The following is a 54704-nucleotide window of genomic DNA, read 5'->3' on the forward strand; positions in this document are numbered from 1 at the left end:
AATGTTGAGGTTAAAGAGTTTGACTGCTGTATGGACAAAGACAAAAACCTCTGGTAGAGCTAATTCTTGGTGCAGCAGGTTTAAGGTCCCAACAGTCTCTTATAGGGATTAAGATTACTTGTTCAGGATGTTTGACAGTTTGGTTGTCATCCTCCGTTCCCCCACCTGCTCCGCTGAGAGCCTCCAAAGGACCTGCCTGTCTCTTCTAGTCCCTGCCTGTAATTTTCACAATATCCTGTGTGTGTTTTGTGAGTGTTTGTCCTGCATGCTGCAAAGGACTTCACTCCCTGCAGATGGTGGAGAACTGGCTGTCTTTAAACAGGACAGCCATATTTAACTGAGGGGTTAGAAATGACAAAGTAAAACTTCATGGAATCTGTCAAAATCTTGGAGTTATTTTATCTTACAAATGATGATTGATCAAAGTATTATTACATAGTATTTAGTCACAATGTTATCTTTCAATACATCATTTGAATTAAATGATCAGCTAATAGAAATAGTGGAACAGATTGTCCAGTGGATATAATGTTTTTTGTTTGTTTGTTTGTTTTATCTTTTAAATGTCCTAAACAGTTGAAGAATTCTTAACATTTACGCGTATGAATGAGTGTGAATCATTTTAACAATTCATTTATTATATTGCAAATGTGTATGTTTTGTTAAGTACCTTTTTTATGTTGATTTGAAAAGTGCTATAGAAAAAAAGATTGTCATTGTAGTTATTAATCTTAAAACTCCGGGAAAAAATAAAACTGTTGGCCTACTTCTACCTCTGTATAACAACGGATCGTTTTCTGGTGTATGCATATTTAATAATGTGTCTGGTAAGCTACCCCAGCTGGTGCAGGGACAGCAGCGCATCGAGTTCTGATTCGCTGATTGGCTGGGACCGCACCAAACACGGAAGTGACGCAAGCCCAACCTCGCAGGGACAGTTTCGGTATTTACAGAACAGCCTGTAAACCGCATGCAGTCGCCCGGGAGTCCACTGCGACCTCCACACGGTTCGCCCCGCACTGAAAAAGAGCTATGGCGCCCTTGTCGTTGTCTCTTCTGAGACAAACGGAGTGTCTACAGAGGGCGAATGTTTTCAGTAACCTCTTACAGGGTTTACGCCACCGCCCGTGCAGGTCTCGCTTGTGGACACGGAATTTCAGTGCGGTAACCCGTGAAGTCGGTCAACTCCTGTCCCGCCAGCCGGGAGCCAAAAACTACGCAGCATCAGTTTGTAGCAGCTCCTATGCAGGTCAGGACATGACCGAGAGGCTGTGGTCTCTGTACAATGAGACAAAGAGGCAGACTGAAGGTATGGGCATTGTTTTCTTTAAAAAGAATAAAAAAAACTGCATTTATTCATCAAGATACAGCTCTGCGCTGAACACCAATTTATAACCTTGTTTTGAATGGTTGTGACTAATGCACCAGCTATTTCTACAGCTGCACATTCCCAACCTTCCACACAATAAATCCAGACTACATGTACTAGCGGGCAAACAACATGTCATACCTGTGTGGTGCTGCTGCACTAGGGAGACAATTACAAAAATTATACATCCGAAGAAAGACGTGTATAAAATAAGATCAAAATTGATTAATAATAGCAAAATATTCAGAATTACGGGTTTACAGAAAGATTAAAAACTTAGTGTGCATATGCAATGTACTAGAACTTATGTACTGTCTAATATACGTATGCATACTGGATGTAATGTCTATGGTAAGACATTTTAACTTTGATTTGTTTTTTTAATCTGAAAATCAAAGCCAGCATCTTGAATGAGCTTGGTCGTCTACATATATTAACAGTATTTTGAGAAAACAAAATTTTAAAAATAAAGCAAGTATAAATACAAGTCAAAGCAATAACACAGTTGTAATCTTTAGAGGAGGCCCACTATGTGCAGCTTGTCCTGTCTATGTGTCAGAGAGGAGATCGATCTATTCTGTACGAGGTATTCTGTCTACTCCTGAATACATAAATTAAAATTCATGGCATTGTCCTAAACCAGCAGCCTAATTCACAAAGTTTCTAGCATCAGTATTGCACGAGGACTTGTGATTTCTTAGTATAAGTAGTAGTTCATTGTTACTAGTAGTAATTGGATTAATAGTGGCAGAAACGTATATTAGAAAATTGATCTCTTTCTGGCTCCTCTTATGTATTATTTTACTCACTTGTTCAAAGAACTGAGAGGACCTACATTCAGAAGTTTAACACGTATTCGTACTGGTGTAAACTGCACTATTTATACACCAAAAGCAACTTATCCACAAACTTCAACAAACTTGTTTTCTTCTCTCCTAAGATGCTTTTCTCTCACGGAAACATAATAACTCCTGAATTAAAGGAAACTGTGGAATAACCTCAGCTGTTTTTCTCCTCTCTTCTCGCGTTTGCTCCCAGTCATTTCCACCGACTCTGTGGACCCAGACACCATTTTTGCCAACAACGAGATGAGCCTGCGAGACATAGAGATCTACGGCTTTGACTATGACTACACCCTGGCATTCTACTCCAGCCACCTCCACACGCTCATCTTCAACATAGCACGGGACATCCTCATCGCTAACCACCGGGTACGTGTTAGCCTTCGTTGAGGCTGTTTTAAACGTGCATCAGGTGTAACGCTTTTTGACGTCACTGAGAATCTCAAACCGATTTTTGATTGTCTTCTTTGTTAGTATCCAGAGGATCTGCGAGCGTATGAGTATATTCCAAATTTTGCCGTGCGGGGGCTTCACTATGACGTCCAGAAGGTGAGAGGAGCTTTTCTTGTCTAGCATTTTTTTTTTTATTACATATTTTACATAAGCTGCAGCGTGTGGATGATTTTTAATGATTTCCTTTAGGCACTGCTGATGAAGATAGATGCTTTCCACTACATCCAGTTGGGAACTGTATACAGGTACGTGTGCACTGTTACTCACCACATCACAATCAAACACTGTTGAGACGTATAAAACAATCTGAACATAGGTCGTTTCTTTGTGCTGTGTTATATATTTAAAGTTAAAGTGTATTTATAAGTTATTCTTATACTTGTTTAACATCACATGTATTAGTCTGCACTTGCTACGAATGAAGCTTTCTGTAACGTTTCATATTTCTGATTCAGGGGTCTTCATCCAGTGCCTGACGAGGAAGTAATTGCCATGTATGAAGGCTCTCACGTACCTCTGGAGATCATGAGTGACTTCTACGGCAAGGTGACGATCACATATCACTCTCAACACTGGTGCTAGCTCTAAAAACACACATACAGGATATAATGATGACATCCCCTGTCCTGCAGAGTTCGCATGGCCACGCCATGAAACAGTTCATGGACATTTTCTCCCTGCCCGAGATGACCCTCCTGTCGTGTGTCAATGACTTCTTCATGCAGCACAACATCGACTACGAGCCGGTTCATCTCTACAAAGACGTTAAGGTGAAGCTTTATCATTCTGCCTTGTTTGATCGGTGTTTTGGGAAATCTCTCCCTCCTTTATCCCCGAGTGCGTCTCCCAGGGGCTGGTGTGTGTAAATACTTCAAATCTTTCCACATGTGGATGACTGTATTTACATGTTTCTGGTGTGCTGTGACACTCCAGCCGCTCGGTGCCATCTTTAGCTGTGAAAAGCAGTGTCTAATTTTAGTCGAGCTAGCTCGCCTCCAGCCATGTGCGTCTGTTCTCCGGTGGCGTCCCTGCTTCACAGGGAGAGGGGCGAGAAATCAGCACTGTGTTCTCCCTGTGAGGCCAGCTGTCACGCCGGTCCTCTGTGACGCTGTAGTGTTTTTGACAAATTGCTGTCTTTAAAAGGCCCAACTCTCTCTGTTCCACCAATGCCTCGTATCTTTTCAAGGACGTTCCCTTCACTTTTTTTTTTTTTAATTATTTAGCATTGATCCTGACGTTTTGAAACTTTACTTCCCTTTGACTTTACTGTACATGAAATATTCTTTGTGTGCTGTGTTTGCCTTTTCATTCAATCACTCCTTCAAAAGCTCTCTCAGTGTGTCACCACAGAGACTAAACTGTGGGTCCTGCTTTCTTCATATTTAATTTGTATTCAGGGAGGCACTTCCTTTGTGCTTCCAAGTCAACTGTTTATATACAGAGCAAAGTTGCTCTTGGAGATGAATGTTAACATTGTCTCAGTGGAGTCACGACTTCCTGTCTGAGGGCTGTTTATTTTTCCTCTTCACAGGAAGCTATTAGAGATGTTCACGTCAAGGGCATTATGTACCGAGCTGTGGAGGCAGATATTGGTAATCTTCTTTGATTGATATTGCTTTGTTTGGGCTAACGAAGGAAATTACACTATCTCGTCTGTGCTGTTGCCAGGACATAAAAACATAATTCAGGCATAATGAGGTTTTGCCATACAAATAAAAAGCAGCACCACCCACCCATACACCTTCTGTCTATTTATTTCTTTTTCCAGGGAAATATATCTGCTACGGTGAGCAGAGCCACGCGGTGCTGAAGAAGTTGTCGGAGCACGGGAAAAAAATGTTCCTCATTACCAATAGCCCTTTTGATTTTGTGTAAGTCTGAGCACCGCACGCATTTGCTGGCACGAATAATTAAAAAGATCAAGTACTGATGTACCAACGTTTAACTGTCACCACTGTTTATTGGCCTAACTTTTATGGATAGGCGAACAGACATTGGACAGGCTGGTTGTTTTCCTGAAATGACCCGTGCATAAGCATATTCAACCCCCAAAGCACTGAAATTATGTCCTGGATTTAATAGTTAGTTGGTGGAGTCATCACAGTGATAAGAAGGGGGAAGATACACATGTAAAATGTGCAAGTGCTGAAGTTTTTATTTTTGTAATGTTGCAAGTTCCTTAAATGTTATAGTCAGAGCCTGCAGGTTTCTGCAGACATTTTTGCAGACATTGAGTCCTACCCAGAAAGCAACAGCCAGTTCGATCACCGAGCTTCCGTATACACATAGCGAAGTCCTAAGAGGACATAAAGGCTGTCGCTGCTGTTGTGTAGCTCTGCCCTATAAGTGTTATTATACCCCCATAAAGCTTCAAGAGGTTGCTGACAAAATAGAATAATATTCAAAGTCTCCCGCAGGGACCGAGGAATGAACTTCATTGTTGGAAAAGACTGGAGGGACCTGTTTGATGTCGTTATTGTTCAAGCTGACAAACCCAGTTTCTTCAATGACAGGAGAAAGTGAGTATGTTTGCGTTTGCAGCGTTTGGTATATTTGTGTAATGTCTTGTTTTTACCACTAGAGGTCACATGAGCACATGAGATGCCAGCAGTAGCTCTTGTATAATAATGTGCATCATGTGTCCTGTAAACCCCTTCGGGTCTTTCCAGTAATAAACACAGTTTCTCTGTCTATATTCTGTCCTAGACCTTTCAGGCGAGTAACAGACAAAGGTGCACTGCTGTGGGACAGAATTCACAAACTGGAAAAAGGACAGATCTACAAACAGGTGCAGCGAGAAGCCGTTATAGTGTTTGTAATGAATGACCTCTGGATACACTCCATGAAACACATGGTTGATTTAGTTCCTAATTCACATTTTCCATCTCTAGGGAAACCTGTATGAGTTTCTCCGGCTGACCGGCTGGAGCGGATCTAAAGTGCTCTACTTCGGAGATCACATCTACAGCGACTTGGCAGTAAGCGGCATTCAAACGCATTTACACCACAGAAGTCCTTATAAGTACTCAAAGCACTGTCATATGAAAAAAGTATCTTATGAATGTGAGTAAAGAGCGGAACCCTGGTCTGACCATGCTCCATTTAAGACGCGAGTTGAAATAAATGTGTTCCCTCTGAACTCAAAGGGCAAATATGACTCCGTTAATCTTAATGACAGTCTAAGTCTCTCTGCTCTGTTAGAAGTTGCACATAGTAAGACGCTGAGCTAATGTCTGGTATGGTGTAATGCTAAATGACTGCTTTGAGAGGTGATTCTTTTGCTTTAAAGCCCAATTACTGAAGCACTGCTTTGGGTCCATCTTACAGACATTTTAATTGGTGTCTCTTGATATATCACACCTACCACATCTGCAGCAGTACTGCAGAGTGCCATGCACCTCACTTATACCTGTAACCCAGCAACTGGCCAGGTGCTGTCACTCTTCTGCAGTAAACAAACTAACAAGCATCAGGTTTTTTTTTTTTTTTACTGCTTCACAAAGACTTTATATCTGCATATATATGCACTTGATCAGGTGTAAAGGGTGATGAGAAAGAATTTACATCTTTGGCTTGATGCCTTGTCGATGGCAGACTGCCAGAAGTCAATTATGTTGTCCCGCTTATTCACAGAGATGGAATTGTGCGTTAGTGTTTCACACCAACTACAGCTCGCTGTCAGACTGTCTGGCTATAGAACGAGATCATTACTGCAAGTGGTCACAGAGCAGAAGCACCTCGGAGTTACTAATGAAATGATTCAATTACACAAGGTCCAAAACCTGTTCTCACTCCCATGGATGCTTTTTCAATTGTCTCGTTCCAGTTGATTTCGACAGAACAGACACTCTTCTATATTAACTGTTGCTTTTGGTGCTGGTCATCTGACAGGTTTGTCTTCACTGAGGCTTTAGGTGCACACCTTTAACTAACAGCCATCCAAACTCTTTTGTCTCATTTTTACGACATTCATTCTGTGCTAGGTTGTGGATGCTGTTAAATGTCACTGAGTGGGTAGCAGTCCTGTGATTATATAGGTATACTGTGGCCGTTAAATAAAAACTGTTGATGCGTGCATATGATGCATACGCCTACAATCTAGTAGAGGAACTTTCTAGAGTAAAAGCTACATCTGTGCTAATCAGTGTTTGTTCTTGATGTACATTTTTCTGAATTAGACTGTGATTCATCCTCTGAATGCTGGTTCCTTTTTCCAAAGCATTGCCAAAACCTATTAATTCACAGATCTGTAGTTTACATTTGTATCTCTTGTTTCTTTGGCATACTCCAGATTGCTACATAGCTCTGTCTCCATTGCTGCTTATGTTGGGCTGTTAAACCAGTCATTGTTAATATAAGATGCATCAATACCAGTGCAACCAGATATAAAACTGGTTAGCTTAGCGAGTTAGATTAGTTTTATGCATTTGTTTGGAGAGGGCTTGATTCTAACAGACGTTCATATAAAACAAAAAAGGCCTGCACCAATGTTTGTCTTCCTTTGTACTTAATTATTTATTTCCCGCGTATAGATCCGTGAATCAAAGCTCCAGCCAAATGGTTACATTCCTAAATCGCTGACAAATTGCACTGCACGCGCTCATTTGGGTTCGACATAAATCTTCTGATGTTTTGTCAAACAGGATCTAACACTGAAACATGGCTGGAGGACGGGCGCCATCATCCCTGAGCTGAGGAAGGAGATCAAGATCATGAACACGCAGCAGTACGCTCACATGATGATGTGGTTACAGGCGCTGACCGGACTCATCGAACAGATGCAGGTCAGGGGACTGTGTCAAGTGTTTGTGTTGCTGAGCTGCATTGTTTCCCTGGCATTTCATGCGCTTAACTTTTAAATTGTGCTCACAAACAGGTTCACAGGGATCCAGAATCTCAAGCCGTAGTCGATGAGTGGATCAGAGAAAGAGAAGCCATGAGGTAATAAAGAAGTTTCCTTTAGCAATTTGAGAATTTGGGATTTGTTCATCTTGTAGAAGTGATCTAACTTCAACTTCACCATTTGTGTTTACTCTCAGGCCGCAGACAAAGGACATCTTCAACGGTCAGTTCGGGAGTCTGTTCCGGACGTACCACAACCCCACCTACTTCTCACGCCGACTCTCGCGGTTCGCTGACATCTACATGGCCTCCATCAGCTGCCTGCTCAACTACGACCTCAAGCACACATTCTTCCCTCGCCGCACTCCCCTGCAGCACGAGTCCCCCTTCTGGCCCGAGCACAGTCCTGCCATCTTGAACGTCCCCTCTAAGACGCCTCAAGACCAGAGCAGAGTCTGATTAGAAAATGAAGACTGATCAGCTTTTAACTTTTTTCATTCATGTAGTTTTTCATGTTTTTAGAAGATGCATGCCACACGTTTAAATTATGTATAATTGGTAACAAACATGTAACATTTTGATGTTCAGTCTAGTGCTTTTTAAGCCAAAGCACGTGGAAGAGAGAACATATAGGTGCACTATCTAATCAACAGGGGGCAGCCATGTATCAAGTTTCTCATGTGTTTCTGTGGTATGAATTGATTACAGAGATTATCTTTGCCTTTTTGTCCAAGGCATCTATTGGTGCAGTGGGAATTTACATTTACATTTACAGACTCTGTTGCCTTAATCTCTTGTTCACGTTATATTGGGGGTTTTTTTTGTGTTAGACTGACATAATTTATGGTAATCAAGCTTTTTCAAATTTTGCCTGCAAATGTCATTATGTGCTGCACAGTGTGACACGCAATGCACTTTGATGTTCTTTGTATTTAGTAGTTTTAGCTGTACAATACAGGCTGTATGTCTCATTTCAGCAGATGAGAAATGCTAATATTTCTCAGGAAAAAATAGAACGTAGTTGCTATCTTTAGTACGACCGTCGCTACTTGATCTGTGAAAGAGGCGGCATTCGATTTCTTGTTTTGTTTTGGGTTTTTTTTTTGTTTTGTTTTGTTGTGTTTTTGCAGATACTGGGTGGAATGTTTTCACACTTCCTGAAGCGATATCTTGTTGAGGATATATCTGAAACGTTGAGTAAGCCGAAGTTTTTTTTTTAATGCATTTGAAAAAGGGAAAATAACAGTGGCCACAACCAAGACCTCATAGTTTGTGTTTCTGTCGTTTTAAAAAAGAAAAAATGCATATTTTTTATGTTTTATTTCACTATATTTATTAAACAAGAAACGGCCTGATCCTAGCGCAGTGCTCATGTCATTGATGTATGGCAGCGTGCTGTAGTATGACAACTGTTGTAATTGGACTAAATCATAATGGGGAAAAATGTGTTGCTATACAACCAGCAAAAGGTTTCATAATTTGAAAATAATAATTTTGAGGATTAACTGATCTCTTGTTAATAACCACTCAACTTTCCAATTATAATTATAGCAGTGGGTTTATTGTGGTTAATCCTCCCAAATCCTGTTACCAACCAATTTCCCATATTGCGTTTGGGGCTTTCTCTGTCAGACAGGTGCGTGATCTGAGATCTTGCGAAATAAGAACGGGGATCAGAAATGATCAGATCTGTGTTGCAGGCTGCTGAGCTGAGCAGAGTGTCTGCGGGTTCAGTCTGTGGCTTCACAGTTGCTTCCTCGAGGCTGGATCATTTGGGAACCATGGACAGCAACGGCAGCACGCTGTGGAGCTCCGGCTCCCCTCCTCAATCCGTCCACACCGAGCTGGCAACTGTAGCTCCCACCATCTTCCCTCGGGTGGGCTACAGCATACTTTCTTTCCTCATGTTCATCAACACAGTGTTGTCAGTTTTTAACAACGGCCTCGTCATAACCGTGATGCTGAGGAACCCGTCCCTCCTCCACCCCATGAACATTTTCATCCTCAGCCTCGCCGTGTCTGACCTCATGATAGCTCTGTGCGGCTCCCTGGTCGTCACCATCACAAACTACCACGGCTCCTTCTTTATCGGCCACACCGCCTGCGTGTTTCAAGGATTTTCGGTCAATTATTTTGGTAAGTTTAGTTGTGAGTATGTGTCTTGTCTTTGTCTGGAGCCCTGTCATAGTCAGACACTGTAAACAAAAATGACCATGAGCAGAGAGCCGACGTCCAACGTCTTTACTGAAAGCCCTTCAATAAACCAGTGAGTGTTTATTAATGCACATTCTTTCCAGCGGTGAATAGAGTTTACTCGCTAGTTGTACTAGAGATGGTCCCCATGACGGTTAAGCCATTTCTGTGCAGCTGGAAACTAAGAAAATATCCTTTAGTTAATATATCTTTTTCCATCTCTTTCCTAGGTCTGGTGTCTCTCTGCACCCTCACTCTTCTTGCCTATGAGCGCTACAATGTGGTGTGCAAGCCAAAAGCTGGTTTGAAGCTGAGCATGCGGAGAAGCATCATCGGGCTGCTCTTCGTCTGGATCTTCTGCTTGTTCTGGGCCGTTACGCCGTTATTTGGCTGGAGCTCTTATGGGCCTGAGGGCGTCCAGACCTCTTGTTCCCTGGCTTGGGAAGAGAGATCATGGAGCAACTACAGCTACCTAATCCTCTACACGCTCCTCTGCTTCATTCTCCCCGTCGCAATCATCATCTACTGCTACTCCAAACTGCTGACGTCCATGGACAAGGTGGGCCCGTAATGGCTCGAAATGGCCTCATAATGCATATTTATTACCTTTTTACTGCGTCTGAGAATGTAAAATTCATACCTCTGTCCATATCTCGCTGTAGTCTCCCACATACGTGCTCAAACATTACGTTTTAATGTGGGTTATATTTGTTTTCCACCAGCTGAACAGGAGCGTGGAACTGCAAGGCGGGTCCTCCAGCCAGAAGGAGAATGGGCATGCCATCAGCATGGTCTTGGCCATGATTATCGCATTTTTTGTTTGCTGGCTGCCCTACACGGTATTGTCGGTGGTGGTAGTTGTGGATCCGGAGCTGTACATCCCACCATTGGTCGCCACCATGCCCATGTATTTCGCAAAGACCAGCCCTATCTACAACCCCATCATCTACTTTCTTTCCAACAAGCAGGTGAGCGTCTACTTTTGAGATAGTTTTGAAGATTAGAAAGTATTGCTCATCCGATTCCCGATTTTTATGTCCACCAGTTCCGTGACTGCGCGCTGGAGGCGTTGTCGTGCGGACACTACATTCCCCACGGGCCCACCAGTGTCAGCGTCCCCATGTGCTCCTTGAACAGGAGCGGCCGGCTGTCTTCCTTCGGCAGGAAAGTCAACACGCACAGCAAGGTGTTGCCTCTGTGACTATGTTCATTGGTGCTTTATGAAGGACACAGACCTGAACAACAAGATTGTGTCCCCTGCAGAGGCCTTCACTGGCCCCCAGTGAGCGCACAATCAGCTTCAAGACTGAGAGCTGGTATCCAGAAGGTGAACAAAATAAACTGTAGCAGATGCAATAATGAAATCCCACAAAACATAGTCGAAGAACTGCTTATTTTGTTCACTTTTTGTTTTCAGTGTCTGTTTGAGCTGTTTGAGGCTAGTTCGTATTAATTGGATTACATTATATTGCAAGAGCGTGCTCGTCTGCATCCATGCGTTGAGAATTCAATGAGACGGTTTTTTATGTGATTTGTTTTAGATCAGCACCTCCTTCAAAGTGGTGTTTGCAAGAGTGCACGAATGTAGGAAACTAGCCAAAAAAAAAAAAAAGGGAAGGAGCTATTGAAAAGCGAGGAAATACTGACTGAGAAGAGTGTTTTGTAAGATTTGTAGTTTCCATTTGCAGTTTCCCATTTGTATGCATTTTTTAACAAAGCAATTCAAATGACAGAGAGAGACTGTGAGGACAAGAAGCCTTCCGCCCCAGCCTTTTTGTTCAAAAATAAAATGCAGTGGATCTGTTTTGGTTTATGTGGGAAGCTATTTTCTCGTTTAACAAAGTTAGATATTTAAACATTTCGAGGTGTTGGGTAATGAAATATTGATTTATGCAACGTGCAATCCTTTTTATATTTCAAGGCCTTTTTTTTTTTCTTTTTTTTTTTTGCTGGGAACTCGAGCTCCGATTTTATGGGTGAAATACTGCACAGCACCACCTTCCTATGTGATGTTATTATTATGCAAAAATTGAATTAAAGTCCACAGTAGAAAGCTCCATCAGCCAATCAGTCCTGACAGCTAGGCCGAATAATTTTATCCGTTGTGGATTATGCAGTAAGTCCTGCCTGCTCCCTGCTCTCACACATTCCCACATAAGGGCTGCACAAAACATTACCGCACCACACAGAGCCGTAATTTCTCTCATAAGCACCAATGCGGATACACAGTGCACTAAGTACAATTATTTTTTGGTTGCAGGGAAACAGCGATGTCAACATAATATGCCTAAATACGTTCCCTGCTACCCTCAAAATCACATTAGGAAAACATTAGAAATTTGGGAGCACTTGTTAAGCAGGCCAGCAGCACGGCTCACCTTGTGCATGTTTTAACAATGTGGAGCCAGTCAGGCAGTAAAAGACCTTCATTTTTCTTGGTTAGTCGGCTCTGTGGTCTGGCAATTTTTCATTTGTATTACTTTGTATTTTTCATCCCTATAGACAGGGAGCTTTAGACAGGTCAGAAGAAGGATAACACAATAACAACGTTTCTGTTCCCGATTCAAAGGCAGGGCATCACGTCTCACATGGCACGTGTCTGGGTCCATAATGAGTCAGGAAGATGAATATGCTACGCTGAAAAAAAGACAAAGAGTTAAAAGAAAAGGCTGGGGGATTTTTTTTTTTTTTTTTTTTCCACTGTTGAATTGCTGCGTACAGTCGGAGTAAAGGATTTAAGACGATGAGTCTGACATCCTTATTATATGTCACTCTCTAGGTGTGATCAGCTGGTCCTTTCCCTCTGTGAAATGCAGATCGGTCTCTTAATGGTGAGACTGAAATCCAGCCATCCAGTCCCCGGCATGAGTAAGATCTACGTGCGCTCACCGGCCGCTTCATTAGGTACACTAGTGAAAAACGTATGCATCTTGATATCACAGCCCTGCATTTAATTCTCTAAAATACTGTTGAAGTTTATAATCAGTTTATGTTGGGCAGGACCAGAAAGGCAGTAATTCAACTCTATGATCATTTTGGAGAATGGGCTTTGTGGTGGTGTTAAACTGGACTGGAATAAATGTTCCTGTTATTTAGCCAAAATGGGACTGTCACAATAATAGAAACATGTGTCTTTACAACACAATATTGTAAAACAAAATTAAAAGACAGTTAAAACAATAGCTCCTGATGATTTTACACAGATACTGAATTCCATAACCTTCATGACTGTTATATTAGGATACATTCATTTTAACCAGTGTACCTAATGAAGTGGCCAGAGAGAGGTCATATCCCTTTAGAAGTATTTTACTGCACTGTACAGCGTTAGCTAAATCTTCTTTTACACATTTCATCTTCCCTTTACAGTGTGTATAAATAATTAATTTCCATTATTGAAGCAGGTGTGTTTGGTGCCTCGTTTGTAATATCCTTTTAAGATGTGTTTGGTTTCTTTCGGTTTGGGTTTTTTAGTGAAAAGTAGGTTGACTTTGTTTCTTCGCTCATTCTCTTCCCTCCCACTTGTCTGGCTCGATGTAAATATTGTAAATGGGAATCTGCTTCTAAATAAATTGCTTTTAACTTTTGTCCCGTGTTTTCAAGCTGCTCATTGTCTCGTCCCGTCCCGATGTCGCTGCGCCCGTTCACTGGCTGTGTGCTCGTCCTCGGTCTCTCTTCCAGAACTTGCTGTTCTTCATCCGTGTAATGGTGTGACACTTTTGATCAGTTTAATATGTAGGATGGTCAGGAGCGAAATGCATTGTGTTGATCTAATCCCAGATTTGGCATAGTCCGTGGGCTTACACATTTGAAGCAAAGAGCATTTCACACTTTATCTCCAAACGGGATTACACAGTGTCATGCTATAATCCTGTAGCATTGCTCCCTTTATTTCCTGAGCCAATTCAACAACTCCCAAGTCATCCATCTGGCATGCTTAATGCAAAGCTTTTAACCTTTGTGAGGTGCTGCATTAAATGAAATGGACAGCTGTTCATTGACACATAATCATACGGTATGCTGGGCATCACACTGCCGTACCATCATCTTTATTGCATTTTGGATTTAAAGCCCAGCTTGGCTCTTTTCAAAGTTGTATATCAGGATGAGATGAAAGTGATGTAACCGCCATTCAATTACAAGCCCTCTATTTTTTTTTTTTTTTTCCAGTTGTCTCTGCTGTGAATACACTGCAGCGTTTTTAATGAATCTTAACAGCGAGGAGTCCCAGGTGACCCACTGGCGCTGAGGAGTGATAATGAAAAGGGCGGATACTTTGGCGTAACTTGTCCAAGCTCCAGCTTTGCCCATTAATATCATTCATTCAGCGGAGACACGCGGTGACAAGAGACGCGGGTTTGATGTATGTTGGGTCAGTGCGGAGAGAATGAAGACGCCGAAGTAAACTCTTTGAAGCTGGAGATGGGAAGCGAGCCCTCGCCGGCACGGGAGTCTGGGAACAACACCGTTTGGAAGGAGTACATCGACATCACCTTTGTCGTGATTAACAGTTTGATTCTGTTAATCACTGCTGCTGTGGGAATGGCAGCAAACATTTTTGTCATACTGGCAGTGTATCGCCAAAAATCGCTGCAAACCTCCAATAACGCTCTGGTGGTGAATCTGGCTGTTATAGACGTTCTGCGATGCGTAATCGACTGCCCCCTTCTGTTAACCATCAATGTGACCGTGTATCAAAGAGGACGAGGGGACGACTTGATCTGCGAGGCACAGTTGGCCTTCTTTGCTTTCAGCTGCTGTGTCCAGTTGTTAACGTTGGCATGCCTAAGCGCAGAGAGATACCAGGCCATTGTGCAACCCTTCAAAGCTAGTCAACGAAAAAGACGGATTACCGTGCTGATCCCTGTCACATGGACCTCGGCTCTTGTGGTGGCTGTTTTTTGTCTGATGTTTTTGAGGGACTCACCGGTGCACGTGAGATGCCTCGGACTACAGAAAGAAACCTTAGCTACCTATGACAGCTTTGGACTTTTCATGCTGTTCCCGCTGTGGGCGGTTTGCTTCAGTGTCATCATTGGATTCTATGCTGGCATATTTTCCCACGTGAGATCGCACAATTGTAAAATATTTGACAAAGGAACTTTTCCTGTTCCTAAAACTGACACAACAGAAGATAAGCAAAAGAAAGAACCAACCACGGTTTTGGAAAATGATAAATCGGAGGATAACCAAGCGTTGAGTGGAAGCGTTGCTCAGAAACCTCCTGAACCAGATTCATCTCTGAAGAATCTTGCGACTCCTGTGATAAACTCAGCTAAACCTCCACCGCGTGCCTCTGTCGATTCAGAGATTAACAAAGAAAAGAAAATCACAGTGGAGAAAAGTGACTTAAAAATGGAGCAACCGCACCCTTTTGGAGTGCAGACTGAGGAGAAACCTGTAAAACCAGATGGGTCCATCTTTGGTGCATCAAGTGGAGACGCAAATGTCAAGAGCTCAACCTCAAAGATTCAGACGGTGTTAAGCAATCCAAGCACAGACGAGCAGTCCAAAGAAAGGCCGACCGCCGACAAAGCAACCAAAGAAGTAGGACCCCACGATTACTCATCTACGCAGGCAGGGAATCCTGAATCAAATTCTGTATTACCGACTGAGCAGACGCAAGCTAACAACAGCAGCAGCAATGGAGGAGACACGCTGGCTGTTTCTACACCAGGTCAAGAGCCTTCATTAACTCCAGTCTCAAGCGATGCCCCAGAAGCTGAAGCTATAAACCAGCATGTGGCGGTAGAAGGTGCTGTTTGCATGATGCCTTCAAAAGCAAGCAGAGAGAGAGCGAGCAAAAAGAAAGAAAGCAAATTGGCCAAGCGTGCTGGCTACATAATCATTACTTTCCTTTTATTTTGGCTACCGCTGATCACAACTATCCTGCTGAACATTCCCATTAACCAGAGGAAGAATGCACAGGTAGGACACAGCGCCAAGAATTAGAAAGATATCAAGGCTTTTAAAGAAATGCCCATAACCTTTTGTAGCATGCCTAGTGACCGCTATTCTTTTGTCCACCTAAGCATTTCTAACGCTGTTTCAATTCTCAGTTATATTTTCAGATACTGATCATTGAGGATGTGGAGATCCTGTCGGTGTCTATTGCCTGCATCACATCGCTGAGTGACCCAATAATATATGCCGCGGTGAACCCTCAGTTTCGGACAGAGTTTAATCGTTTGAAAAACAGTCTTAAATCCACATTCAAGAAGGAATGACCAGGTTACCTATCTACCGTTCGAGCGCCATTAGACAGGCATGAGCACATTTCTATTCATCGTGTAACGGCAAATTTAAAAGGATAACATTTGTCTAGTCATTGTTCAAATATGAACTACATTAAAATGCAGTTGTCAAAGTATTTTGGAGCGTATGAAGGAGCCCATTATTTTATGTGCCGCTGTGTTATCTTAGATTTTATGCAGGCTGACTTCTCAGCAGTTACTAAACACTGCAGAGCAGGGGCGACGCACGCTGCGAGATGCGGCCCGAGACCAACGCAATCAGCTCAGCGGGGGGGCGCGCTGTGCTGCGCTGCGCCGTTCTCTCCGTCAAACAATCACGAGGCCCGCATGTCAGTCTCCGGAGACCTCGCAGCCAGGACGCACCGCTGGGCCAGTCAGGTCCTCACATGTCCTCCAGCAACACCTAATTATTATCTCATCCTGTTATAAGTGCTGTTCTCCGTGTAATCAGGAAAAGCATTATGAAAGCCACCTAATTGAGTTGTAGTAAAAGAAAAAAAAAAAGAAAAGACATGGGTCATTTAAAGGGTGTTTGAGTAGCGCTACAGTATTTATTCTATCCACTGCACTAAATGCACAATGTGTGATTATTTGTCCCTTTTCCTCACCCCCTTACACATGTAGTCCATGACAAGATTCGCATTTCATTAAAAGCAAAGTGTTGCAAAAATTTACATCATAACATACCAGCCTCGTCGTGTTTACCTCCACCGGTCTCATTTTTACTGACAAACCAACAAGAAGCAGAGACATACTTTAATAAAACAGAATTCGGCAATGACAGCATGCAAATCCTTAATTCAACCAGTTAACAGACAAAAACAGTAAGCCAACAACCGTCAACTAAATCTAGAAAGAAGAGGAGCCAGCTTCAAATGCAGTCCATAAAGTCCCAACTGAGATATTTACAGTATGAAAAATGTACAAAATGGCCCTTTAACACAGTGAAATCTACCAAGTCTCGCTTTTGTGTTTTATAATTTATGAGGAAGTGGGTGAAATGAATGTTGAACACTCTTTCATATGGTTTCCCAGGTCAGTACTATGTGTCCACGTTAGGGTTAGTATTAGTCAAGTGTTGCCGAGAACACTCACTTATGTCTCTACGTTGTGACCTAACTAATATATACCCTGTATAGTTCTTAATATCATTTGTTAACTAACGACAGTGGCTTTCACACAGATCCATATCAGAATGTCAAATATGTAGGCTAACACAGATTTCTTCATTTTGACTTTCACTTGCACATTTCACAAACATGTCAGGATGCGTAGTATATTTTACTCATCAAGCGATGACACCAACCAGATAATGAGTCAGTCAATGAATATTCACAACAGCTATCCATTCCAGCGGATGTATGTATGTCTTTTAAATTTACAACAGTGAGGGAAAGATTAGAAACCATTTAACCGAGGGGTTTCAAAACAATCGGTGTAACAGGGTGCTGAGAGAATGTCTCTGTTGTGTAAGTAAGAGTTCAATATTCACAAAGACGGTCTTTCGGGTGATGAATATGTGTGCTTTGTCATAAGAGGCCATCGAAGATGACGTTAAACTTTTGCCTTTCCTCCTCAAAATCAGAGACAACAAATACAACTACATTACATATTCAAAAATAAAGTTTTTTTTCTCAGTATTATTTAGGCAACGATGATGACCACGCATTCCCCACACTTCCTCACTCGGCTGTGCTTGTTGAAGCAAGATCTGCTGGTTCGCTTTCATTTCCAAGGCAGCGGTCCACGTCGTTTTAATACCATGCAGAGTTTGACATCAGATGAGATCACTATTTCAAAAACCCCCGACCTCTGCTAATCTTATAATCCCTCTAGATTATGGCAGGTTGATGCTCGGTGGTCCCTCTCCTCAGCATCTGGTGCTTCTCGAGACCAGTTAGCTGATCAGATAGGCATGACATCTACAAGGCAGATACTCGGACAATGTTGCTCTGAGAGTATGCTGTGGTGGTGGAGCCGTCCCCGTCTGATGAGGACACCACTGGGGCGGAGAGGCTGACCATGGACGGAGTGATGTAAGGGTCATCACACTTCAAGGGCACAGTCTCATCCAGTTTGGCATTCAGGTTGGAGCGGCTGCGAGGGGGAACACAAAATGAGAAAGGTCTGGCGTTGTAGATGTAAATTGGAAGGGTTATATTACACAGAGTTCTTTCAAACGTTCTTATAAAAGAAATATTCACTCTTTGTGCTGGGTGAATTTATAAAGGAGTTTGGCTCGTGCTGATCATTAAGGCATATTTCAACTTAAAATGAGAGCCAGAGTTCATGGAGAATATAATGAATGGGAGGACTGGGTATAAGCCTCCAGACTGAATGCGCTGAATCTCGGATCCGGACATGACTTTACACATACCCTGTAAGGACGTATATATATATATATATATATATATATATACTGTATAGACATATAACGTGTTTAATACTACGTTGAGTGCTTTCTAATTTCAAGTGACATTGAACATTTTCACGTGTGATGGGGGGCAAGCTCGAGAAAAAGAATCCATTCTCCTCCTCCACGTATCAACAATCTCACACCGAGATTATTAATCAACTGCAGCTCAGACAATTCACCAAATATCACATTTCCTCAACGGTGTCAAGTGACTTTACTTGCCTACATGTTGGATTCTGCTGCCATTATAATGGAAAGAAAGACTATTTAATTTGTAGTCACAGGAAGAAAAAAAAAAGATTCCCAGATAATTCAACACAAAGTTTTTCTGAGAAACATTAGGTAGAAAGTAGATGCAATAAAAACAGTGGGGATTATAACAGAGAACACTGTGTCAGGGTGAAGGATTATAAAGTAACTCATCGCTGGAACATTTCAATACACCTGACATATTATTACTTTTAGTGCTCACATAACTCAGCCCATATTTAAATAAGTGTTTAACACCCCTATGGTTCTCCTTTCTTTTCTTTTCTTTTCTTTTCTTTTCTTTTCTTTTCTTTTCTTTTCTTTTCTTTTCTTTTCTTTTCTTTTCTTTTCTCTGCTGTTTCACCTTTAACTACCCTAGTGTTTCATCTCATCTCATCTTCTACTAGCGCTTAATCCTCACTAGGGTCACCGGGGGTTGCTGGAGTCTATCCCAGCTGTCATTGGGCGAGAGGCGGGGTACACCCTATACATGTCTCCAGTCCATCGCAGGGCTAACACAGAGACTAACAACCATTCACACTCACACCTAGCGTCAATTTAGAGTCAACAATAGACCTAAGAAGCATGTCTTTGGAGGGTGGGGGGAACCCCACGCAGACACAGGGAGAACATGCAAACTCCACTGTGCCGCCCTTCCCTGGTATTTACTCAGAAAGACACACAAAAAGATTTTTAAATAATTTAAAGGAGGGAAAACAGATGTCCTCTACCCAAATCTACAAAGTTATCTGCACATAAGGTGGTACAGTGTACGGCAAAGAAATCGATATCTCATCTTATCTTATCTCATCTCATCTTGTCTTGTAGGAAGTCAAGGAGACTACCTGTTGGCCACTGGCCGCTCTCTTATCTGTATGGTGCTGAGCTCCTGGTTGTTTGTGCTGGGCAGGCTGAAGCTGCTTTTCTTCCTGTGGCGTCGGGAGCAGCACGAGCCGAGGCCGTGCGGAGACGAGGATAGCGAGGAGGTTCGGGAGCCCGACTTGTTCATCACCGAGATCTCCATGCAGTTGGCCTGAAACGTCTGCTCGTCCACGAACTCGTGATTCTGGGGAGGAAAGTGGTGGAAATTTGGATTCAGCGTCGCCCGTGACTCACTCGGTTACGCCGTGTGATTGGTTCTAGCTAGCTAATGAGTAAAGATGGTTCACATTAAAGACTAAACAGACTGAACAGAATCCACAGCAAAATTGTTTAATAATTGAAAAATGAATCATCAAGGGGATAGGAATATATTGGCCCAGATGCCCACATTAAGTGCCATCTGTGAAAACATTCACAACTGTTATCCCTGTGACAGATGAGTATGACTTGAAGGTCAGGCCACAAGTGCGTTGCAGGACCTGCCAGCAGGTGGCAGAGTGACACTGTGAAGGCTCTAATCTCTACAACAAGAGAGGCCTACATCTGAATGCACGAAGCCTTCATGGAGATTCTCTCAGACAAGGAACAAGCTTTCGCTGGGAGCAGGATCATATATAAGGAGGTACACAGATTTCCTGGCTGCCTATATGTTCCCATACAGGGTTTAGAGCTGCAACTGTATAACTCGTGTCCCAGCCAAACGTTGAAGCGGCTCTTACATCTCTAAATTATGGATAGTGTAAAATGAAGCAATGTTGGTGGCAGGCGGAATCATGTTATCTTTAGCATGTTGCTGGCGAGGGGCCTCATCATCTCCCAACTCCATTAATGGCTATTTTTAACTCGTGCTGCATATAAAATAGATTCTTCTGTTTGAGCGTGGATGAAAAAAAACCTTGCTCTGTTTCTATTCGCATCTCACTGTAACAGGTTGGCACTGCTAAATATACGGAAGAGAAGGAACTGCGCTAGTGATGCAATTTTACATAAAAGGAACCTCTTCTTTTTTTAACAGCAAGCTATTTTAGACAGTCTGAAGTTTGTTACCAAGAGAGTAAAAATTAAATAAGCCAAAATGATTGTTTTCTGCTAAACACACTTTAAATCATGAGGGATGATTTTTTTTTTTTCTTTTACCGTGGTCTTCTCCAGGCAGTGCAGCAGATGATGATGTTGGCTCTCAAACGGAGGGCTGGCGGCCTTCCCCACCAGGGCTTTTCCTGCCTCCTTGGAGGCCTTGGAAGACACAGGGTTGAGAGAGAAAAGAAAGAAAGGCAGCAGTGTAGATGAGCAGGTTCAGACTCTGCACGGAAACAGTCTCAGGCAACAGCTAGTAGCTCGGTTGATGTAGCGGAGAGTACGCAAAGCACTTGAGAGTTGAAATGCTGATCTGTAGCACGGCAGCCAATCTACTGGACCTATAGTGAAATGGTGACGTTTTAGGGGGGTGCATAGAGACAGTGGCAGATTACAACATGTGTCACTGACAGAACTGGCTTTGCCATTCTCTCACTGATTTGGTGAGAAGGACCAGAAACGTCCAATTCAAACTGAGCTCACTTCAGTGCAACAGCAGTGGCACACCTAGACACAGATCGAACAGACTGTACCAAATCACGACACAAACTCCAGACGTAACAACACCACACACTTGACACACGGTTGATGAAGCTCTGCACTGCTCTGGGATGGAAGGTATGTTGTATTAGTCGGCACTACACCCGGGATGCTCTAGAAATATCATGTAAAACAAAACACACAGCGGATCAAAAACAGAGTTTAGAGGAGATGCAGGCTGAGCAGACAGCCTCCACAGGCGACCTACTGTCCAGTAAGCCCTTGGTTCCCTCCTTCCCCTCCAAACCCTGTTGAATAGACATGCAGAGCTTGGTCATGAGTCAGTGTGACTGTAATGGCTGTACTCCACCAGAAGGCAAGTGCGCCTGCCTGGCCCTCCTGCTGTATGGACAGAGAGAGTGTTGACGAAGCATGTCAATGCTGCAGCTGAGAGGTGTGATTGATGTAAGAGAGAGGACGATCACACTGAAGCACTGGAATGACAGCAGCCCCTGTGTTGTGGCATGAAGAGCCCGCCCCCACCCAGCCTCCCTCCCCTGTGTGTGGTGGCATGGCCCCCGAGCAGAGCGGCATGCAAGAGTCAACGAGGCCCCGGTCAGTCAGTTCCAAGCTGCTGCTTGGCCCCTTTACCTCCTCCAGTGAGTCGATCAGGAGCCCATTTTGTTTGTAGCGCATATAGGCATTAGTGCCTCGAATCTTCGCAGCGCGGATTCTAGCAAGGCGAGTTTTCTGTTTGAACAAACAGACCCCTGTTTTAGCCTTTGACGTTTTGTCTGTCAGACTAATTGGCTCTATCTCCCTCTGGCAGATGCACTATTTAGTGGTTAGAGGTTATGCTTAAATCTATGATTAGGAAATTCTGCCTTAGTAAACACTTTTAGGAAGAAATGCACATATTGCTGTTGAAAAGCTGCTGACACAATACTCTGAAGATCATTTGTTCAGTCATTGTCATTCCCTCTCTTATTTCTTTCTCCCACTGAGATATACTCAAGCAAGTTTAGCCCCACAATACACACATACACAGAAGCACAATAAAAGATTAATATTCTGGAAGATAGTGTTTGCCCTGTCATTCTGTTACGTGCGGATAAGACAGGGACAGAGGGGGGAAAAAAGTGCAGATAGAAGCACAATAGGAGAGATAGCGGAATAGGAAGGGGGAGAATCAGTACCCTCTGAGCTCGTCGTTTCTCTGCCCGCTGGCTTTGGTGGTAGATACGGCTGAAGTTTGACACGATGACAGGGACAGGCAAGGCGATGACCAGCACCCCGCTCAGAGAGCATATGGACCCAAACACCTTCCCCACGATCGTTTTTGGCACCATGTCACCGTACCTGAAAGACAGAGAACAGCGAGCAGTGAGGCAACGTATTCCTTTGAAACCCTCTGACTGGGAGGCTTGTTTTAGCATGTTAAGTTTCTGTTTCTTTAATGTTATTTTTAGTAGTCTTGAAATAGTCACAATGACCTTGGAGTATGTCACAACTTCAGATGAGAAGTCACACATTTGAAGTGCGTGAGGAATAAATAGGACTTCTCTGAAGCCTTTTCTTCTTGGCCTACTTTTCTACATGACATGACACGTGACGTTACTCTCTCTAAACCCTGTTTCATATATAATTACACACCTGCTGGCACCGGCTAATGCTTTCACGTCGTGACCAAATGCGCTACACATCCTGTGTGACCTCTGTTAGCCAAAACAGCTTGTGAAAGATACAGGGAGTAGTATCACATCGAGTAAAAGCAAGAGGGAACAGTGTGAGGCCGAACCCTGGGGAGATCGTTTAAGTCTGTGGGCCTCGGCGGCAGCCACCACTGTGTTTTGTTCTTCTTCCCTCATCAAAATGAGGGCTTTGAATAAAGAACGAGACAAACTGCTCTTCGGAAATCGTGCACAACATTAATCGCTTGGTTCGCCTAAGCAGAAATAATGGTATGTCGTTTTTTAAATCATCAACAGGCTGCGTTCAAGATGAACACGTTAATGGTCGTATGTTGTGCTGAATGGATGTGAATGGTCTCCCGTGTCTCTTCTATTAGAAAGTCAGACATGTCATTCAAACTGTCATCCTGGCTTCACCTTCTTTACAGCTTACACTTGCTGCGCCAAAGGTTTAGAGTACAAACGGTGTTATTCTGTGGCCACACAGAGGGGTGATTATCATTCAACATCATCGTTGCATAATTACAGAGGAAGTTCTGATTTCTCCAAGGCAATTAATTAAAGCGGGTACAAAACCTGCAAATTCTTCACAGCGGTCATTTAAACACGACCTGCATGTTCGAAAATATCCTTCTGCTGAGGATTTAAAACCGGTTAAAGACCAAGGATGCAGGGGGGGCACGTATGTTTTCCCTGTCTAAACATCCCTCCGCATACTGCGAGGACCAGCAGTTCGCGGGATTGCAGGTCGGTGAGATGAATGATCGAGACCCTAATGCGCAAATGACCTGAGAAGACCATTACCTCCAGAGAGCAAGATGAATGCAGGTAGGAAGGGACATCAGCAGTGCTCAGTGGCTGTGACAGCAGTGCGTCTCTCAAGTGAGGAAGGGTAATGTGAATGTATCGCTACACGGGAGGTTGACTATTTCATAAATGAAGTTGTCTAATGTCCACAGCCGTCTGCTTGAGTCATTAGCTTCAGGTTTCCAACACGTTGGGCCCAACAGCCTGGGATTTTACAGAGCTCGGGTGGAAAGATGTACAAGTGGACATTTTAATATCACGCTTGATGGGACTTCATGTTACAACAGTTTGCTTTCAAGTTGACTAATCTCACGGAGGTGTCATTAGTTTTACAGTTCATTACAGGTCAAGTCGTTTTCCTGTGTCATCACAGACGGAGACAGACAGCAAGTGTCACTTATGGATTCTGGATGTACTGCTTAAAGCCTATTAAGAGATCCACATAGAAATGCGGGAGAGCACTCCCTCATAGGGAATGTGATGGCTCACATGTGTTATATACCAATGAACGGGCGGGGGGGGTGGCAAGAGGGCGCCACGTCAGCTGTGCTGTGCAATGCGGTTTCAGTTGGTGTCGTCTCTTGTAAGCAAACCGTAGTAGTGAACAGGTGAAAAAAGAAAGGAGCTAGTGCACTCTGGAGAGAGGCACTAACAGTGATGGATTGTTCATAAGGGGGAAGCTGAGATACACAAAGCTCTGCCTCCTGGATGACGGCAGAGGCAGGAATTAACAGCGGCGACAGATTAAAGTAATGTTCCTGCTTTGTTCTTGTTGTCTCCGACTACCAGGTACCCACGTTCGCTACCCCAAGCTGACATGGGTGAGACGCGAAGATGGATGACCAGATTCTTATCGTCGCTGCGGAGGAGGAAGGGGTATGTCGGAATGACTGAGTATCAATTCCCCAGTTCCACCCACCTGAAACCATACTGTGCTCGCACTTTTACCCCATCTTAAAAAGCAGCGCAGTCCATCGAACTGCCCTGCGGTGAGATGACAGCATTGCAGATGAAGCCCGGCGCGATGAGAGAGAAAATCCGGGGGGTTAGCCTCAGACGGTGTAGGGGAAATGTCAGCCTAAAAGGAATATTTGAATTCCAGGATCGGGTGGATGAATGTGGCCGCCTGGCTTGGATAATAGGCCAATCAAACATTCATGAGTCCCTGTATCAACCCGCGTGGCAGAGTTTGCGTGTTTGACCCTAAAGGCGGTGCGGTACTCCATCAGGAGGGCTCCGAGACAGATTTCTGTACATGACCTCACCGCCTCACAGCGAGCGCCGACACCCAAAAGCGCGGACATCCTGGGTACACGGGAACACGCACATGCGGGGCGGTCACGAGAATGTTCGCTGGTTTGTGTTTGTGTGAACAGGCCTTTAATTTGACATCTAGTTAAACCAATCCCCCTTCCTAAAAAAGCAATCTTGTTCCTTGATTGTCTTCCAGAACCCTGTGTCTGAAATCTGACTGCCATCTGGTTAGTGGGAAGTGAGGAAAAAAAAGATATCTGGATGACTTTACAGACACGTCATTTGTTTATTCCTCTTCTCGGAGATAGGGCAGGTTCTTCTGTGTAAAAATGAAACACAATAAAATCTTTTCAGGTAAATGGGTTTAAATTGTTCAATCTGACCTTTTTCTGGTGGCTTGTGTCTGCTGCTTACAAATAGACACTTTCGATGGTTGGTAGGAATATTGAGACACTTAAAAGTGTATAGGGAAAGAACCCCTCTCAAGCGAGAGCAGGCTCACATTTCTGAGTTCGGTGGTCTAAAGTAAGTCCTTCTGTCCCGCCAACGCACATATCAGTTGCCAAAGCTTAGCAGCGCTGACAATTAGGATCTGAGAAGGATTGTGGCAGATCTTTCAGCTCAGGGGCCTTTGTCAACAGCATTAAAATCCTATCATCCACCTTCACCTCTGTCATGGTACTTCTCACTTCCATTTCCTGGGTTTCACCGTGAAACTAGTTTCTGCGGTAAAGCGCATTAATAAAAGCAGAGGGAATGGCTAACATTCAAAAGCCCTCACGGCATTCGATTCCATTGACAAGTGATCAAGGTCAAGGTGTTCAAATGGAGAAAAATCCCAAGATGAAGATACTGAAGCTGCCCGACTGTGAGGTGACATCCCATTAAATCCTCCACAGTAAGAACATTAAACCTCTCTTTCATCAAACCACACTTTGATCTGCTCCACTTTAATATTTCACTGAGAGGCAGTGGAATGAAACAAATTTGATTAATACATTAACCATTTAGATTCATCGGCTGATTAGAATGAAAATGAATTAAGCACACTGTCCTATCTCGCGCACCATCTATGCATGTTGTTTCATGGCAGTAATTACCGAGAGGCCTGCAATCTGATGATCTGAATCTCAAATTAATTTCAGGCTCACCTTCTTCCACGAGACTGATCTAACTTTGCGTCAGCATTCGTCTTGTGTTGCAACCATTGTTAGGTCAGACGTTAATTTGTTAGAGCATTTATCAAGGAAATATAAGTGGACCACTGTTAGCGCGATGTGACATTGATATTTTTCAGAAAAAGATGAGGCAAATTCTATACATGCAGTCTGCCTTGCGTGTCCTCTGCACGCCTTTAACGATTCTGCGATTTTCTATTTGACCTTCATCAAACATCCCATCGCACACAGACTCTACACCCTATCAGTGCTTCCTGAGGTAATTCACTAGCTTAGTTTCACAGTTCAGTGGCTTCTGCAGCACGGACAAGCCCTCCAAACCTGTGAGACCAGGCCCTGTCTCCTGCTCCGAAACTCTGATACTGTCACCGACTGTACCAATCAAAAGTTGATAATGACAGAGAGAGGCATTAGAGATGTGGAGGGACGACGGGATGGTGGCAAGGTCGGGAAGTATTAGATACCCTTAAAGTGATGACATCTCCTGCGGGCGTGATGTGAAATGTAAAGCTGTCGCAGAGGATCAAGCGGTGTCAGAGTGGACATAATGCTGAAATTCTTTTCCTGAGGACGTACTGTAACATACACTCTGCCAGATATTACTCTGACCAGCCGAGAAAGGCTCCATATTTTACAAGTCGTGACAAGGAGCAAATGGAGCAAAGCTGCACAACAATACGGTTCTCTGTACCTTCTCCACAAGGCTGAAAGAGCACAATATTCATCCTTGCTGACAGTTAAATAATAGATGTACCAAAAAAAATGTAATTTTCCCCCTGAACTCCATCATGCTATGAACTATGAATTCGGGATTTGAAGAAAATGGATTATACTGTCTGCATGTCATAAAGGCATACTAACATGAGTGACAAGAAGATATAAATTATCTGGAATTGGATTTGCGAAGACCGCAAGATTTATGGAGTGCTACAGGAGAGGTCGTGAGGGCAGTTATGTCACATTAAGAGGCCTCATAAAACTAGCAGTAGTTCTTAAAAAAAAAACAGGGACACAAAAAAAGGGCTACGGGGAGTAAAGAAATGTAAAACACGCTGTCGTATTTACAGGTGAGCAGGGACACGTGAGAGTTGCCGAATGAAGGAAATTTCTCTGGTGTAATTTATGTTTAGATTATTAATGAACCAAACGTACTTGTGTTTTGGCCAGCCTGTTAAAATATTAAGCACATTCTGTATTTACCCACCAAGAACACACTGTGAAAAAGTACAAATAAAAAATCGTTGGAATGCCAGATAGACTGGAAGCATCACCAGGGGCTTGCAAGGTGAATTTTTTAGTGCAGTGTGTGCAAGTCTGGATGATATACTACAAGCTTTCAAGAAGCTGAAACACAATAAATGAACATGATCTCCAACATGATCCCTAAGCATCATTGCTGATGTTCTGCACTGCATCTCTGGCTACGGGCGGGGAGCACAACATCCAAAATGTTGCCTCTCTTGGGTTTGGACACCAAAGACTGATGGGATTAAGAGTTTGTGGGCTGATAGGACTTTGCTCTGATGCTATCCTTCAGATATACATCATTATAGAGAGGGGAATCCCACCGGCACTGGGATTAGCCCGCTAGATTTTCTCTGCAGGTGATAAGGGAGAGAAGGGGATGCTGGCAGAACTACACAACATAATGGGGAGATGGAAAAGCGGAGATAGGGGGGAGCCAGAGGACTGTAATGCGTGTGGTAGGAAAAACACAGCGCCCGAGTATGAGTAACTCCGAACAATAGCTACAGGGAAGGACAACTTTGAGATAGGTGAACGTTGCCGACTCTGAGGGCGAGAAACTTACACACGCACGGGCTACATTGTTCTAACTGCATGTTGCAGTAAAATGAAGCGTGGAGCAGACGTGCGAGATCTTTTTTTTTTATGCCTTCCACAATCCAGCTGAGATCCAGCCTCTGCAGGTTTGTGGAAAGGCGATGGGCGGAGCTCAAGGTTGTCATGTGAAGTTCATGGAAACAGAAAGCGTGCCTACATGCCAGTGTGCGTTAATGCACTGTAATTGAAGACTCTGTGGCAGCAATGTCAATGTAGCTTTGATCTTCCGGGTGAACGTTCACCCAGGAGTCTCACGAGCTACACAGACCCAATAAAGACCAGCACGATTCCTCTCTTTTAGCCGTGCCGACACAGATAAATCATATAGAATAATCCCTCACGTATAGTTCTGGCAAAGGCACCTCAGCTCGCTCTCGCTCACATATCAAACATGTATTCCCTCAGCCCTCCAAATCCCAGCTTAACCCTCACCCCGCAAAACCAGGCGGCTAGTTATCACCGCAGCTTTGACATTAGCATGCACGCCCTCTCTCATTTGGGAGATCTTCTTAAGAGTCAGGGATGATAAAAAGCTTTCCTCTCTACCGCTCTTCCGTTCCTGACTTTGAGTCACCCTTCCTCTGCCTGGACCTGCCTGCCTCTAACTATGAGTTGGAGATGAAACGCTCCATTCCCTTTCTTTTTTCCCTCCTCCTTTTCTATTATCATGCAGTGCTAGCATAGCCCCTCATTGACATTTTTCTTTTCTTCTGCTCCCCAACAGTCGCTCAGTCTACACCTGCTGACACTTGAGAAACAACTGCTGTCCTATGCAAAAAAAAAAGCACCCCTATTCCACTGCTATTAAGTGCCAAGTCATCTTTATTTCAGCTACTCATCGTCATGATCGCAACCAATCCCTCGTGGCACTTTCTTTTAATTACTGGGTGAATGGGTGTTCTGTGTTAATAGAGATTTTACAAGGGCTGACTGTCGGCAGGGCCCATAAAATAGTGACCCCACAAACACGCAAATGTTAAAATAATATTTTGGGTCAGGAAGCGCCCTCGTATATGCGAACCTTCAATCAGACAGGACGCGATGAAATCAAGGTGCACTTATTCAAGTGTTGCTCAGAGTCTCATTTGTCATTCCATGTTTAGATTTCTGCCCGTCCTGCTTACATTACTTCAGAAGGCCAGGGGCTAAAAATACATTGCGAACAGTGTTAGCGTAATGCTTTGATAATGCAATTACACTGCTTTGTGGCTGGATGGGGTGGGCAAAGGAACATGAAAGAGGGGTTGGCGGCACGAAGGGACGCCGTGGCTATGGATTATAAGAAAACGTGATAATAAAAATGAAATCGTCAGACACTCGAGAGATTATGCTAATGAACTCATTCTGTATTCGTCATAGGTTAATTGACATGAAGGCGAGAGAGCGGTGGCATTTTCTTGAACACAGAGCGCTTTGATCGAGCAGGGGAGCGCGTCGCCTCACCTCTGGAACATAAAGGAATGAAATGAAGTTAAAGGTGAAAACTCTGAGTTTTACACACCATAAATCATTGCTAGTTGTATTAAGCTAGCTCGCTGTAGTAATGGTGTTAGTTGTATTGTTCCTTTTTCTGGAAAAAAAAAAAAAAGTAGTCGACAAAGCACAATCAGAATGCCGTAAAATGCATCAAACCGGCCTTAATGTACGTAAGAACCTGTGCTGATGCTCAGCTAGTATTGATCAGATGTAATTTCAAAGCGACCCCGGTGACCTTTGTTGTCTGATCGGGTGATAGAGAAGAGAAAAAAACGTGAAAGGTCTTGTGGATTAGTGCCTCTGTGTTGGAAAGGGGAACTGGTCCAGGAGCCTCATCACACTGACAGCAGATTAGTGCTCCGCGGCGCCAGAGCAGACGGTGCAAGATTAACTTTGATGTGCGATTCCACACAGAGCAGCCGCTGGATATCAGCTTCCTCCACCAAATGGCCCCTTAACTGTGAGTCTGCAATGCGCGCATACATGAGCTGCACTATCTAAAAATCTGCTTTTTAAATGGCCGACTAAAGTGTCAGATTTTGGACACATTCATTTGTGCTTCCGGTGAAGAAATATCCTTGTGTTGTTTTTTTTTTTTTTTTTTTTAATTTTACTGTTCCACTTTTGGTTAGCAGCCAGTTTGCCATTCAGTTGTTATTTTCAGTATCAATTGGCCTCTCGAGTGTTTTCTTATTAAAGTGGCTCTTGATGATCAGATTCATTGTGAGGATGCAGCTTTTAAAATAGTTCTCTTGTGCAACATGAACCCAAAAATGTGTTTCAGAAGAACTAGAAATATACTGGTGGAGAGTTCCTGGAGAAATCCTATCAAGAAGCTTTTTTGGTGCTGCAAATCACTTGTAATCAATTTTGATCATTTCATTCATTTTTTTTTCAATCTGTCCGTCACCCAACCATATAAAAATGCAATATTAAAGTGAGTAGCAGATTAATAAATCAACTGTTTAAACTATTAAGTGTAAATGTCAAAAAATAATTGAAAATGCCCATCACCATTTAGCAGAGCTGACGGAGAGGTCTGGACCAATTGTTTCTTAATTCCCAATAACAGAGGAGAAAGAATGGCAACATATTGGAGAAGCTGAAACCTGCAATGTTCTGATTAACATACTAATGTTAGCGTGTCAACTAATCCATCTTCATAAGAACTGAAAAACCAGCAGGGTTTAAAGATCCAGAAAACGTAGAAGAGGAAAGTATATGCGGAAGGTTAATATTACAATAAGATGTATTTTTAAATCAAAACATGATGCAATCAAATACATTTCAGCTTTTTGCACCAAACAGCTGCAGCCCCTCGTATTCAAGTTTGCTTCCTGTACAAACAAAGCTACAGATCCAGGATGGTTGATGCTGCGTGTGCTCCACTCAATACAGAAACGGCCTCAGAATATTTGTCACACCAGTGAAGTATTTTTAATTCCTCAGAGGGCGCCTTTGAAACAAACATCAAGGTACGATTTCCAGTCGTTTAAAAAAATAAATAAAACAGCTCCGCGTTCAAAGGGACACTTCAAAATCTCACAGTGAAGCTGAGGGGTATAGAAAAGGTTGTGATGAGACTGAAAGGGCCGCGAAGCGTAAAAATGTACCGAGCGCTCTCAAACAGAGAGGGTGGACGGCAGCCAAGCTGGCGACAGCGGCGAGGCCAGATAACAGCGAGGACCAGGAACTGGCGAGAACCTGTGGGGAAGTGTTGGGAGGTGCTTGGTAGTGCTGCGTCGCCGCTAACAGCTGCTGACTGGTCCCCCGGGGCAGAGCACAGCCGCTAGCCGCAACCCTCACCCCACCTGCACCGCGCTACTTTGTGAGCATGGGGACATCATTACGTTTCCCATTTCACTCCTCCAGATTCCTCCTGTCAAATCAAAAAAGGACACGGAAAATAATAACTCGGAGCCACGAACAGAACAACAACAGCAACACGACCAAAAGGTCATTTTACCACTGGAAACTGGACTTGCATCCACACAATGTATCAGTCAGCGATGATGTTGTTGCTGTGTCGTCCTCGTGTGGCTGGTGGGGTGGTGGGGGGGCAAAAGCCTGAATTACACTGACCCTGAGCCACTGTGTACTTAATGACACAACTCCCATTATTTATAACTTCAGCATCTTTGTCACTGCAGAGGACGTGCCTCCTGATGAATAATGAGGTTTAAACTCTGAGGACAGGCAGAGTAAAAGGCACAGCTTTGGCCCCCAACCACTGACAGAGCATTCAAATGTACCGTTAACAATCACGACTGAATGAAGGTTATTCATTTTAATCACACCACAGCATGCCCTTCCTTCCACTGTCCCACAGGGGTTGCTATATTTAAGCACTTTTTCATTTCTACTCCTTTTTTTGGTCTTGGCTGATGGCAAGGCGATTGCTTTGTGGGATGTCTGCCCTTGAAGAATCAGACAACAGAGGGAGATATTTATACATACTGTAGATGTGATGTGAGCGAACTGTATCATATTCTGTCATTCTTCTTTGACTGCGTGGTGTTGAGACATCAAATCGCAGCCACCACCACCCCCCTTTTTAGCCTTCTTCCTTTGTTAAATGTTTCCCCTCTAAAACACGTAATGTTGGTTTTGTACTTCCATTGTAGGATTAGCTGTCAGTCCTGAGGGAGACAGACAGAGTTGGAACATTCATCTCCCATTTTTCCCATTCATTTGCCCGCTTTCTAATTGGGCTTCTCCATCTGTTGAGGTCTACAAATTGTCTTCTGGGGATGCTACAGCTAAAACATCCTATCAAACACACAAATGCATCAGGGACACTCTTCTTGGAGCTCTGCCATGCCAGGCACTGAATGAGTAGGCTGTGTGTGTGTGTTTGTGTGTATGCGTGCACCTGTGTGATGATGCATAATCAGAAGTCCAGCAGCATACAGCCTGGAGATAAGTAGATATACAGCATACGCTTAACTCTGATTTGAAGCTGGCAGAATCGGCTGCTTGGGAAATTAATCTATCTACCACACAGCAGATCTGCCCGTGGAGACTGACATACTTTAATAAGAATTATTTCACAAGATGACAAAGTTGATGGGTGCCTGAATCACAGCGTCAGTCGTATTGACTGTTATGTCACATGCTCATCTAATGGATGTTTCTCCCCCTGCAATCCCCAAAGATGTTGAGCAAACAGAATCAAACTCTGAAAAATGGCAAACTTTCTGGATTCTTTCCCAACTCCAACTTGGGAGCTGTTAATGATATGGCAAATTGTGTTCCTCACGCTTGTCACTCTTTACATCCCATTGACTGGGAGTTGAATACTCAGGAGCGAGCAGTGGGACGTGTGACAGTGTATTTGTGGTGATGATTACAGCCCATTAACTTTGATGGATGCCATTTCATAGAAAAGACGATGGGAGTTGGAACAACGGCAGCGCAGCTTGTTTTCTGTCACGGACATGTGTACACAAAATCGTGGGGGGAAAAGCAAACTGAAGGAAAGTCCATGCAAAATTGATGTTCGGGAGATGAACAGGACCACTTCACCTTTAGAGGCAACCGAATGTCACGTTCGAGAGGTTGAGGTTGGCTCACGCTCAGGCGTGTTTCCCCTGTGACCTCCAGAGGACAGCAAGATCTGCTGCTAGAAGATACATGAGGAATACAAATGCTATGTGTGTTTCCGTGCATGTAAGATTGAGTCTGCGTGTGCAAGTAAATGAGAGCAAGCTGCATCTGAAATTGATTGCAGTGTCTGGCTTTATTAATGTTAACTGTCAAGGTAGCGTTCTTCTTCACTTGCCTGTCTTTGTCTTTTGGCCTCAGTCATAACGAGACGCATCCGTTTGTCTGTGGCCATTATGTAAAAATATTCCCGCGTTTGCCAGAAATCCAACTCTTAAGCTCCTCCACAAGGATTATGGGCAATTGGCTAAGAGGAAAAATACAAATAATAATCAACCGTTTACGCTTTTCCGCTAATACCTTAAAAAAAAAAAGAAGAGAAAATCCCCACATGGAAATAAAATCCTTAAGCAGCTGAGATACTCCTGTGTTGGACACCTGCAGTGAGACAAGCAGCTAGGAAATCCCCTGGATGGGAGCTGAACTTGCGCCGCGCTAACACCAAGCTGAACAATCTACGGTAGCTATCATCTGTCCCCTTCAAAATTAAGCCTTGAAATGGTTGCCACTTTTAAATCTTTTAGTTTCATTCAGTGTGGCGTGTCAGCCACTGACAAGACAGGATTAGGATTTGTCATCATGCTGTTTTTTTTTTTTTTTTTCAACTTTCAACTTTAATGCGCTTACCTGGTGTGACCTTGTTAGTTGTTAGCCTAACTCAATCCCTGGGGAATCACAGTAGGTGAGACCCACTGTGATTTTTGGATTTTACCACTAGTGCATTAACCAGAAGCATTCATCTAAATTTATAAACTCCTGAGTGATTTAATCTATAATGGTGTCTTTCGTTTGAAAAATCCAAATGATAGCTGCTAGATAATGTCCTTCTGAAGGCAGCCTACAATGGAAACACTGAAGTACCACAATGTTGTATTTTAGTCCAGACAATGCAGTTACATGAGACATACTGCATGTAAATGTCTCGTGGAGAGCTACACCATGGTCACGGTGCCCCTGTGGGCACCATGGTGGGAGTCAGAGGTGACACATTAGCAGAGGAACACCAGCATCCTGCATGCGCACTTTGAATAAAGCTCAGCAGAATGATTAATGTTTCAGTAAAATGTGAATTAATCAACCTGATAGCCTGAGAAAAATAAAGAGGAGCACATTTCTGTAATGAGATATGTTTTAGCAGTTATATCAAAACAGTGTCTGATGTTAGAGTCAGTCAGTGTGACATTAGAGCCAGAATAAGAGTCCTCGCCATTTAACACTAGCTGTACGGTTATATTAGAAAAATCACTCAAAAGTCATTTCGCTGCACAAATACAAATATATGAACACATATGAATTAGATGGCCATCAAATCTGGTACAAATCATCCCCCCGGCAGCACAAATATCTGCATAAAAATTCACAGTGATCCATCCATAGTAGCGATATTCCACCCTAGTGGTTTACTGACTTACTGACTCACTGCTGCTAGATGCGTATGCATAAATCTGGCAGAAAATACTATAGTTTATCGCAGCCGGATGGTAAATTATGTTGAAAATACAGACAAGAGAAAGACACTGATATGTGCTGCCTTCCACCTGTCATGTAATGATTCTTAATTTACAGTGGGTGGCCACAGTAAAACCATCATCGTGGTTTCCCTTTGTGAAGATTCAGTGCTCAATTCTCGAGAGTGTGGCAGTAAAGAGTTGATTTAACACTGCGGCAAGACCATCGGTTGCAGTCTTTTAATTGCATCACAGTGTGATGTGTGGTTAAAATTTTGATAAGAGAAACACATACGGAAAAGGACAAACAATGCAATTTTCACAACCTGTTATTAGTGAGCTATTATAGTGGAATATGCAGCATGATAAATAATTTACCTAATGTCCCAGACCAATGGATGGTACATTTGCCCAATATACGCTACCAGTCAAAAGTTTGGAGACACCTTCTCATTCAATTTAATGGGGTGTGTCCAGACTTTTGACTGGTGCTGCACACTACTAGATAGAATAAAATGCTGAATAGCAATAATATTATTTATCTTTAAAGACTCCTACACTTGCACTGGATTAGCTGAAACTGTCAGCTGAGGGTGATGGCTGAAGTCTGAACTTGACACGAAATGATGGCCCCATAGGATCACCACTTAATATGACATCAATCCATGTGAGACAGTTAAAGAAGAGGGAAACAGTCGGGCTTTGGTTACACACCTGTACACGGGGAAAATAGTCTGAGGTGAAAGAGAAAAATATAGCCCTGAAGCACATGCCCTGTTTAGTTTCTGTTTGACCAAATGGCCTACATTAGATGATATATTTAGCTATTTATAGTAGCTGGGGCAGGCAGGAAACAGCTGCCATGCGTCAGGGTGACAGGCTGACATCCCTCATCTCAGCAGGACCTCCCTGCCAGGCAGACAGGAGGAAGCTCTTTATGCCTAAACTGAAATGGGACATAGCCTCTTATCATTCATACAGCATACAGAAACTAATAATCTAAGGAGCCTGTGGCAAAGTCTCAACAATGAAACTGGGTTAACAGTGGCAAGTATGGGCAGCTCAGTTCAAAGCCACACTTGTGCACTTTACAGAGATCTGTATTTTATTTCTTTCTCTTATTTTCTTTTTTTTCTTTTTTTTCAGTTTTCACAGCGAACGCTGTGGATTTCGTTCAAGTGGGATCGGTATTGATTACGCTTTCATTATTGCATCCTGCTGCCGCAACTGGCACAAGATTCCTCAGATGGTGCGTGAACAGCGAAACAAAGATTTTACCAAACAAACAGGGTGAATCAATATTCATGAATCTGCTCATGTTCGGGTATTATGAACGGCTGTAAACAAAGTTTCAATTAATGTGTTGGCATCAAAGTTTCATTGTTCTCTCTGAAACTGACGACAAGCTATGCCTCGTGTTTGTCTCCGGAACATGAAAGTCCGTATTGATTTCAGCGCTTTCGCGGGCAACAAGACAGTAACCGGTGTGAACATAACAGACTGTCGCACGATGAAAGTCTATCTCCAACATGAATGTGTGCTACACAGCGTTTAGGAGTAGGTACTTGAGAAACTGGTGTGACTGTCAGGGTAATGGATTTCTCTCATTTCACCCGGGTTAATGTTTTTGCTGAGAGGCTTTAAAATCTGCATAGCTTTCTTTTTAAAACCCTGATAAAGTCCTATCACTCTTTAAAGGAGGCGGCAGAGAGGCGCAAGTTACATCAGCCTTTGAATCCTTTTGTTTCTGTTTCATTCGCGCAGCAGACTGACGATTGCTGTTAGCTGTAATCTCTGAATCTCTGCTGATCACAGATGTTGGCTTGTTGGCTGAGGGGTGTTTTTGATAAAGAGACAAATGTCAGGGGGAGGGATACTCGCACTCTGGCGTTATGAAAGCTGGCACCATCTCAAGATATTGTGTTTGCTATGCTGTCCCATGCGCCTGAGAGAAATAATCGGCGCAACACTCCCATTCCAAACTCCTCACAGTGATGGGTGGGACTATCACCGCCTTCCTCCTAACGTTATCATCCTACATCTGTGCTGCAAAGCTGGATTTTGAGGTCAAGGAGGGGGCAAGGCTGCTTCTGTTCAGGAGATGCAGGATAATGAATGCTAGTTCAATTTTTGCCATAGTGACAGTGGCATCTAAAAATAAAAGAACAACTGTTTCTCTCTCCACCGGCACTCATTACTGCACATGCCAGTGTGGGGAGCAGTGTTATGTTCGCATAGCTATGCAAACAGTAAAAACGTTTACCATGAAAGCAAACCCAGGTTGTACTTTGTATGCTGATTAGCCACAAAAGTAATAAATGCAAGGCCACTGACTTGCATACTTTATGTTAAACTCACTATTTATTAAAGTGATTTTTTTCTTCGTAATGCTAATGCGACTCATATAAATTAATTAATTTTGTGTTTCAACACAGTACTGTGCAGATAATTAGTTTGCTGACCTTACCCTGAAACGTGTAATTTCAGTGAGTGGTAGTGACTATTTTTCTCCAAAGAAAACCACCTAGTGGCTGTTCTTGAACTTGTAAAAAGGGTTTGTGTAGAAATGCACAAACGTTGTGGAATCTGCTCTGATAAAAGGGCACAAGTACGCAACGTGGAGTGTTAAAAAAAACAAAAAAAAAAACACACTCTAATACTTATACTGAGGGCGGTGATGTGTCCATGAAATTCTCAGTGCACTCCAGATTAAAGGAATACTGCAATACTGGTTTTTGAAAATGTAGATAAGACAAAAACTCATCTTGTCCATGAACTCAAGAACAATGCAGGCTTAATTTGAGTGATTTAATAAATAAAGTATCTTCAAATGCACCTTCTTCATGGTGTGACTATGCTACATTTAAGGCTTGGTCAGTTTAAGATAGAAAAGATCACAGTATCAAACTTAGATAATATAAAGGAAGCAGTGCGCTTTAGGTAAAAAAATGTACTACCTAATTTTCTTGTCTCTGAAACAGTGGCTGTCTTCCTTATTCTTGGGACAACAGCCTGAGATAAGATGACTGATACCACTGTGGCGCTAGTTAGCTTAGCCTCATATAAAAAGATATAAGAACTAGACTCAGAGACAATATGCAAAGAGCGAGAAAGTGGAGGAAACACTTCTATGAAATAAACAGGACTCAATCAAAATTAAGAAACATACTGACCAATTTGACACCACTTAAAAGGGCCAAATGGAGCTACTATTTCTATTTAGTTTAAAAATAACCCTTAAATCTTAGGCCTTTGGTTCATCCACTGTCTGAAACCTGCAGTTTTAGCTCTTGTCTCTTTAAGGCCACCCTCCCCAAAAGCCCTAGCCCGGAAGTAGGCTGGATGTCCCGGCAGTAAGTCTGGAACTACTCTATTGGGAACTGATTATTGGAGAGACAATTTAATTGTTTGGAAGAGATTTATGTGATGACGTCCAGAAGAGTAACAGTGACGTAGTCATACATGTCACCTGGGCGTGTTGGGTTTGAATTTGTTTATAACAAAATGACTGTGGTTGGTTGTAGGACTGTTCATTGAGTGTAGAGGTACTTTTGTCTCGGTGTTGGTTGAAACATACCACATAATGAAATACCAGTGGCGTGTTAAGTCTGGCTTCGTCAAACTATTAAGGCCCAGGTTTTTGGAAACCTTTATTTTTGGACAATGGACATTAGTTATTGTAGAAATTTGGAGATGCATAACATTCACAAACTATAAACCTACAAAGTAATGTAATTTCTCGTTTTCTGTTGTGAAGGGCTAAGTTTCCATCTATATACACCACCAGTCAAAAGTTTGGACACAGCTTCTCGTTCAATTCGTTGAGCTGGTGAGTCCAAAGTTTTGACTGGTAGTGTATGTTTAATCCTTTAAGCTCGAACATCTCCAAGACATATTAAATGTAACTCCCATTACCTTTCACGCATGCACTAACAGGGAGTTATTTGTATGTTTGAGCACATTAAACGCCTATAATAGAACTAAATTAGTCAGTTTTGTTAGAAACACTTAATGAGGACATCATAGTCAGACTCTGTAAGTGTCCTGTACCTGGAGCAGACAACCATACAAAAAAATCTGGGCCGAGAAGACGTCAACTCCAAGTAGAACATAATGCTGGAGACCAAGTGTTTAGAGCTGTCTGAAGCATAGACCCTTTGTCTCACAGGGGTTACTTTCAAAAAGCACAGTAAAAGTCTAATAGGCCCCCTTTAAGTGACATAGATGAATGATACCTAATGGACTGATATTACTAACAGTACTATGTTTAGTTTGGGGTGCATCTTTGGGGTCAATACAAAAAGAGAAAATGGAATAATCCCTCTAATGTAGACGCTCCTTGCTTTTTGCTGCTGCTCTTGTGTTCACGCATCATTAGTTCAGAGAATACGCATTTTAGTTTTGTTATTTGTCATCAAAATCTCTTGCAGCTGATACGTGCCGCTAAGGCTTTAAAAAGTAGCAAAAAGAAAAGTGCCATGTCTGTAATGATGAAATGATATTCAGAAATATATTCGCCTCATAAATCATGCCATTGCCCTCTGCTACATGTCACATTAACTCTTTGGATTTCACCCCATTCACGATGAAGGTCTTGATATTGGTGATTCTGGTCCTGGTATCGCAAATTGTGTCAGATCAAAATCAAATTGTGTTTTATTGCAGACCTTTGGTGCATCTTTTGAATACATTATTTATTATTTTATTTTTTTTTTTTGCAGAACATTGATCCTGACATGATAACTGAATTAATGTAATGCTTAGCACGGTGTAGACCACAGGACCAAACCAAAAGAGAACCAATTTAAACAAAGTGATGAGGAGGCGTAATGTGTGTCTGCATACCGATATCCATGACCAGAGAACCCATTTCCATCTGTATGTTAATACTGAGTATGTAAATAAGCCACGCCGCACTAGAGGAGGAGATAGCTGTTGGGCTTGGGTTTATCACTCGCACGCTATTTGATCCACTGATCTTGTGGCATACACTTTACATCTTATATATTTTACAACACATCAACATTGGAGATAGGACACAGTCACAGAATGTGCAATATTTCCTCAATTCATTCATTCATTCACGCTAGGTCAGAGTTTGTGGGCTGTTAGATTGGATGGAAGTGGAGTCGGGCAGAGCAAATGCTTTCTAACAACAATGAAATCGAGGTGATGTGTTTTCTCACATATCTCCTTATTTCCTAATGCAGTGATGCTGCATTCATTCGCACTAACTTTAATCTTGTTCTGGGAAATTCCATTAATCTTCGCCGTTGCTCGCAATACAAAGACGAAGATAAAAAATGCTGAGCAGCGGCAAAAACACTGATGCAATATTTTACATCCGCACACTATGTTAACCGAGGCCCACGTGCAGGACATGCTAGTCTATTTCCCTGCCTAACGCAGCACATTCAAAGTGAATTAAGGAAAATCCCCAGTGTGGAATGAGTGTTATTGGTATGGCCTCGAAGACAGACTGTCAAAGAAATCGAATCAAATGGGAGGACAGCCATTTTGTCCTTGCCGTATAGATTATTTATCAATCTGACCATCCGCAGTGATGCATGCCTGCTTTTAGAGTCAGTTCACATACACAGTAGCCTCACATCAACCTACCAGCTGGCCATAATCTGTTTTTCAGTTCAGGGATGACTGACCACAAATATTCTTTCTCATATTGTATTTTTCAGTAAATACATCACAATTTAATTTAAGCTGCTACTGAAAAATCTTTGAACATTATTAAAACTTATTGCTTGTAAAAGTACAGAAATATGATGTAATAAATCTGTAATATACAAATGCCTGTAAAATGTTAATCAATCATTCATCTCACACCTACACAGCGCCCCTCTAAAGCTCTGACTGCCAGCGTGAAACAGTTTCAGCAAACAAAGAGGCTGAAGAACATGCAGGGGCTTGCGTATTTTCAATTTAGCAGAAAAACAGAGGATCTCACTCTTTCAGTCTTTTCTCTTTTTTTTCCTCCACAGATTCCGTCGTTCACAATGATCTTAATCTCCTTTGAAGAAGGCTGCCTGTTACTGCGCCTCGCTCGCACGCCTCCATTTCGCAGTCCCTCGCATGGGCAGAAAGGAGCTGGTACAGAACACACTTCAGCGCCAGGTTCCTCTCATTAAGTCACCTGTCACTTCAGGACCATTATACCAGCCTCTTATTAGCATCACCTCTCCTCCCCAATAAAGCACCTGGAGGGGCTGTGGGAGCCCACGAGGTAATTGCAGCCTACACGTCTTACATTAGCCACTTCTGCTTTACACAGCACTACATCACGTAGCTCATAATGGATTGCTGATTTTCATAATGTGCGTAACATACGCAACGCCAAGTGGTGTTAATGTATTCATGCCGGACACGAAAAAAAAAAAAAATACACCCGTTGCACTACATAATCAAACACGCCAAATGTTCTCACTGACTGTCGAGCTCAGAAGGAAAAAAAAAAAAAAAAATCGTGAAGATTCTCTGCATTGCCTGCCAGAGGCATGGTAACTTATCCAACCGCATGAGTACTATATCATCAAGGATGCATTTGTTATCTCTCGTGCGCAGATAAAGCCCCTCCAGATTGTCCCTGCACATTTCAATTACATTTGACATGCAGGGAAGGGTTTGGACTTCAAAAAGCTTTGCCCCGCACCACACTAAAGTGTGAAGTTAATACTTTGTATTGTGGGCTTTGATTGCCACAGGGCTGAGGTGTCAAAACTGGCAAGCATGATAATGGTTATACTTCTGCTGGTTTATGGGCCCTACAGTGACCCTCATGTCTGTTAACCTTGCTTCCTCTGTCTTATAAATCCTACCCTGAGAGGTTTATAGGTCTCACTTGTCAGGCCTTTTCCAGTTGTATTTGGTGGGTGGGGCTGCGGCACAGACAAATGACATGGTGATAAATTCTGCATCTGTTGAGAGGCTACAATGTGCAGGCGTGTTGTTTGCACCATAAGACAATTCCTGTAATAAATGTCACAACAAATCAGCAATTAGAAGGATCACCCCTCTCTGTGTCATCTCCAGACAGTTTCCAAATGGATGTTGAAATTTGGAAGGAGTGACTGAAAAGGGCTGAGCCCTATCATGTCTATCAAAGGTAATATCTGTCTGTGTCCAGAGGAACGAGCGTGTCTCTCTGCCAGACTAAACCCTGTCCTCCCCGCTCCTCTTCCCTTGTGGGTTGCGCTTGACTTCCACCGTTTTCACAGCTGCTCTCAGCAGTGCACTCCATTACACCTTAAATCACTTAAAAGATCTGAAGCACCAAAAAGTCCCTCTGCTGCTAATTCACCCTGACCATGCGGATCATCCAGAGAAAATAAGAGTACGAAAACACTGCAACATCCGATTCCAGCCTAATAAAGTGCAGTGCTATCTTTAAATTGGATTCTATTGCTTCCTTAAGTAGACAATATAAAACACACAACCCTCATGATTATACCCTCAGACCTTCGTACAGTTTTCAAAGATACTGCTATCAAGCACAATCACACAGATATAAGTCTCCCGTTTTATACGGCAGCTGAATTCTTCAGGTTCTCGGAAGGAACATTCAGATAGAGGCAGATTCCTTTTTTGTTGGGCATCCGAAAGCGGCCACAGAGATTAGGCTCAATAAATAAGGAGGGATAAGTGTGTCTTGTCCTGTGTTTGGTGGCACAGAGTAGTAGACACACAGAGGCATGACACGCAGCTGCACAGTGCTATTGATTCTCCGCTGGTCTCCAGGCACCCTTCCCTTTCACTCAGGCTGCCTGCCAAGTGCCTCTGAACAGGAGCCCCTGCTCTCCCAATGTCTGCACGTCTGCTTAAGCACAATCAATGGGCCATCAGCAGGGGAGAGAACGCACGCCACTGTCTTTACTTCCACAGGGTGTGAGTCAGGGAAATTGAAAATATATGTAGTGGAAAGGCATCATGATACCATGCAGGCATAAAGCATCATTGACTACGAGAATGAAATCAAATGCTTTCAAAGGCCTCAAATAGAGGCTCTAGCCAGGAGCACCCCCGCTAGTCTTTAAAGAGCTTATTTGCCACCGAATGAAAAGACAACCCATTCGCATCTGTCTAAATAATGGTTTGTTAGACGTGGATCAATTTTCCTGCATGCTGGGTTCTGAAACAAACCATCACAATACCTCATTTCCCCTGATCAGATAAGCACTTGGAGGTTACTAGACGAGAGTACAACAGATATTTTCTTCACTCCAGTGTATCGGTAGGCAACAACAATCGTGATCCGGCCTCACAGGCTTATATGAGATTTTTTTTTTTTTTAAAAGTCCACCTCGAGACAATGACGGATCATGAGAGAGGGACGACTTTGTCTTTCAGTGATGGGTATTCAGCCTCTCCACCGGTGGTCCACTATGCAGCATTCTGCGCCATCGTAAGGCTTCAGTTCAGGTTGCAAATCTGTCAGCCAGACTGTCATGCTTCACAATAGAGTGACAGAGATGTCCCCATTACCAAGGACATTTCAGGTTTGTTCTTGCGCTGCAAAACATCTTTTTGTTAAATCCATCTTGAGCAACACAAAGGGGACTCCAAGCTGAATGCAGCAATATCTCTGTTGCTCCCCAAAGATAAATAATGTACCCTCTTACACAACTCATCTTTCATCTGGGCTTTGAATCTAAATGGAAAGCATGGGCTATGTAGTATTGAGTCTGAGATGGCAGCTTCAATCACCAGATCGTGCTTATTGCTAATTATGCTTTCATTGGTCGTTTTGTGGGTGAGTGGTAGTTCGACTGGTATTGAATGAGTGCAGGGGAAGCTTTGTACACCATTAGGAAGAAAGGAAACCCAATAACTCACTGTCACCCGCAGGATGAGAGCAGATAGAGAGAAAGAGAAGTTGACAGCCGATATTTTAAAGGATAATAATTACAACGGTAATGATAAAAACATATGTTGCCTGCAGGCTGCATGATGCCTAGGCGCTGAGAGGCTGCATCAATGCAGATGTGAGAACAGAAAAAAAAAGAAGAAAAAAAAAAAAACAAGGATCCGCTTGTCTGCATTGTGAGGATCCCTGTATGAGCTAAACCAAACATAATGCAGAATATAGCACAATTAAACTTTATATTCACGGCGCCTGATGGATCTCGAGCACACACACTGCACATATTTTCTATTCGCTCCCACACACTTGCAGATACACACAGGCAGGCACGGGCACACACACACACACACAGTACACACAGCCTGTGGCAATTTGTTTTGCAGTGTTTGATCTGTGATGTTATGAAATTAAAACACGGCATTATTTCAACAAGACCTCATTTCTGTGTCATCAGTGAAGAGGAGGACGTGAGGACTAGCACTGCCTGAGTGGATGTGCTCAACCTCATGGTGCAGCAGTGAGTAAAGAAGCAACCAGTGTATCTTATTATTTTTTTTTTTTTTTTTTTTTTTACACACAAACCATGAACTGTCTTATTATTATTATTATTATTATTCCCCATCACGATACAAGTCTATAAACGTTCTGCTGATTTATTTGAAGCGATAAAAACCAAATGGTGCCCAGACCGTCTCACGGACAAAAGTTTCCTGCACCTTGGAAAGCAGATCGCACCAGAGGGCTGCGCTGGAGTGAATAATGGTAATAATAACTATAATAATAACCCACACAGAGAAGCTGAGCGGTTGAGTGAGCTCATCAATACGAATTAATTTGATGTAATCGTCTTAACAGTGTTTAATTATTTTATGCTACATCAGCACACAGTACGGCTGACGTTGTTCACGGGCATGAAATTAGCATTCAAATATTTACAGTACCTCGATGACAGGAAGAGATGGGAGCTGAGGGAGGATGCATAAGAGAGAGAGAGAGAGGGCTGGCGGTGCAGGGAGGGGAAAGGTGTGTGTTTGAGTGTGTGTGTGTGTGTGTGTGTGTGTGTGTGTGTGTGTGTGTGTGTAGCCCATACATTTTGTAAACTACTTTGCCTTTAATTGAATCACTGCACTTGCCTCAGGTTGGGCTGCAAATGCGGTATGCAGGATGTTGGCCAGTTAGGAGCCTCTCCTTGTTTGGTTATAAGAGCTCTCCTGATTTTTTTTTTTTTTTTTTTTTTTTTTTTAAGACCCCGGCATTTTCATTGCGGCAACCTCTCGAAAGCAGCTCATCCAATAAAGATCCTTGAAAAGCAGACAATGGCTAGGCCTAACCTTCAACGTGGTAAGGGGTGCTTGTGAGGCTCTTTGTATGGTGGTAAATTGCGCGCAGAGGCAGCTTGTTCCTGCCCCGTGATTGGCTGAGCAGAGCTCGAGGCCTTTTAATATGCCCAATAAATCCGCACCTGTGGCCACACCACAATTAGTTTAAACAATGGCCAAACAAATTGTGCAAATTACAATTTACAAGCTTATTGTACCTGCGCCTCGAGAACGAGAGCTTGGCTAAACAGTAACTCATTAGTGTGTGGTGTTATTGTAATTAAGAAATAGAGTATAAATATGGATGCTTCACTGAGGAACCAGCCTAGCCGAGGCTGTGATTTACGGTATGTTGAAATGGCTTTTCGGATTTTATAGACTTATACAGCCACCTACCCCAGTGTTGTCATGGTGACAATGGTGTACCAAAACGCTGCGGGGATACTGGTGAACTTGCTGGCTGTGGAGCCTTTCTCTGCATAAAACATGACTGTGGCAAAGATAATGATGGCCATGGTGAGCGAGAAGAGAAGGAAGCCCAGTTCGGAGGCGCAGCTCTTCAAGGTGTAGCCAAGGATGCGCAGCCCGGCGGAGTGCCGGGAGAACTTGAAAATCCGAAACACCCGGAAGACCCTCAATGTGACGAATGCGCCGCTCACCTGGTCGTTGTCGGTCATGACCAGGCCGATGTAGTACGGCATGATGGCAACCACGTCAATGACGCTCATCACACTTTTCATGAACTTGTACCGGCTCGGCGCTGCGATCAATCGGAGGAGATACTCGACAGTGAATATCATGACACACGCAGTGTCCAAACAAAAGAAGGCCAGTGCGTAACGGTCTCCACAGGAAAGCTCCTTTGACCTGTTGGGCAAAGTCCCACAAGGTACCGTCTCCACCACGTTGGCCATCACTGATATGGCGATGAAGAATCCAGTGACATAGTAGAAGACCAGAGCTAAGGTGCTGGTGTGGGGGTTTTCAAAAGCCCGCCACAGGTACTCCCGGTACGTCAGGTTCACCGGCGTGACGTCATTGCTCATGTCCATCTCCTCGTCGTCTTGGAGCCTCTCCGCATTTTCGCGCCTCCGGTCTTTGTACTCCTCGTAGCAGCAGTCCCCGATGATCTCAGGGATTATGCCGAAGAAAGCCAGCTCCTCGTCGTACGCCGATATGCACTCTTGGCGCGGATAGTGTAGTTTCCCCGTGCGGTAAAAATTGAGGATGTGCCTGAAGATGTCAGGGTCGCGGTCGAAAAAGTACTCGTTCGTCTCCTCGTGGAAAAAGAAGTCTCTCTCCGTGCTCCCCAGCAAAGTGTCCGGGTACCTCTCCAAAGTGGTTCGCCACGTCTGAAACTTGGTGCCACTCACGTTGAGGATGATGAGACCGTCCTGGGTTTTCCTCTTGTCTTGGGGAGGGATGGGCATCGGGGTGCTCGCCACGGGCATCCATCCTATGGCCGCCGCTCGGGCGAAGGGAAGCCATGCCGCTACACCTGCTGCCATGCTGACCTATAGTGTTTAATACGACCCTGCTCCGGTTATCACAGTGCTATGGCTCAGAGATGAATTGCATCTGCAGGAAGAACACCAGATAGGGACACTGATGGTTAAAGGCTCCCGAGGCACCTCCGCTCAACAGAATATGATAAGAAAACGCACAAGCTCATTTACTTCTACTGACATTGCGCATAGCAATAGTGAGTATCACTCTCCGGCTTTATCTTTAGTGTTACTGTTCAGTTATGAAAGCCTACTTTGCGGCAGAATATAAATTGGGTTTCGAAATCGTCACCCATCAATAACCAGGAATGTGTTGTTTTTTTTTTCTCTCAATAAAAATCCAAGTAAAATAAAAACACCCACCTTAGTGAAGGCTGCTCTTTAAACTGCATCCACGGCGAGTTCAATAAAATACCAATCCTCGGAAGAGAATATTTGCGATTCCGCCACCCATCTATTTGTCACTGCAGCCAGGCGATGGAGGAAAACAGTACAATAACGTTGCATCAACAAGTTAAACAATTCGAGCGGCAGTTTCTCAGCAGTGAGTGTCCATTTGTCCAAGCGCGATGCTTTCTCTTTCTCTTCCCTGGCCGTCCGCAAAGCTCATATGCATTGGTTTTTGCTCCCGTTGCAGCTACTCCTCAATAAACTCCCGTTCCTCTCGTCGACTGCAAGACCACCCTCCCCCTTCCTCACCACCAAGCCCCGACTGTGGAGAGAGGAGAGAAAATCATATGCAGAGAGAGGAGTGGTCCTATCTGCACCCAGAAATTCCTCTGCTGCTTCACTGTGGGGGGAACTAATCAATGCGTAATGATAGTCTAAGTAGGCGGCATCTCCAAAACCCCAAGTTAACGCTTGTGTTTGTGTGTTTTTCCCCGTTACACACCGTGGACTTATCGCTGCCGTAAATTACATTATATACAACACTGTTAAAATCATTCATTATATTAATTAATGTGACTTGCTTTCTGTGGAGGTCGGAACGAATTAAAGCTCTCCATAGAGGTATTAACTCTGATACCACTCAGTTTTGGGAGTTTAGAACGACGCGTATTGATTGTAATAATATTCAGGATTCCTTTTTTTTTCTTTTTAAATTAAATGAATATGCGGAGTTACGATCTGCAGCCAATCGTGATCAATGTTGTTTCTTGAATTGCTTTGTTCTGTAATGCAGTTGGACGGCGTAACAGAGCTTAAAAGGTCAACATCATTGGGATACACTGCTCTACTGGCATTTTCCAAAATAACCATAATCAATAAAATATCTCGGGTGCTCCACAACGTATCAGCACTGACATCAGTGCGGGAAGGGGGCAGCTGTGTAGACTGCGAAGCGTGTGTTGCGGCGTGGACCGTACGTACGTTCCCACCGAGACTTGGACAGTTTTACCTTTTTTCTGTGGTTTTGTTTTTCAGCACCACGGACAGCACCAGAGCTTTCAGCGCTGCAGCAGGAGTCAGTTTCTCTGTATGCGCGCAGGTTACAGATTCCAGACATGCTTTACACTGCAGTCACATAGCTGTGGATCTTCTCCAGCTTTAGCTGAGCACACACGCGTTCAAAGTCATGTTCAAGTACACACGGGCGGTCAGTCAAGAAGAGGTGTAGATTCGTTCTCTTTAGAAGATTTACTGCAGCTGTTGCTCCTCACTAAAGCACTGTAATTTGCAACAAATGAGTAGGATGGGGCTCCCTGTCTTGCCTAAGGACAGCTTGACGGAGTAAGTGGCTGCTGATGGACACATTAGATGTTGCACCAGTCAGACCTGTGCGCCCTCTTGCTTTCCAGATCTTCAGCCAGCCAGTGGGCCACTGCATTCACACCCAGCCACTGGTCCCTCCTGGCACAATGCCGAGTTTGAGTAGGATGAATGCACAGGACTGTCAGAAGTCCCATTAGTGTATGCTGAACATGTCACAGCAGACTCAGTGTTCAGTTAGAGCAGTCAGGCCCAGGGGCTATGTATTCATCAGGGCATTTAAATATTCCAGCGGTTGCCAAATGGCACCAAACACAGGCATCCCAGCTGAGTTGGATGCCAGACTAGTTGGGAGCTTGTCAGAGCACAGATATCCATTGTCTTTTAACTTAAAAGGTAGAAAAAGTGTTTAACCTTTACATATGCTGTACTTTGAGAAAACCAATTTCTGGCATTTCTATCAAAATGAGGGACAACTCTACGAATGAAGTGTGGTGAAGTGAGTATACAGTTTATTTTTTTAAATCTTTTGTCTCCTACATTATTACCATCAAACTGTAAAATCATAGTCAGTATAGGATCATTCTGCAAGTAAAATCTTACCTATGTTATGTTCAGTTTTTAAAAGAACCGTATAGACTAGTCACATTGCATGGTGCTGGACTGCTATGTTGAGGATAAACTTCCTCTTACATTCTTCATGAACACAGTCATTTCCAAGAGGTTCCAAGGTCATTCCAGATGATTGGTGTTGACGCAGAACTCTGCAGATGATTTAATTACATTGTCTGTGTGTTTATGGATTTAGTCTTTGGATCAAGTAATTAGCGTGTGTCCTTAACAAGGTTGAATACCCCATCCTGGCATTTCTTGTGGGGTATTTTGTGTGGATGTCAGAGATGGAAATCGTTCAAGGCATTCAACTGATATAATCAAGCTCCTGTTCTTTCTATCCAGATAGTGTTTGCAGACTTTTTGAACTTGTACAGCTGAAGTGACTCTGAAGCTTTTGGGATTAGGTTGTGTAACAGGATAAATTCTGTAAACAGGTCATTAAGTGTACTCAGTGTTGTAACTCAAAGGCATGCAACCAAATCAAACACACGCGCACTCTCTGTCTGATAAACCTTCCGACGTTCATGTGTGCTTGCAAGCACGCTAAGACAGACACACACACTAACACACAGACTCACACACAGTGATGTTTTTGATCCAGTGGCAGTAGCAGCCGGTCCAATGTAGTACACTGACGCAGCCCACACTGCAGCCTGTTTTCTGTATTCTATATTTAGTCAGGTCCAGCTCAGTGATTGAGATGATTAAACAGATGAGTCCCCTTCACTGGAGATGTGCCAGGGCTTGTAAGGAAGAAGTGAACGGGCAGCGTCCATTTGATCCGGGTCATCAGTACAGAAGCTCAAAATATTTCAGACTATTGAAGCAATTTTACAAGTTTAAGTTAGAAATGAAAAGCAAACATGATGAATCATCCGCAGTGCAAATATTTGCTTCAATGCCTACTGCGTCTTTAAAGAAAACCCTGTAGGCCTGCAATGGGTTGCTGGAGGGACAGAGGTCGAGTTTAACCTCATAATAAAGCTCGTTTTTATGGAGCACTTCAACGAGATGCAGGTTCATGAGAAGCGATAAAAAGGTAATAAATAAAAACCCAAACCCAGGATTAGCAGTAAAAATCCCAGAAAGGCTGAAAAGAATCCCGGAGAAAAATAAAACAGACAAATTTACACATAGCAGCCTGAATCAGGATGTATCAGACCCTAGAATGTTTTATGAAATGCTGCTAATGAAGTCTTGAATCGTCCCCGTGACCTCTGGATCACAAAGACACGCCGATATCTTCAGGTGAAAAAGCCGCAGCCACACGGGCCGCCTCCCACCACGTCATCTCCCTCAGCTGCCTTTGCCTTTCCTCGGCTCTAATGAGTTATTGACCCCCTGCGGATGTGTAAAATAGAGTAGGCCTTCTTGCTTCTTTATTGCATATGGCAGCTGGTGTGTTTGCGTCTGCATCTCTCGTGTGTGTGGGGTTGTGTACACAAGCATGCACTCATGTGTGAAGCTATTTATATGTGCGTTCGTGTACTGCAGGGAAGGGAGTTTCCCAGAGAAGGATGCTCGAGGCCTATGTGACTAGCTTCATCCCTGTCACATTTGCTGGGATAATTTGTACCTTAACAAGAGCGGTTTGTCAGAAAACAACAAATAGGACACATGGGTATGTGTGGCACACAACACTTGTAATGCTACCTGTTTAAAAAGCCTCTTTATATTTGTCACTTCGCTCTCCTCTGGAAATAGAGACAATCAGTTATGTCAAAGCATGTGTAACTAGACCGGCAAAACCACGAATTTACCTTTTAAATACACGCTCATTAAATCAGCCTATCATTTATATCCTTTCTGAATGGGAACCGAGGGGATCGGGACAAGTGTTCTACCCACTTGCTTGTCTTTAATAGTTTTTCACCTTGCTCTTTCTCACTGTGTCTATAAGGAGAGTAGCTCTTGTCGTCTGGTGAAGAGGTGTAGAAGCGATTACAAGGGAAAAGGAGGTGTCTGTCACTTTGAGTGCTTCTGCCTATAGCTAAAGCGAATACTGCAGCATGCGTCTGGTGCTTTGAGAAGTGCAGCACATCACTGCACAATCAGCCGTGAGCCCTTTAACTACTACTGCACAAGGGCACATCAGCTGGAAAATGTAAAGCGCGGCCGTGAAGCCACACTGAATCACGCTTTCCCTTACCTTGCCTCGTCTCTTCGGCCTTGTAGAATTTCCTTTGGCCTTGTGGAAACGCGGGAAAAATACTGTACGTGCGTTCGTCGGGCGGTGTGTAATTAAAAACCAAAGACGGCATGGCGCCCTACTGCCAAACCCTCGTTGAAACTGTAATTCTCAGCGAGGACATTACACTGTTTACATCAGCTGAACACATCCCCCGGTGCAGAGGTGCCGAGCAGATGCTATGTGAACGCAGGGCAACAACACACAGATTCACACTGTCTGTGCAGCAGCAAATTGAAATGAAGCTTCTTTTTTTTTTTTTTTTTTTTTTTCAAAATGTGACAAGTGTTGAAACCTTTATGCTCCGACTGCTCCTGTGCAGCGAAGTGGCGACTAAGAACAGAGTGAAATTTGCTGTAGAGTTCAGCGTAGAATCAGATCAGGCATTAGCCAGCACATTCATTGTGTTCATTGTTCATCACTAGCGTGCAATCTATTTTGTGACGTTTCAGCCGGACCACATGGGATGGCGTCCAAGATAGGGAAGGAGTGTGATCCAATCTGTTTCAACACTGATTCATATGTGGCTGAGGTACAATATCACTGAATCCTGTTCAGAATTCCACTTAAGTTTAAGCTGATTGAGACTTTAATATCAGTGGCTCTAATACTGTTACCTCAGACGCAGGTATTCAATCTGTTTCCTCTATGTTGATCATCCGAGCTTAAAATGCGCAAGCTGCAAAATCATATTCTAAAATTCTCAGTATTACTAGGATAAGCTTCAATTCCTAGCTCATCATCGTCATCATTACAAGCGACCAACAGTGAAGCGAGGGGTCAGGAGGGGACTGGACTCGGTGGCAGCCTTGTTTGTTTGGGCATTGACAGTGTGGGCTTCTCCTGACGTCATTTGTCGGGACTTGGCATTGGCTGGCCTGACCAGTGACATTTGCTTCCCCACCATGTGGCCCCTGTACTTTGAGGCCAGATGGCAGATGATGCCTCCGAAGCAGACGACACACAAACACTCATGCACAGACGAGCACACATTTACATAAGCGCGCACGCGCTGACAATCAAGCTTCCCTTCTCTCAGCGGAGAGAGACAACGAGTGAGAGAGGGGCGCGGCAACAGATCGATTTGTCACCCGAAATAATTTATAAAGTCCTGATAGAATGCCAGAAAGTAAACTTGGGGAAAAGTGGATGTATTATGATTGGAGCCGGGTAGATCGATGCTTTCCTCTCACTGTGAGGCTCAGCTTGTTTGTTCTGGGTGAAATATCATCACGAAGGCACAGCGAACAGCTCTTACACCTCCTCTTTTATGTGGACTGCAAAATTTGTTTCTCCTTTACTCTCTGTCTCTCGTCCCCTCCTTTTTTTTCACTTGTATCATTGCCATTGTCCCATATGAAGTAATGTCACTCATCTATGAATAGAAACAACCTGGGAAGAGGGATTTGTCATTGAACCGAGTGTCTTGTGATATAGTGCAGGAGCTCGGGGAGATAAATGTTGAAAGTCAAACTGAATGCTTGAGTGTTGCCATTCAGTGTACATAAGTGTGGCCTGTTAACCTCCTGGAGGAGGCACATCAATATATTAGCTTTGAAAGCTTCATCAATGGTAAGCATTAGAGAAAGCCTAAATGAATGACGGCTTTCTTTAACTATATCGCATCAGTAAACTGATAAGCGTAAGCACTTTAATCCTTTTAGACACTTTCGTGCAATGATTTTTTTATTTTATTTATTTATTTATTTTTTCTACTACTAGAAACCGCACAAACCACAGAGTCACAGACAATTATACGTCCACAGAGACGATGACAGGGATTGCACATGGTGATCAATCCTTATGAAATAAGTCAATAATGAGCTGCTGCTCTTAGAATATTTCATTATTTCTACATCCTTTTCTCACTGCTCGTCGCGTGACTAGACTGCAAATGCACAATTATTTTCCACGAGGAACCGAGTCCAGGCGACCCAAAAATTCAACGTACGATTCAACACACACAAATGCACACGGCATCCCATAGCGCGGCTGATATTTCCAACAGCGTCAGTTGACGGAATAGCGGGGAGACAATCTTGGAAGCACACATAATGAGAAAATAATGAAAACAGATACCACTCTCATATCTGTCTTTGTAATACAAGGCTAGGGCCTGCAGCTGGAAGGCTTAGCTTAGCATAATCTCTTGAAATAGAGGTAAACAGCAAGCTTGTCTTTTTCCAAAAGTACTAGTCCGCCTAAACTGTCATACAGTATTTTGAAAATCCATCCAGGACTGGGTTATAGCTTTTTGTGCTAAACTACTGCTACTACTACCACTACTACTACTACTACTAATAATAATAATAATAATAATAATAGTAATAATAATGAGTTACTAATAATGTAATTGAAATAACTTTCCCATGTATCTCTCATCTCTCATCTCTCATGTATCTCATATTTGTTTTTGTTTTATGGTAGAGGGGGGCTATCTGAATGATATTTGCAGCTATCATCGTGTATAAATGAGGGAATATTGCAATCAGCATGTGCAGCAATCCAAGCGTGCACAGTGAAAGTGAAAGGACCAGCATGGTTATGTGTCATAAACTCAATTGAAATTCCATTGAGGACACGATTGTCTTACCCTTTAAAGAAAATCTTTACACGGAACAGCTTGATACAAAGATAATGATGTATTTCAGTCTTGCAGAAAGAGCAATACGGCAAATGAATGGGTGAGCTGCAATGAATAACGAGATAACCTGCCTATTAAAGATAAAGCGGAGGTGTTGAGGTCATCAGCTCCAGAGCAGCTGCTATTGGCTGGCAGTTCAATTTAAGAGGGGGTGGACCATCCTTTGAGAGTTTTGTAATTAATCAAAGTCCCCCCTTTAAACTCAACTATTTCACATTCAATTTTATCTGCTCGTCTCCCACGTGCAAAGCCCTTGTGTGATGTGAGCCCATATCTTAATTACTCTCAGATCACTGATACCCCCCCACACACACTCGCAGTATCTCTTGAAGAGACAGAAAATCATTTTACAGCTGAGCAGATAAGTCCCCGTGCTCCCTTTAACAGGGCCCCCCCACCCCCCTCCCCAACCCCCCCCAGCTAAAGCACATCTGACAGTGTTGTAATGACAGACAGCCAGCGAAGGGCCTTGTTCCGATAATTCCTCTGGTACATACTTGTAATAAGCCCCCCAGACCCGTGATGGATTTCAAATTGAGCCCTTGCAAAAATATCATAATAATTTCAAAGCAGACATACATCGTTAATATGTTATTAATGGCCGCTCGAACTGGCCTGCTTCTGTATACGTTTTTCAAGTTGAGTGAAAGATCATTATCGAATGTGTGATTAGGCATGGGTGTGAGCATCATCTGCTTTATTACTGACCTATACTAAGGCCACTAATCACCGAGTCTAATTTGATGTCATGTTCTGCTCAATGCAACGTTTGATCCCATTTGATTTCCTGGAATAAACAGCAGAGTCCCACTTTGTGGTTCACGTGTCAAGTGCGAAAACCACTGACCCGAAATGTTTAAGTTGTGGAGTTTGTTGCTTCCTCCACATGCTTTTCAAGGTTCCGCTTTCTTTACACATCGCCATCGCGCTGGATTCTTTCAAAAGTTTGTTCATGAATGTTTTATTCTATGTTTAACGTGCGATTAATTATTTGCGCTCTCACAGGAGCCGCTGCAGGAGGCTGGTCAGACGGCATTGCTGAGATCTCACAGAAACACTGTCAGAGCTGGACTCTTGCTCGCAGTACGCAGGGAAGCGCCTGAAGCTGCTCGTCAGATACCGTGGTGCCAAGAAGCACATACAAGCTTTAGAATGACACCAAATGTTGTCTTTTGATGGTGAAATAATTATAAATCCTCCGTTCTATAAAAAAAAATAATAATAATTCAAACTTGTGAAATTTTTTGATTTAACCGAGCCATGTTTTTTTTATATATATATGCAAAAGGGAGAAATGTGCCGGAGGCCAATGCTCGGGCTTTCATAGTAGCTCAGGGGCAACGCTGACAACACAAGCATGCGGTTGAATTAAACAAGAGACTGAAATAAACTCAAGGTATGTGACCCAAGCTGAACTTACTGTTATTGAATAGAT

General features: G+C 43.2%; 4 protein-coding genes across 6 annotated transcripts; 3 read left to right on the forward strand and 1 right to left on the reverse strand.

Moving 5' to 3' along the window:
* Window positions 1–928: 928 nt before the first annotated feature.
* On the forward strand, window positions 929–8866 carry nt5dc3 (5'-nucleotidase domain containing 3). Its single transcript, XM_047595617.1, has 14 exons — window positions 929–1309; window positions 2408–2580; window positions 2686–2760; window positions 2854–2909; window positions 3120–3210; window positions 3297–3434; window positions 4196–4256; window positions 4433–4535; window positions 5082–5183; window positions 5371–5452; window positions 5556–5642; window positions 7308–7448; window positions 7541–7605; window positions 7704–8866. Exons 1-14 carry the CDS (start codon window positions 1033–1035, stop codon window positions 7963–7965), a joined length of 1713 nt encoding a protein of 570 aa, XP_047451573.1. The 5' UTR covers window positions 929–1032; the 3' UTR covers window positions 7966–8866.
* Window positions 8867–9007: 141 nt separating this feature from the next.
* parietopsin lies at window positions 9008–13286 on the forward strand. 2 transcript variants are annotated; one of them, XM_047595619.1, is made up of 5 exons: window positions 9008–9642; window positions 9930–10258; window positions 10422–10667; window positions 10745–10885; window positions 12479–13286. In XM_047595619.1, exons 1-5 carry the CDS (start codon window positions 9186–9188, stop codon window positions 12482–12484), a joined length of 1179 nt encoding a protein of 392 aa, XP_047451575.1. In that variant the 5' UTR covers window positions 9008–9185; the 3' UTR covers window positions 12485–13286. The 2 variants fall into 2 exon arrangements, with proteins under 2 accessions (XP_047451575.1, XP_047451574.1); XM_047595618.1 differs by having other exon boundaries at window positions 10745–13286.
* A 139-nt stretch (window positions 13287–13425) lies between these two features.
* Window positions 13426–16462, forward strand: LOC125014504 (D(2)-like dopamine receptor). The gene is made up of 2 exons (XM_047595616.1): window positions 13426–15627; window positions 15759–16462. Exons 1-2 carry the CDS (start codon window positions 14065–14067, stop codon window positions 15924–15926), a joined length of 1731 nt encoding a protein of 576 aa, XP_047451572.1. The 5' UTR covers window positions 13426–14064; the 3' UTR covers window positions 15927–16462.
* Window positions 16463–16691: 229 nt separating this feature from the next.
* LOC125014503 (potassium voltage-gated channel subfamily D member 2-like) lies at window positions 16692–46903 on the reverse strand. Of its 2 annotated transcripts, XM_047595614.1 has the most exons (7): window positions 46476–46903; window positions 45004–46185; window positions 22254–22416; window positions 21709–21807; window positions 20638–20736; window positions 19464–19684; window positions 16692–18050 (listed from the first exon to the last, which is right to left on the reverse strand). In XM_047595614.1, the coding sequence occupies exons 2-7, from the start codon at window positions 46113–46115 to the stop codon at window positions 17876–17878; spliced, it is 1869 nt and encodes a 622-aa protein (XP_047451570.1). In that variant the 5' UTR covers window positions 46116–46185; window positions 46476–46903; the 3' UTR covers window positions 16692–17875. The 2 variants fall into 2 exon arrangements, with proteins under 2 accessions (XP_047451570.1, XP_047451571.1); XM_047595615.1 differs by lacking the exon at window positions 21709–21807 and having other exon boundaries at window positions 46476–46900.
* Between the last annotated feature and the right edge of the window lie 7801 nt (window positions 46904–54704).

This window comes from Mugil cephalus, chromosome 10 (genome assembly GCF_022458985.1).
Source record: "Mugil cephalus isolate CIBA_MC_2020 chromosome 10, CIBA_Mcephalus_1.1, whole genome shotgun sequence".
Lineage (NCBI taxonomy): Eukaryota > Metazoa > Chordata > Actinopteri > Mugiliformes > Mugilidae > Mugil > Mugil cephalus.

What these genes read in the sequence shown, in the direction of transcription:
- nt5dc3 (XM_047595617.1), top strand. Translation starts at nt 1,033, where the DNA reads ATGGCGCCCTTGTCGTTGTCTCTTCTGAGACAAACGGAGTGTCTACAG. An exon ending in AATAGCCCTTTTGATTTTGT is followed by an intron (nt 4,536 to 5,081) that starts GTAAGTCTGAGC and finishes AGTCTCCCGCAG; the next exon opens with GGACCGAGGAATGAACTTCA. An exon ending in GACTCATCGAACAGATGCAG is followed by an intron (nt 7,449 to 7,540) that starts GTCAGGGGACTG and finishes GCTCACAAACAG; the next exon opens with GTTCACAGGGATCCAGAATC.
- parietopsin (XM_047595618.1), top strand. Translation starts at nt 9,186, where the DNA reads ATGATCAGATCTGTGTTGCAGGCTGCTGAGCTGAGCAGAGTGTCTGCG. An exon ending in ATTTTCGGTCAATTATTTTG is followed by an intron (nt 9,643 to 9,929) that starts GTAAGTTTAGTT and finishes TCTCTTTCCTAG; the next exon opens with GTCTGGTGTCTCTCTGCACC. An exon ending in ACTTTCTTTCCAACAAGCAG is followed by an intron (nt 10,668 to 10,744) that starts GTGAGCGTCTAC and finishes TATGTCCACCAG; the next exon opens with TTCCGTGACTGCGCGCTGGA.
- LOC125014504 (XM_047595616.1), top strand. Translation starts at nt 14,065, where the DNA reads ATGTTGGGTCAGTGCGGAGAGAATGAAGACGCCGAAGTAAACTCTTTG. An exon ending in ACCAGAGGAAGAATGCACAG is followed by an intron (nt 15,628 to 15,758) that starts GTAGGACACAGC and finishes TTCAATTCTCAG; the next exon opens with TTATATTTTCAGATACTGAT.
- LOC125014503 (XM_047595614.1), bottom strand. Translation starts at nt 46,115, where the DNA reads ATGGCAGCAGGTGTAGCGGCATGGCTTCCCTTCGCCCGAGCGGCGGCC. An exon ending in TGATCGACTCACTGGAGGAG is followed by an intron (nt 20,737 to 21,708) that starts GTAAAGGGGCCA and finishes GTGTCTTCCAAG; the next exon opens with GCCTCCAAGGAGGCAGGAAA. An exon ending in GAGCGGCCAGTGGCCAACAG is followed by an intron (nt 18,051 to 19,463) that starts GTAGTCTCCTTG and finishes TCCCCCTCGCAG; the next exon opens with CCGCTCCAACCTGAATGCCA.